At 35.5% G+C, this 72,089-nt stretch overlaps 2 protein-coding genes and 1 pseudogene across 2 annotated transcripts; 2 read left to right on the forward strand and 1 right to left on the reverse strand.

Moving 5' to 3' along the window:
• The first annotated feature begins 31,926 nt into the window (after positions 1-31,926).
• LOC148205192 (uncharacterized) lies at positions 31,927-33,816 on the forward strand (annotated as a pseudogene).
• Positions 33,817-36,946: 3,130 nt separating this feature from the next.
• On the forward strand, positions 36,947-37,333 carry LOC148205193 (uncharacterized). The gene has a single exon (XM_088103618.1). It carries the CDS (start codon positions 36,947-36,949, stop codon positions 37,331-37,333), a length of 387 nt encoding a protein of 128 aa, XP_087959744.1.
• An 11,017-nt stretch (positions 37,334-48,350) lies between these two features.
• LOC148205194 (uncharacterized) lies at positions 48,351-49,637 on the reverse strand. Its single transcript, XM_088110192.1, has one exon. It carries the CDS (start codon positions 49,635-49,637, stop codon positions 48,351-48,353), a length of 1,287 nt encoding a protein of 428 aa, XP_087966318.1.
• Between the last annotated feature and the right edge of the window lie 22,452 nt (positions 49,638-72,089).

Consider the following 72,089-nt stretch of genomic DNA (forward strand, 5'->3'; position numbering starts at 1 on the left):
ATTATTTCTTAATAAAATCCAACACCTTGTACATATCTTTATACCGTTTTTATACACCTTTTTCTTTTCTTTCTTTCTTTTTCTCATGCATTTTTATGGTCTTGTCACTGGTTCTAGTCAGGAAATTATAAATTTGTGACTAAGCCTTTGAGATAAAATGGAAATTAACATGAGATCTGAAGTCAAGGGGAGTTTAAGTTCAGACATTTTAAAGGAAAGGATAGCCATTGAGGCAAAGGAGGGTAATATGGATGGCTTGAGAGAACTGCTGAAGAAAATGAAGACAACCAAAAAGGATGCATTCAGGAAGGAGTAGGGGAATTTGTTGAGCATGTTAGAGGTTGAAGTTCAAACATCGGCCATTGTTGTTTTAGCCCAGTACTATGATCCATCACTAAGATGTTTCACTTTTCGGGATTTCCAATTGGTGCCTATGATGGGAGAACTTGAGCGAATCTTAGAATTACTTCTCAAGGGCAAAGCTCCATACAAATACCTTGGACAATATACCTCTATCTTGCAACTAGCAAGAATCATAAAAGTACAACCTTGAAGTTGGAGAGTGAATTCATATTTACAACAAGGGGCCTTACTCAAGGATGCCTAGAGTGGTTCTTGCATTGATTGACCAAGGAGGAAAAGTGGGAAACATTCATGAATGTACTAGCTTTTATCCACTATGGTGTCTTTCTCTTTCCTAATACCATGGAGTTGATCGACTGTACTGCCACGAATGCATTTGCGGGATACAAAGTTCGCTCTGTGACGCCGATTCTATCGTCCTAGCCAAATCTTATGGAACCCTTGAGTCAATGTTGTGAGCCAAGGAGAAGGAAGATGTTACATTGTCTACCAATGTTGTATCTGTGATTCATCTCTCGCATGAGTAAGGGAGCCTTGAATGCTACAGGTCTTGTGGAGGAGTTACTACAATGTAAACCAGAAATTGAAGGGGCAAATGAATGGGTGCAGCTCTGCGCAAGCTTATAAAGAAAAATTAAATGGCGTGTTTTCTTAGCAACAAAGATCGTGTATCATACACCATTGCGGGAATTATCCTGATGTCCCCCTCATGGGTATCCGATGTTGTATTAATTATAATCCTATGTGTCAGCACAAAAACAATTCTGGGTATCCTGTGAGAGGATCGCCCACGCCTGCATCTCTTGCCACACGGCAGATCATATGAGAAATGGATATTTGTTGAAATGCTCCATTAAGTTAAGGACGCTTGGGGGGAAATGTTGTTCGCTTCGAGGAAAGGCCCAAGATCATGGAGTTTTGATGAAGGTTCCCTTAGCCAATAGATCACAGAGAGGGTTAAGACAATCAAGTTGTCATTCAATGTAATTTCTCCAGACCCAAATTGTGAAAAGTAATTTCACACTGCTGAGCAGCGTGTGAAAGCAGCAGTGGGAAAACTAGAGAAGAAATGTCACCGAGCTAAGAAAAAAAGGCATCAAGAATTTGTAATTCATATGAAGAAGCATATTGTTGAACAAGGGGGAATTGAAAGAGAAGTCTCTCATAACTAGCTTCCCTCACCAGTGAAGCCATTGAAGGTGTTCTAAAGTTATTAACTGATGTTGAGTCTGCAATGCCGATCTTTAACCCGCCTAAGGGGATTGAAACATTCCTCAATTGCTGCAAGAAACTGATTTGAGAAATGAAGAATGTTATGGCTAAAGCCTGAGATGGTTGACCAATACTTCCTATGTCTCACGTCTTGGGAACTTCTGAATGATGAACTACCCTATTGACTTTGTTTCATGTTAATTTCCAAATTATCAGAGCGATGTTTTCACAGCTTCATAATTTCTGACTAGTGTATTTGAACTACATTGTCTCTTCTTTTTCTTTTCCTTTTCATTTTCATTTTCTTAAATTGTTTCATCTAAAAAAAAATAAATATAACTTAACGTCCAAGATACCTTAAAGGACTCGAACCAGTTAATAAATCTTGGAGGACCAAGGAGAATTTCAAGAAGGGATGAAAGTCGATATCCAACAACTGAAGGGATAAATGAGCCAAATCCTAGAGGCTCTGAATGCCTTACAAAGCCCTGGAGATTTGTGTGCACCACGACTACAATACAAAGTTCGAGAGGCCTAAATTTTCTCCTCATATGGTCTTCCCCTACATTACACTTCACCCTTGGGAGTGGAATTGATGCATGTTCACACTCAAAAGGCATAAAATAACGCAGTTGAAGGAAGAAACAAGCTTGGGGCAACCACTTTCATGGTCCCCTACAGAAATGATTCAGCCTAGTGTAGTGAGCAAGACAATGACGAAGCAACCCGAGTTGAAATCTTTCCCTCATGTCATTGCACCAGTGGATGTTGATGCTGACAAGCTTAAATTTGAAATACTGGAAAAAAGGATAAGAGTCATGGAAGGGGGAGGAAGCTCTAAGTTTGCAAATGTTGCAGGGTTATGCTTAGTCTCAGATGATATGCGGATACCTCCCAAATTTTAAATTACCCGGAGGCCCCACTTGTCCAAGAGCCATCTCATGATGTACAGAAAGAAAATGGTTGTGCGTTCCTATGATGAAAAGTGGTCAATTCGTTTCTTCTAAGGTAGATTAGGTGGCATGACACCAAACTGGGGCACTCATCTTGAATCTTCGTGCATCCGGTCTTGGGGAGATTTGGTGCTTGATGTACAAATACCACATGGACGTGGCATCTCATTGATTACAACTACGAAGCATGGTGAAGAAGGAGTATGAATTATACAAAGGATACGCCCAAAGGTGGAAAAAGATTGTTGCTCAAGGAAAGTCTCTTATGAGTGATAACGAGATGGTTGACACATTCCTAAATACTCTGCAATCATCCTTCTGTGAGACCATGATGAGCAGTGTTTCCCTAAACTCCTCAAACTTGGTGATAATCCAAGAAAGATTTTAAATTGGTGTGAAGACTGAAAAGATCGCACAAAGTTCTACTATGACAACAAATGTGAACAAGTCTGGTCTAAGCCTGGAATAAGAAGAGAAGAAAGAGCTCAATCACATCCCACTGCTCAAATATCGTTGGCCTACCCTTTGAAACTGCTTTGAGGAAAAATTGGAGACTCGACCCAAACTCAACTTCCTACCAAGCCGCAAAAAAAAAAAAAAAATGTTGATCAAGACGAAAGGCATATGAGTTTCACTCCTAACCTTCTGACTTATGCAACGTTTTCTTCCAAGTCTCCTGCATAAAAGGCTTGGTCTCTACTTGTTACATGAAGCCTTTAAAGCCTCAATACCTCAAGACTCGTGATGCATCATACACAAAAGGTGATTATCATGAATGGGTTATTGGTCATCTCACCAAAAAGTGTTGGGTGTTCAAGCACAGGCAAAATCTGATTAATTCGGGATGGTTAAATTTTGAAGAAAGTCAACCCAACATTAAGGCACGACTTGAGAATGTCTCTACAGATGCCATGAAGAAATGAAGTGGACTTTAAGACCACATAAGAGAGCATAAGACATCGTACAAGTGAATTCGATGTTGTGAAGTGTCTTCCTATGGAGAAGTATGCTCATTGGTATCACATCTTCATCCATGACTTGCAATGCGAACATTCACTACAGGGTTTCTCCAAGTATTGCTGGAAATCGAGTCCTGAAAGGGTATTACGAAAAAAAAAGGAAAAACAAAATTAAAACAAAAAAATGAAATGAAGTCAATCTTGAGTCACTTATCTTTCTTGCAAATCGTCAAACTTTTGTTTTTCGAAAATAGAAAAGAGCAAAAGAAAAAATGATGAATAATCAAAAGGAAAATTGGGATGTCAAGTTTTTCTAAGGTCAAGTGTTTAATCAAAAAATAACAATTTGACGTTTTCTCCCGAGACGTTTGTACGCATTTTGCTTGAAAACCTTCACCCTTCACTTTTCCAAAATAAAGGATGTTCCCCAACAAACACTGTCAATGCCCTTAGTAATGATGTAAGCCTTTACACTGGGGCAGATTGGCCTGGCCAAAATTTTCCTTGCTTGCGCTAGTTGGGTGATCCCCGAATCCATTGAGACAAATAGAGGAACTTTCAAAAAGAGAATAAGTCCACTAGATTGAAAACCCGAAAGGGCAGTCTAGAAAGGAAAGGAAAGGGAAAAATCACTCATGTTGAGGTCATCTAGTCGTAGAATTAATCTTTTGAAAAGAAAGCAATCAGAATTTGAAATGATGTGTGGCCATCTTTTCTTTACCAAAAAACAAAATATATCCATTGTCACCCTGTTTTGAGCCAAAAATAAATCCTTTTTCAAAATTATTCCCAAGCAAGGGTTGTCATCAGTATGAGTCAACTTAGGAAGCAGTTGAAGAGCACTCAATGATCAAAAGGAGGAATACTTCAAAATGGTAAACAAAAAACAAAAAAAAAGAACAAAAAATCACAAAGTGATGATGAAAAAATAAAAAATGGAGTTCAAGAAAAGCAAAGTGCTCAAAAGGTCAAATAGTTGACACAATGCCAAATGACAACCCTTGCTTCAAAAAATGTATCCGACAAACATTCATTTGGGCCTTTATACCCCTTCCTTTCAATACCTTCTAGCCCTGGCCACATTACAAGCCTAATAAAGTCCACGCAGATTGAATAATGTTTGCTCAAATTTTCATAAAGCTTAATTTTGCGATAAGACAAAATGACTTGCAATGTGTCCAAAAAAAAAAAACAAAAAAAAAAACAAAAACTTTGAAAATGAAAAAAAAAAAAAGAGAAAAAGTAATGTCTCAGGAAGAAGGGATCTCTTTGCCAACTAAGCAAAAGCATGCAAAAGAAAATCAGACCAATTGGGGTCATCCTTTTAGCTTATCCTTTTCATGCCCACTACCTCTTCCAGGTAAGAACCCATACCCGAAAAACTGGGGCAGATTTGTGAATCTCACACGAATTCTTCGCCTTGCAACTCATTGACACATAATCCCAGACTGGAACAGCTTTGCGGGTCTCCCCTGAACTATCATGAATCCAAACCCAATGCTCATTTTCCCAAACACCAAACTGGGGCAGCTTTTGGGTGTCTCGTTTCCTTTAAGCAATGTATAAGGAATGACGTGCTTATGTGGTTGTCCCAGACTTCTCCAAACCATTCTAAATAGCTCTAATTCTTCACTTGCCAGTAAATTCAAGCATGTGTGCGTCGATGTCTCGAAAGAAAAAGTCAAAATGTAATCATATCAAACATTAGACCTCGAATGTATGACATTCCTCAATTTCACAAAACATTGAAAATAAAGATCAGTTTGATGATGATTGCGAGTAAGATGAATGACTCAAGGAAAAAAGAGGAAACACAAAACAAAGCAAATGTTTTTCATATGTGCATCCATCCATCAAAAGAAAATCTTTCAGATCTAAACCCTCTTCATTCATATGAATGGTTGTCGAATCCTTCTTCAAAAATACAAAAAAGAATAACATTATGGTCTTCTCTGCAAGTCATGTTGTTTCTTGTTGATCATTTTTTTTCTCTCATTTGGAGTTTTGACACCCACATCTATACACTCTGTTCACCGCTTTTAAGTTTGGGTTTCAACATTCTACCATGGTCTTTACACCTTGTTTCTCTTATCCTCATATCAGGACCCTCTCTCGGGGAATAATCGCTGATGCTTTTCAAAAATCAAATTTCTGTCAAAAATTACAAAAAAAAAATAATAAAAAATAAAATAAAAAAACAAAACATTTGACAAAATTACAAGTTACCAGAATTTCAGAATTTGAAAGCCCAGTTTTACCTGGCCCCCAAGCCCAGTTTCCACATTAGCCCCAGAGCCCAATTTGCACATTGGCCCTCTGCATGGCAATGGTCGGTTTTAAATTTTTGTTCTGTGAGTTTGGCCCTCTGCGAGGCAATGGTCAAATCCAGGTTTTAGTTTTCTGTTATCGGCCCTCTGCATGGCAATGGTCGGTTTTAAATTTCTGTTCTGTGAGTTTGGCCCTCTGCGAGGCAATGGTCAAATCCAGGTTTTAGTTTTCTGTTATCGGCCCTCTGCATGGCAATGGTCGAATTTAAATTTCTGTTCTGTGAGTTTGGCCCTCTGCGAGGCAATGGTCAAATCCAGGTTTTAATTTTCTGTTATCGACCCTCTGCATGGCAATGGTCGGTTTTAAATTTCTGTTCTGTGAGTTTGGCCCTCTGCGAGGCAATGGTCAAATCCAGGTTTTAATTTTCTGTTATCGACCCTCTGCATGGCAATGGTCGGATTTAAATTTCTGTTCTGTGAGTTTGGCCCTCTGCGAGGCAATGGTCAAATCCAGGTTTTAGTTTTCTGTTATCGACCCTCTGCGGGGCAATGGTCGGATTTAAATTTTTGTTCTGTGAGTTTGGCCCTCTGCGAGGCAATGGTCAAATCCAGGTTTTAGTTTTCTGTTATCGGCCCTCTGCATGACAATGGTCGGATTTAAATTCCTGTTCTGTGAGTTTGGCCCTCTGCGAGGCAATGGTCAAATCCAGGTTTTAGTTTTCTGTTATCGGCCCTCTGCATGGCAATGGTCGGATTTAAATTTCTGTTCTGTGAGTTTGGCCCTCTGCGAGGCAATGGTCAAATCCAGGTTTTAGTTTTTTGTTATCGGCCCTCTGCATGGCAATGGTCGGATTTAAATTTCTGTTCTGTGAGTTTGGCCCTCTGCGAGACAATGGTCAAATCCAGGTTCCTTTTGGTAAATCGACCCTCTGCTACGCAATGGTCGAACCCTCTGTGTTGCATCAAGACACTTTTCTTTGAATTCAATTATCGTATCTGCTGGGATAAGTTTTTTATTCTTCCATCTTTCTCTTTTGGAAATCCAGACGAAATTAGTGTTTCTTTCTTTACTTAGCTTTTACTCTGATAATACAAAAATATCAACTTTTCATATTATCCAGTAATAGCTAAGTAAAGAGGGGCAGCTGTCAACACCCAATTTCGTCCGGATTGACTAAATAATGAGTCTCTTTTTATTTTACCTTATTTCTATTTTCTTTATTTATTTATTTATTTATTTTTATATTATTTTATTTCTTTAGTTTACTTTATTATATTTTATTATTTTATCCTTTTTGTCTTTCTTGGTTATTCTATTTTATCTTGCTATTATTAAGTTATTTTACTTCATTTTATCTTTTTATTTTAATTTTATTTTACTATATATATCATTTCGTTTTATATTATTAGTTTATTTTGATAGTATTTTTATTTAGTCTTTTCAAAAAAAAAAAAAAGAAAGAAAAAAAGAGAAAAAGAAAAAAAAAAGGGAAATCGTTCCTCCTTCACATGCACTGCCCTTTTGCTCTCCACCATCCCTCTGCTCCATACACACTCGTAACCACCCCAACCACTTTTCCTTTTTCACTCCCAACTTCATTTTCATCTCCAACACCCATCCTTTTCATCCTTTTGATCCGAGGCCTCCATAACCTTGGAGCGACACCTCCGTTCTTGGCACACAAGACTTCATTATCACCCTTCATAATTCCTCACCAAACCAGGATTCACCACACATACTCCTATCCCATTCATTCCACAGATTCATCTCCGCGTCACACAACACTCAATTCTCCTCCATTCTCTATCAATGCTAGCAACTCATATACACCCATCACCATAGCCATATTCACACTCACGGCCAGGACCTATCATCTTCATCCCTTTCTTCTTCATTTTCATCTCCAATACCCGAGATCATTCATACCTCCTTGCCATCACTTCACAGGCATCTTTGTTTATCCACTCAAACCTGCAAGAAGAAAATCACAAAACCAGAAATGACTAAACCACTGTGAACCCTTCAATCCTTTTTTCAATTTGGCCGGACCATCCTCATCCTCCTCTTCGAACCATCCTTGCCTCCATAGTAACCGTGAGTTTGAACAAACACCTTCATCATCATCAACTCATCTTTCATTTGTTCAGCACCTGAAAAAACAGAGAACAAGTAACTCACTCGGTTCCTAATCTCAGCCATGTTTCCCATCACATAAATTCATCCCAGCACCCAAAACAGAAAATAGATATCAGAGGGGTATAGAAACAATTTCAGGCAGCAAGTTCTAATTTCAAACGAAGGAGGGCGACTGTAGGAGTTGGATTGATGTCCGTGTCGTGCAAAAGAGGTCAAGGGTGACTCCACTGTTTTCGCCCTTAGTCACCACTGTCAGTGGGAAAAATTCTGGTGGCTGGTTTCGGTGGAAGCGGTGGCCGACGATGAATGGGAGCGCTTTTCTCTCACGCGCGAAGAGAAGAGAAGGAGAGGGGAAAGCTTGGCGCGACTCGCGGCTTCCGGTTGGGTGGAGGTTGGGTCGTGGTCGTGAGCGGCGGCCGGTTCGTCGGAGACGGCGGTGAGTCAAAGCTGCAGAGGAGAGGCCGAGATCTGGTGGCATCAGTCGCGGCTCGCGATGGTCGGGTTCCCTCCGGTGGCTTGCGGCGGCTCGCAGCTGCCAGTCGAATGGAGGTTTGGGGGCGCGCGGTGGTGGCTGGAAGCAGTGGTGGTGGCTGGATCGGAAGAGCAGTGACGCGGTGGCCATTTTCGTCGCGGCGGCCGGTCTGGCGGAGGCGGCAGTGTGCGTGCGGAGGTGACGCCCTAAGCCTCCCTTGGTCCTATGCGGGAGAGGAAGACCCTAAGCGTGCAAGGTCTCTGAATGGGAAAATGAGATGAAGTTGGGAGAACCCCTAATGGGTTTCTGATTAGGGTTAAGAGGCCTTGGGCCTGGTGCGGTTTGCTTCCCTTCTCTTCCCGTCACACGCGCAACTCCATTCGCACCCCCTGCCATATGGGCTGAAACCCATTTTGTTTCTGCAAATAAAAGAAGAATTGGGCCTGTGCACACTATTTCGGGATGCACCTCCAGTTTCATCCTTGCACCCCGGACAGATACAAAGTTGGAGAAAAAAAAAAGGTTTTGGCCCAAACTAAAGAGCCTCAACTTTACTCCGCACCTCTGGTTTTTAATCTCTACACCCCTATTCTTGTTGGGCCGTTTCTCTTGCTTCATTTTTATGCTTTTGTTTCTTTATTTTTATTAGTATTTGTTTGGTTATTAGTTTTTACTGTATGTAACCCCTTGTATGATAACCCCACTCCTAGATCTGGTCTTTTATTTTTATTTTGGTTTATTTGCTGCACTTTAAACACGAAAAAGACGATAATAAAAAATAATAATAAATAATAATAATAACAAAAAAATACGTTTTGAAGGTTAAGCACACGTGTGACCGCTCGCGTCGTCCTTGTGCTAAAACCTTTTCTTCTTCCTTAAATAAATTTACAAAAAAAATACGTTTTGAAGGTTAAGTACACGTGTGACCGCTCGCGTCGTCCTTGTGCTAAAAACCTCTTCTTCTTTCTTATAAAAATTATTACAAAAATAGTTAAAGGTTTAAGCGCACGTGTGACCGCTCGCGTCGTCCTTGTGCTAAAAACCTTTTTCTTCTTCCTTAAATAAATTCATAAAGAATATTTTTAAAGGTTTAAGCACACGTGTGACCGCTCGCGTCGTCCTTGTGCTAAAAACTTCTTCTTCTTTTTTATAAAAATTATTACAAAAATATTTAAAGGTTAAGCGCACGTGTGACCGCTCGCGTCGTCCTTGTGCTAAAAACCTTTTTCTTCTTTTCTTAAATAAAATTTCAAAAATACGTTTAAAGGTTGAACACTCGTGTGATCGTTCGCATCGTCCTAGTGTTCAATACTTTTCTCTCTTATTTACGTAATATTAAAAGAGGGTATGAGTGCTCGTGCGATCGTCCGCATCAGCCTAGCACTCAATACTCTCAAGTCTTCCTAAATAAGTAAATAACGGTATGAGTGCTCGTGTGATCGCCCGCATCGTCCTAGTGCTTTATATCGTTATTTCTCTTTTTAAAAAATAATTAAACATATTTAAATATCGTTTTAAAGATATGAGTACTCGTGCGACCGTTCGCGTTGGCCTAGTACTCATTACCTTCTTTTTTCCTCGAAAATATTAAAAACATAAAATCTCCAAAAATTAAAAACATCTGCTTTTCCAAACAACAAACAATCTCTTATAAAGAACTACGTAACCCTGATTTCTCATTTTGAATGAGAATACGTAGGAGCAAGGTCAATCCTTGTCGGGCCCAAAAAACTAAAAAATATATTTTGTTTCTTTAGAGTTTTATTTTAGGGGATAGTTAAACATTTTGAAAACCACATCATATTCGTGCATTTAGTTAAAGGTACTGCCTTAGGGCAGGCGTTGTGGGGTGCTAACACCTTCCCCACGCGTAACTGACTCCCGAACCCCATCTTTGGTTTTCGTGGACCGTGCTTTATCGTTTTGAGGTTTTTCCATAGTTTTCCATAATAAACTATGGTGGCGACTCCAAATCTCTTTTTAAAACCCGTTTCTTATTTGGATCGTCGTCCCGTCGCGATTCCGGTTGCGACAATGAGTTTTTGCTATCAATTGAGAATGTACTTTGATTGGTGGTAATAATTTCAATTATAATTAATTGAGAATTTACTTTGATTAATTAGCTTTTAATTTGGTTAGGAGATTTAAGAATAGACATGATTAAACACAATAGAATTTGATTGTGAATGTACTTTGGTTGAATATTGTGAATAATCTAGAAAGGTCTTGCATTTGATTGAGAATCTACTTTGGTTAACTGCATGATAGCCCTCAAATTAATTAAAAATGTACTTTAATTAATTTGAAACTTGAACAATAATCAATTGAACAATGATTTGTGGATAACCGATGGTGAATCTATCTTGGAAAAGTAGTGGAATTAGCCTATTTCATCATAATTGTTTCTAAGTTTACTCTTTGTTCTTCAAACATTCTTCAAACATTAATTCTATTAGCATAGTTTCTCACTTTTATTCTTGAGCATTGCATTGCATTCATAAGATTCAAATATTAAAAGCAATTCCGTATTTGGTGGGAGACGACTCAGGGTTACTTTACGCTATCTAGTTTCTTGAATACTACTTGGCAATACTGAAGTTGCCTTAAAAAGTAGTATTAATTTGATAGCTTCAACGACAACATATCAAATTTGGCGCCGTGGCCGAGGAATATGGTTAGTATTTTGAATATTTTGGATCTTATTTTTATTTTATTTTTATCTTTATTTGTTTTTTTATTTAACGCAAATACATTTAATTTAGTTTGAGTTATTGTGTAGCCTTTATTTATTCTTATTTTTAGCAAAATATGTGTTCTTGTTTCAATTGAGAATTTCTCTTGAGAAATACTTGAGGCAAGTTTGAATATACTCTGGCTAGGAAAGACTTAAGTTGTCCATTGTGACACACCTCTCTTTCCTGGGAGTGGGCACAAACAAAGTCTCTCTTATATCTTATTTGAAATCTTTCTCTAAAGCAAGAGCAAAAGAAAAAAAAAAGTCAAAGAACAGAGAAACAACTTCAAGCATACTGTGTAATGCATGACCAGAGCTAACTCAAGAGAATTTTATCAAATTAATCCGGAAGTTGAAAGGAATTTGCGTAAGCTGGGGAGAAGTTTGAAATTTCGATGTTTTACTGAGGGAACACTTCCTACATCTGAAGTCATACCACCTTCATTATCTTCAGTCATAAATATACCATCTAATCCTTTACCTGATCCTAATCCAAATAGAATGGCACAAAGAACTATCAGACAGCTAGCCACCTCCCATAATACAGTTACCCGAAGTAACATTGAATACACTAATGAGGAGTGGGAGTTGAGACTTGACCTGTTAAATGCCTTACCAAAGTTCAATGGGTTATCAAGAGAGAATCCACATAAGCACTTGAGACAATTTCACATGTTGTGTGAAAATTTTAGATCTCCCAGGATCACAATAGAGAGCCTTAAAATGAGAGCTTTTCCTTTTACTCTCCAAGGAGCAGCTCAAGATTGGTGGTATTATCTTTCTGCACGGATTACAAATTGGGAAACTATTGAAAGACTCTTTCTTGAGAAGTATTTTCCTGCATCCAGATTATCTGCCATCCGTAGAGAAATCCAAGATATAAGATAGAGAGATAGAGACAATCTTAGTGAATATTGGGAAAGATTCAAGAAACTATGTGCTTCATGCCCTCAACTCCAAATGGAAGATTTCATTCTAAGCTTTTATGAAGGCTTAAGTCCAACTGATATGTCATAGGAAGATGCTGCAAGCGGAGGATCTTTCTTAGACAGGTCACCAGAAGATGGTATAGATCTAATAGAACGGAAGGCAGTAGAAAATCAAAAGTATGAAACAAGAGAAAATTCAATGACTCTGTTGAAAGGAGTGCATGAAATTGAAAATGGTGCAGTTGATGGGAAGAAGATAGATGAAAGATTGAATAAGCTAGAGAGAAAACTCGACGAGATTGCAAGTTTATTTAAAACCTCAACTCCACAAATTTCTAGGAAATATGAAATTTTCATTTCAACTGACCATTATATTGATGAATGTCCTAGCTTGGTGGAAACCACTATGGAAAGCCCATCTCAAGCTTTTGCTGTAAACATGTTTGGAAGAAATAGACCATACCAGAATTATCATGATTCATCCTCCAATAGGTATCAGCAGAACATGCAACCTTATGTTCCACCTCAACAAAGGCAGCAATCTCAACCTGAAATGTCACTGCAAGATTTCATGAAGACAATATGTTAAAATAGAATGGGTCAATTTCTCACACCAAGAGAGGGGGTGAGTTGGTGAAATATAAAAACAAAATCTTTTAAAATCTTTTTCACAAAAATGATGCCTTGATACTTTTCTTGAATCGCAAGGTAAAAGATTTTCAATGCAGCGAAAACTTAATCGAATGAATGAAGAACACAATCGGTTTAATAAAGAGAGTAGGGATGAGAAAATTCAAACACTGTGTTTTTATACTCGTTCAACCAAGCCTACATTCAGTGTCTTTCCAACCATAGGAAGCCAATGCACTATAATGATCAAGGTTTTACAACAAGGCTTTTATAGGGACCACACGTCAAAAATATAAAACACCTCTCTAACCCTCTAATCAAAATATAGGTAATACACAAACTAGACCAGCAACAAGAATCCCCTATCTTGCCGTCTAAACCCTTTGAGACACTCTCAAAATTAAGAACACCACTGTTCTTCTTCCTATAATCACAACAGGGAACCTCAAACTAATCTTCAAAAGATTGCAGAATCTGATCGCTCAATGACACCCAAATGTGTAAGTTGATAAGCCTTTGAAAAACACAACAGTCTTGCTCTTCAAGAAATCACAAGTAGTTGATCACTGATAACAGTTGAAAAACTGTTATTTTCATGCTTAAAATTGATACTAAAAGCAACCTTTAACACTTAGAAACTAGCTTGAAATCATGCTTTTGGTTATATTTTTAGAAATACGAGAGCTGGACAGGTTTATGCTTGATTTCAGTGTTTTTATGCAGGTTTTAAGGTGAATTTGGTGAAAGAAGTGAAGAAGGATAGAGATGGAATCAGAAAAGACATCAAAAAGTGCAAAAGGAGAAGCCGCAACTGCCGCTCAGCGACAGTTTACCGTTGAGCGGCACTCAGGCAGTCACGTTGGCTCCGCTGAGGGGAAGAAAACAACTCACGCACTTACCGCTGAGCGGCACTATTTTTGGGCTTGGGCCTAATTTTCTGCAATTTTAGAATAATATATAAGCTTTAGCACGTCCTAGGGTTTGTATCTTTGGCAGAGACGAAGCAAACACTCTCTTTTCCACCCCTTGAAGGAAGATCTTGGATGCTCAGGCTACCTCCTCCTCTTTCTAGGGTTCTATCTTTCATTCTTTCATTATCGTTCATCTAGCTTCACCATGAATATGGTGAACTAAACCTTGTATTGTTGTTGGGGAATCAATGTAGTCTTGTGGAACTCTCATATATGGAATTTATTTTAACGTCTTATATTAAGATATATGCTTTCTTTCATCTTTAGCTAGGGTTTTTCCTCTTTGCTTATTGCTTGCTTTGTTTAACTCATTCATTGCCATGATTATTGATTTTGTCGATACGAGAACGTACGGGAAAATCTAGATCTGGGGAATTTCTCCCAATAGCATATTGGTTGCCTTTAAGCTCCTGCACTTTAAGAACTAATTACTAGGAATGCTAGGAATTGTATGAACTCGTAATTAAGGATAGGCCTTCTTGCAAGGTGATTTAGAGAGTGGCATTAGCATTGATGATAAGAATGATGAATTCCTAAAAGTATATGAGAGTGGATAAGATGAAATTGATAACCCCAACAACATACTCATCCATCTAATTCATTGAAGTGTTTGTATTCTGTTTTTCTCCATTGATCAAATTCATGCATACATATTTAATTATTGTCTCTTGCATTGAAACCTACAATCAATTTGTTCTTAAGTCTTAAATAATCAACAAATCACATAGCTAAACTAGGTCGTGAGTCCTTTGCGAAAACGATACTTGGTCTTACCTTGTTTTATTACTTGATACGATTCGGTCACACTTGCCGATTTTTAAACAAGTTTGTGGCGCCGTTTTTCGGTGTTCATAAATTTGTCATCAAGTTTTTGGTGCCGTTGCCGCGGACTTGTGGTTTAACTAGTTCATTTGTGTGATTATTGATTATCTTTGACTTGAATTTTGAATTTTGAATTTTGAATATTGAATTTCTATTTTTATTTTTTCTGTTTTTATTTTATTTTATTTTCTATTTTTATTTTTATTTTTCTGTTTTCTGTTTTTATCTTCTTATCTCTTATTTTATATCTTCTTTTATATCTTTTTGTGCTAACCAATTTTTCTAGGGTTTGTTTTCTTGTGTATGCAGGAGGCAATCCGAACTAGGAGCAAGAAAACTGCAAAACCTCTTCTTGAAGGTTTAGACGAGAGTAGACGGAGGAGAAGAATCCGTACATCTAGAGAACTTTTTCCTCCTCCGAAAACTCTGTTACAACCATCACCACAAGGTTCTAACCATAGCACTGAAAATATGGAGAATAATAATGCCAGAAGAACTCTTGCAGATTACACAAATATAGCTGGACCTCAACACTTTAACAGCATAGCAAGACCAAGGGTCAATGCAGTCAACATGGAGGTTAAGCCAGCATTAATTCAACTGGTGAAGAGTAATCAATTCAATGGGTTGTCTCACGAAAGCCCATAAGAGCACCTCACAACTTTTAATGAGATTTGCAACACGGTGAAAATAAATGGGGTGCCTGATGAAGCAATCAAACTTAGCTTGTTTCCATTCTCATTAGGAGGCAACGCTAAGCTTTGGTTAAATTCTTTTCCAGAAGAAAGCTTTACAGAGTGGGAAGCAGTGGTGACCAAGTTCCTAAACAAATACTTTCCACAATCAAAAGTAAATAAAGGGAAGCAAGAGATTTCAACATTCAGGCAAGGCATGGAGGAATCACTGGGGCATGCATGGGATAGGTATAAAAGCTTATTAAGAAAGACACCCACGCATGGCTTTGATGATGTGCAAGTAGTCCTAACTTCCTTGGAGGTCTTGGTTCACAAACCAAGATGATGCTTGACGCCTCAGCAGGAGGAAATATCAAATGGAAAACTCCAGAGGAAGCTACAGAAATCATTGACAATATGGCTACTAGTGACAATGAGCTCAACAGTGAAAGAGGAGCTCCTATACAACAAAAAGGAGTTCTACAGTTACAAACCCACGATGCCTTGCTAGCACAAAATAAGATACTAACTCAACAATTGGAGACTCTTACGAAAACACTTGCACAACTACCAAAAGAGTTAAAGACTGTTGCACAGGCTCAATCACAGTTGTGTGAATTATGTGGAGGTGACCATATCAATGGTCAATGCGCTTTTCCAGTAGAAGCATTAGAGGATGTAAACTTCATGGCCAATCAATACCGTCAGGGGAATTTTAATCAAGGGTGGAAACCACACCCAAGCATTGGTCACAGACAAACTAGGCAAGCTGGACAAACTGGGCAATTCAATAAGCAACAGTAACAACCAACCTTATGGCAACAGATTTCTATACTTAATGAAAGGTCAATAAGGATGGAAGAAACTCTTAATCAGTTTATACGGAAAACTGAGTCTACCCAAAAGAGCACTGAAGCTACTATTAAGAATTGGGAGACTCAAATGGGTCAGATTACCAAGCAGTTGGAAGAGAGGCCAAACAAAAATTTTGGGGCTAATAGTGAGGTTAACCCCAGGGAAGAATGCAAAGTGGTGGAGAGTACAAATGATGAGAGAGTTGAGTTAAAAGAAAAGAGAGAAAAGAAAGAAAAAGAAGAGAGAGAAAAGAGAGAAAAAGAAAAAGAGAGAAAAGAGAAAGGAGAGAGAAGAGAGATAGAGAGTAATGATATTTTTCCTTTTCCAATAAATCAAGAGAAGCAATTTGATTTTACAGAATTATTCAAGATGGTGGACAATGATGTACCTTGGAATCAGATACTACAACAAATTGCAGTTTATACTAAACCTGAAGAAGAAGTCTCTACAAGGAAAAGACGTAGAGATGATAATACAAAAAAGTATAAAGTTGTTAAAAAGGAGCCATTCCCTCTAAAGGTAAAAGATCCAGGAGGTTTCTCCATTCCATGCACAATAGGGAAGAAGAGGATAAACAAAGCCTTACTCAATTTAGGATCAAGGTTTAACTTGATACCTTATTCTTTACTAGAGCAGATCGGTGATGTTGATGTGAAGCCTGTAAATGTTAACTTAGTAATGGCAGATGGATCTTCAAAGGAACCCTGTGGAATAGCAGAAGATATTATAGTTTGTGTGGGCAAACTCCAGTTCTTGGTAGACTTTGTGGTGATGAAGATGGAGACTGAAAAGATACCCATTATTCTTGGAAGACTGTTTATGAAAACGGCCAAAGCTATCATTGATGTGAACGAAGGTATAGTGGTGCTCCAAGACAGAGAAGAGAGAGTTGTTGTAGATGTCTTCAAAGATGAGAGGCAGATGCAGGAGGAAGAAGCTAGTCGTAAAGCTGCATTTCAAGATGTACTCATGACTAGCCCTCAAGAAGAAAAGCCCAAGGTAAAAGGTAAACATTGTTTATTGTTTCAGGTACCGGAAAAAGAAAAGATTGGAAGAGGAAGGAAAGTTCCTGATGACTGGATGAAAGAACAACTCCAACTGGGTAAACCTGTGAGAGTCAAAAACAAATTGTGGGTTGTGAAAGGCTATAAAGAAAAGGAGATGATAGAGATAGAGTCTCCATATTCTAGAAGAGTCAAAACAGTACACCGGAAGCAGTTGAGGAGTTGGTGGAATATGGACATCAACCAGGAAAAAGGAACTTGAACTTTATTGGGTCAAGCTAATGACGTTAAAAGAGCGCTTGCTGGGAGGCAACCCAGTGAATTAAGAACTTTTAATTTTTGGTTTGGTGATGTAATTTTGAACTTGTGAACATTATTTCTATAAATATTTTGTTGGGATATAGCATCTACTGAAGAATGCTAGGTGGTTAAGTATCCACTGAAGGATACTAGGTTTGTTGCACCTACTGATGGGTGTTGGTGGATTTTGGGTCAGGCTCGTGACGTTAAATAAGCGCTACCTGGGAGGCAACCCAGTTGATTGATTATATTTTTGTTTGTTCTGCTGTAGTTGCATAATAGGATTTTGCATGAGTAATCTGAACATGTTATTGCAGGGAGTAAGTGAGAGGCATGGGTAGGGGGCACCTAGGTCAAGCTAGGAAGAAGAAGAGCACTTCTCGAAAGTGCCGCTGAGCGGTAGTGTCGCAGATTGGGCTTAGGCTTCCCCTAAGCGGAACCCGAGCCCATTAGGGTATTTTTATACCCTAAGCTGCGCCTTAGTTTATCTTTTCAGATTGTTCTTTGCACACACCCTCCTACACACTTTTTCAAAGGTTCTCTACAACTTTTCCCTCATCTTTCTTGAGAAAATCTCTCTTTCACTCATTTTATCACTAGCTTTCCATCTAAGTTTGGGGTAGGAAGAGAGAGCATCATAATTTGAAAGCATTCTCAGTTCATCTAGCATCTCCACCCAAGTAAGTCAAGCATTTTTCATTTTTGGGTTCTTGAATTTGAATTTGATTGTTAAAGCATGAATCTTTAGGGGTTTTGATTTCTATGCATGATTTGATGATTTAATTGAAGTTTGAACCGATTAAACTGAATGGTTTTGATCTGAAAAACTGAAAATTGCATGTGGGTGGAGTTAGGATAGGTTAAAATGAAGTTTTCAAAAATCTGCAGAGTCACCGCTCAGGGGTAAATTGCCACTGAGCGGCACTCTGACAGACATTAGATTTTTGCTGAATTGTGTTCTGGATTGTTGCATTGGTGGCGCTGAGGGGTGATTTTTGACCCTCAGCGGTGGTTTAGCTTCAAAATATGGTGTTGTTTGTGTGTTACTAATGAATTACAACAATTTTTGGTGGTTTTGTATTTGTGTTTGATGTAGGAATGGCATCCTCTTCAAGCAAAAGAATAAAGACCATGGCATCCAAAAGAAAAGAAAAGGAACCAGAACAACCCCATTCTAGTAGGTTCCTATCTCACAAACATGAGAAGCACTTCAAGGTGGTCCAAGATAGGAGGCTACTGATGGAGAGAAAGGTTGGAATGCTACCTAACTTCGCTCCTCAATTTGGAGAGCAATTGTTAGGGAATGATTGGGGGAAGCTAGCCACATACCCTACACCTGCCAATATAGCTGTGGTAAAAGAATTCTACACTAATGCAAGAAAGATTGGTGATTATCCAGCTGAGAATTACCTAGGCTATGTCAGAGGCCATGCTATTAGGTATGATCCTGATTCCATCAACAACTTCTTAGATACTGTGTGGGCTGGTGAACAGTGCCAGTTCGCTCTTTGTATGGAAGAAGGCGCTGATTTTGATGATGTGGAGAGAGTTTTATGTGTACCTGGAGGACATTTTCAGAGGAATAGAACTGGCGCTGTGGTGAACATTAGGAGAATTGACTTGACTCCTCTTGCAAAGTATTGGATGGCATTTTCTCATGCCAACATTCAGCCATGTTCTCATGTGTCAGACATTACTCTTAGCAGGGCACTCCTCCTTTACTGTGCAATCAGGAACTTGAATGTTAATATTGGACAGGTAATAGCTGATGAGATAAGGGTGTGTGCTAACACAACAAACAACAAAGCACCCTTAGGACATCCTTCTTTAATCACATACCTCTGCAAGATAGCTGGGGTGGATACTTCTGCTCCACCACTTGAAAGGCCAAGGAAAGCCATTGATGAGGCTTATTATAGACAATACTGTGGAGGTGAGGAAGCAGCTGAGCCAGTTCCACCACGCGGTACTCGCAGAGAAAGAGGGCAAGCACAGAATCAGGCATCTGCTGAGACACATGAAGTAGAACCGTTCCAAATGAGGGACATGTACATGTCTCTTATAGGTGCACAGTTACAGTCTATCCACAGAGGGCAGGTGGCTACTGCAAAGATGATTGTTGGAATGTATGATACACCTCCAGCACACAGGTGGACTATGGAGGAGTTTCATAATGTGGTAGCTTGGCCAGAAGAACATGTACAGGGCAGTAGAGCTGGAGCAGCTGAAGCTTCAGCTATGGAGATGGATGAAGAAGATGCTGCTGATGATGATGATGCATTTGAGGATGCGGAAGATGAGGAAGAAGAGGAGGATACAAATGACAGCTCAGATTGATGAGGAGCTGAGATAGCATTTTATTTTATTTTATTTTATTTTATTTTCTGTTTTTATTTTATTTTATTTTATTTTATTTTATTTTATTTTATTTTATTTTATTTTCTGTTTTTTTTTATTTTGTTTTGTTTTGTTTTTATTTCCTATCTTCCTATCTTTTCAATTATATCTTTTGATTCTTTATCTATCTTCTCCATCTCTTTGTGCTAACAAATATTTTCTAGAGTTTTGTCCCTAATGCCTACAGGATGCAATTCGGTCAAGAATTTAACTATATGGGCACTCAATTCTTCCAAGGTCAACAAAGGAAAGCAAGAGATCTCATCTTTCAGGCAAGGCATGGAGGAATCACTAGGTCATGCATGGGACAGATATAAAAGCCTATTAAGAAAGACTCCCACGCATGGATTTGACGAAGTGGAAGTAGTCCTAATCTTCCTTGGAGGTCTTGGTTCACAAACCAAGATGATGCTTGACGCCTTAGTTGGAGGAAATATCAAATGAAAAACTCCAGAGGAAGCTACATAAATCATTGAAAATATGGCTACAAGTGATAATGAGCTGAACAGTGAAAGAGGAGCTCCTATTCAACAAAAAGGAGTTCTACAGTTGCAATCCAATGATGCCTTGCTAGCTCAGAACAAGATACTAACTCAACAATTGGAGACTCTCACAAAAACGCTTGCACAACTGCCAAAAGAGTTAAAGACTGTTGCACAGGTTCAACCACAGTTGTGTGAATTATGTGGGGGTGACCATATCAATGGTCAATGCGTTTTTCCAGCAGATGCTTTAGAAGATGTTAACTTCATGGCCAATCAATTTTCATACCGTCAGGGGAATTTCAATCAAGGGTGGAAAGCACACCCAAGCATTGGTCACGGACAAAGTGGGCAAGCTGGACAAGAAGGGCAATTTAACAAGCAACAACAACAACCAACCTTATGGCAACAAATTTCTATACTTAATGAAAGATCAATAAGGATGGAAGAAACTCTTCAGCAATTCATACAGAAAACTGAATCTTCTCAAAAGAGCACTGAAGCTGTTATTAAAAACTTGGAGATTCAAATGGGTCAGATTACTAAGCAGTTGGAAGAAAGGCCTGACAAGAATTGTGGGGCTAATACTCAGGTTAACCCCGGGAAGAGTGTAAAGTGCTAGTGAATGTAAATATTGAAAAAGTTGAGTTGGAAAAAGAAGATGGAAAAGAGAGAGAAGAAGAGAAAATATGTGTGAAGATTGAGAAAGTGAGTAAAAAAAGAAAAGAAAAAAAGAAAGTGAGAGAAAAGAAAAAGAGGACGAGAGAAATAAAGAAAGAATCATATGAAAAACCTCTTCCTCATCCAAAGAAGTATCATAGGAAGGAAAAGAAATTTAAGTGCTTTATGGAAATCTTCAAGAAATTGGAGATTAAAGTTCCTATGATTGAGACATTGCAACAAGTTCCTGGTTTGATCAAATTTCTGAAGAAGTTCAGTAGAAAGAAGAAGAAAAAGAAGAAGGAACTTGAGCTTTATTGGGTCAAGCTAGTGACGTTAAAAGAGCGCTTGCTGGGAGGCAACCCAATGATTTAAGAACTTTTAATTTTTGGTTTGGTGATGTAATTTTGAACTTTTGGGTATTTTTGTTTTTGTTATAAGTTTGTTACAGGGTTTACATCTACTGATGGATGTTAGGCAAAAGAGTATCTACTTAAGGATACTATGTTTGTATACACCTACTGATGGGTGTTGGTAAGAAAGATTTGCATCTACTGAAGGGTGCTGGAGGATTTTGGGTCAGGCTCGTAACGTTAAACAAGCACTACTTGGGAGGCAACCCAGTTGATTGATTTTATCTGTATTATTTGTTTTGATTCTGCTTTAGTTGCATGATAGGGATTGAATGTTTGAGTGATCTGAGAAATTAATTGCAGAGAGCAAGTGAGGGGCATGAGTAGAAGGCACCTAGGGTAAGCTAGGAAGAAGAAAAACACAACACGAAAGTGCCGCTGAGCGGTGGTATCGTAAAAGGGGCTTAGGTTGCCCCTTAGCGGAACCCGAGCCCATTAGGGTATTTTTATACCCTAAGTCACGCTTTGGCCTCTATTTCCAGATTCTTCTCTGCACACACACTCCTAAACACTTTTACAAAGGTTCTCTACATTTTTCCTTTCATTCCTCTTTAGGAAATCTCCCTTCCATTCACTTTCTCACTAGTTTTCCATCTAAGTTTGGGGTTGGGAGAGAGCATCATTGATGGGGCTGAGTTTTTCAAAGCACTAGAGTAGGATTTGTTTTATCAATCACTTATGTTTGTAGAATAGGGTTTGATGTACTCAATTGGAAATTTTGTCTGTTATGATGGTTTGCTTATGATTGTTGTTTGATAAGTAATGCCTGATGATGCTTTGATATTGATTGATGTTGAGAATGTGCACATTATATGCTTATACAGGTGGTTCACAAGCATTGTGAACAAATACAAAATGTTGTGATTGTGATTATGATTCTAAGCAGGATGTTATATGTGGAATGTGAATGAGCTGATATGTGAGGTTTTGAGCTCCAGAGTTTTTGTAATTGAATGCTATTCCTTTGGAAGCATGAATGACTTTGCCCAGGTTTTCTATTATTGAATTACTTGCTTGTTTGCATCATATGATCAAGGCCATTTGTTGATAACCCTTTTATTAGCCAAATTCATAAATTTAGCCCACTAAAAGAGAACACTATGTGTTCTATCCTTTGAACCTCTAGCCTTGAACATGATTTGAAAACCCTTGTTGAAAAGCTTTACCTTGAGTTAAGTAGAAAATATTTTGTGGTATTGACAAATGTTCAAGTTTGGGGTTGCTGGGAAGTTATGAAAGGGAAATTGAAAGCATTGAGCTAAGAGCTAAGAATTAAGTATGTGAAAAGAAAAAGAAAAAGAGAAAGAAAAGAGAAGAAAAAGCAAAGCTCAATGCAAAGGAAAGTTGGGAATAAGTAAGAATGGTTGTGTTTATATGATTCTCTTAACTCAAGGGTTTTGTGATATAGAAAAACCAATTTTCTTGTTAGCCCAGCCACATTATAAGCCATAGAAAAGTCCTCGTGATGATGCTTGCTTGTAAGTGTTTTTGATTGTGGTTAAATGAAAGGCAAAGTTGATTCATGTGACATTGTGATAGTAGAGTGAATGAGTGATTACCTCTGATACACTTGCGTGTTTGAGTGAAACACTTTTTCTAGCGAGGAAAGATTCCATGAACATATAAGAACATTTTTGCTTAGTTGATTGATCATTCATGAAAAGTAGCATTTGTTGGATAGTATGTGATTGTGTGAACACTAAAGCATGTGCATGTCTTGATTGAAATCTTTGCAATGAGCTGAATTGAGCACTTACTTGTCTTGAAAAGGGAGTTTTGAATGTGGTGAACCATTATATGGATTGATGGAAGACTGAGTTACATCTTGTTTGCTTGAGGACAAGCAAAGTTTTAAGTTTGGGGTTGTGATAACGGTTGAAAAACCGTTATTTTTATGCTTAAAATTGATACCAAAAGCAACCTTTAAGACTTAGAAATTAGCTTGAACTCATATTTTTACGTTAGTTTTGTGAATAAGAGAGTTGAAAGTGAATTTAATGGTTTTGTGCAGATTCCCTTGATTTTGTAGGCTAATTGAATGATTTAAAAGAAGAATTGAAGGACCGAATGATTGGAATGCTGAAAAGTCAACCAGAAAAGTCAACCAGTCAACCAGAAAAGTCAACCAGTCAACCAGAATGCTGAAAAGTCAACCAGAATACGGAAAAAGTCAACCAGACGAGTTTTGGGCCAGTTTTCTGTGATTTTATGATCTGTTTGGGCCTGGACCCGTTTTCTATTATTTTTATGTCCTATTTAAAGACCTAGATGTCTTAGGGTTTGTATCTTTGGAGAGACGAAGCAAACACTCTCTTTTCCACCCCTTGAAGGAAGATCTTGGATGCTCAGGCTACCTCCTCCTCTTTCTAGGGTTCTATCTTTCATTCTTTCATTATTGCTCATCTAGTTTCACCATGAATATGGTGAACTAAACCTTGTATTGTTGTTGGGGAATCAATGTAGTCTTGTGAAACTCTCATATATGGAATTTGTTTTAATGTCTTATATTAAGATATATGCTTTCTTTCATCTTTAGCTAGGGTTTTTCCTCTTTGCTTATTGCTTGCTTTGTTTAACTCATTCATTGCCATGATTATTGATTTTGTCGATACGGGAACGTACGGGGAAGTCTAGATCCGGGGAATTTCTCCCAATAGCATATTGGTTGCCTTTAAGCTCCTGCACTTTAAGAACTAATTACTAGGAATGCTAGGAATTGTATGAACTCGTAATTAAGGATAGGCCTTCTTGCAAGGTGATTTAGAGAGTGGCATTAGCATTGATGATAAGAATGATGAATTCCTAAAAGTATATGAGAGTGGATAAGATGAAATTGATAACCCCAACAACATACTCATCCATCTAATTCATTGAAGTGTTTGTATTCTGTTTTTCTCCATTGATCAAATTCATGCATACATATTTAATTATTGTCTCTTGCATTGAAACCTACAATCAATTTGTTCTTAAGTCTTAAATAATCAACAAATCACATAGCTAAACTAGGCCGTGAGTCCTTTAGGAAAACGATACTTGGTCTTACCTTGTTTTATTACTTGATACGATTCGGTCACACTTGCCGATTGTTAAACAAGTTTGTGGCGCCGTTTTTCGGTGTTCATAAATTTGTCATCAAAAACCAACCATAAATCTGATTTCATTGATATTTAAACATGAATTAAAATAAGATAGAACAAAACAAAAGTGGCGTATAAAGCCAATTACCATAGAAGAAACTATAAAATACTACAATCAAAGCAAAATAGAGAAACACAAAGCTCTAAACTATAACTACAGATATAGATCATGTAGTCCTATAACCCTATTCTAATTCAGATATTTCCATAGAATCATCTTTACTGGACTCATCATCCTCATCAGTCGATTCCTCTATTGATGTAGTGGTTTCCACATAATTCTTAATAATTTCATCCATCTTCTTTTCCATGCGCATAACAATTTTCTTCATTTTGCTGGCTTTCTTTGAAGTTTTCTCAAATCTCTTTACTACAAATTTCTCAAACTCAAATTTTGGAGAGAACGAAACTTGTTCTTCATCTGAATCAAACACTTCATCATTGTTCTTGACTTTGATTTGTTCATCACTGAATATCCATCCCATGGCAGTTTTCTTTAAACCAATACATGTCAAGATTTCTTTTCTAATTTTATTTGTTTTGTTGCATATGACCTTAGTTTCTCTAGTGAGTACAACATTGCTAAGTGTTAGAACTTTGTTTAACTCATTCATAACGTGATGTATGAATTACATGAGTACTGGGAGGTTCCGTACAATTCAGGTTCTTGTAGAATTATTCCCAAGAGCAGTATTTCTCAAGGATGGGGGTATGAGTCTTGGTCGTCTTAAGTTCCTGATCTTAAGAATTAATTATTAGGGATGCTAGGAATCGTATGAACTAGTAATTAAGGATAGGCTTTCTTCACCGAGGGATCAAGTTTTAAGTAATTTAGTCACTGACGTTGACTTTAATGAAAGAAGAAGAATTCTTATATACATGAGAGTAAACTTGGTGAAATCTAACCCCAACAACATATTCATCTCATAACATAAACATCATCCGTTCATCGCTGTATTACTCTTCAATTGATAAAAACTGCATTCATATTTAATTTTCTGTATTTGCATTCTAAACCAATGATTTTGTTCCTTTTAAGTCTTAATTAATTGAGTTATCACACGACTATCTAGTGCCGAGAGTCTCTTGGGACATGATACTTGGTCTTACCATTTTATATTACTTGTATGATCCGGTACACTTGTCGATGACTCAACAACGTGCTGGTTAAGTAATCAATTTTCTTAAGGTGTAATGGACAGTTATCACATTCTTTTCAACAATTTGTATTTCGATCTTAACTGTCTTTGTAGATTTTAAAGCATTTTCAAGTTCTTTTTCAAGCTTTTCATTATCCTCTACTAGATTATCAATTCTATATTCATAGTCTCTTCTCTCAGAGGATAATCGATTTACCTTATACTGGAGTCGCATAGCTTCTGCATGTATCTCCAAAAATGCATCCAACAGCATGTGGTACTTGACCTCTATTGGTTCATTCTCAAATTCACTATGATTGTCATTATCAGAGTGTGCAGAGCCTGCCATGAAACATAAGTTTGACTCCTCTTCAATGCTACAATCATCATCACTTGAAGAGTCTCCATCACTGTTTTCCCAGGCAATGTATGCTTTCCTTTGCTTTCTGCTTTTGTCTTGAGGATACTTGGTGATTTATTTCCGCTTGTTCTTCAAGTCTGGACAGGTAGGCTTGATATGATCATTCTTTCCACATTCATAACATTGTACATCATTGCTTCTTGAGCTCTTCTTTCCTCCGTTTGAAAAAGCCTGCATTGTTAGTTGCAAAATTTTTATTCTTCATGAATCTGTTAAATTTTCTCACCATCATATTCATGATTTCTTTTTCTTGCAGTTCTACATCTGATTCAGCTTCAGATTCGGCCTTCTTGGAGGATTTCTTGTTTGTGGCTTTTAGAGCAATCAATTTCTTTTCTTCAATTTCTTCTTCCTCCTTTAGCCTTCCAAGTTCCAGTTCATGCTCCCTAAGCGTGACAAACAAAGTTGTCGTATTCATGTTAGTCAAATCTCTTGATTCAGATACGGCTGTTACCTTTGGCTGCCAGCTCCTGTTGAGACTTTTTAGAATCTTTATGGCGATCTCCTCTTTATCAAACACTTTGCCAAGAGCCATGAGATGATTTACTATATGTGTATATCTTTTCTACACTTCATAAATCGTCTCACTAGCTTTCATTCTAAATAATTCATACTCTTGTACAAGGGAGTTTTTCCTGGCTCGTTTCACTTCGTCTGTTCCTTCATGCGTCACTTCAAGAACCTCCCACATTTCCTTAGCAATCTTACATTAGGAAGTCCTGAACAATTCATCCATTGTTAGTGCAGAAGCAATTACATTCCTAGCCTTAACATCATATTGTGCTCTACAGTTCTCATCTTGAGTCCACTCAGAAAAGTTTGTCAAAATAGTTTTTCCATTCACAAAGTTTAGAGTTGCATCCCAAACTCCTTATCCACGAATTCAAGAAAAAAATGCATCCTTATTTTCCAAAAGGCATAGTTTTCTCCAACAAATAGTGGTGGTCTATTTATGGATGCACCTTCACTAAAGCTTTAAAAATTGAACGCCATTTTCCAGGATCAATCGATTAAATGCAAAATAGTAATCAATTAGTTTTTCAAATATTTTATGAAAACCATCTCTAGTGCCAATTGTTAAAATAGAATGGCTCAATTTCTCACACCAAGGGGGGGGGGGGGTGAATTGGTGAAGTGTAAAAAACAAAAGCTTTTAAAATCTTTTTCACAAAAATTGATGCCTTTATACTTTTCTTGAATTGCAAGCTAAAAGATTTTCAATGCAGCAGAAACCTAATCGAATAAGTACAGAAAGTAATCGATTGAATAAAAGAGAGTAGGGATAAGGAAATTCAAACACTGAGTTTTTATATTCGTTCAGTCAAGCCTACATCCAGTGTCCATCCAACCACGGGAAGCCAATGCACTATAAAGATCACGGCTTTTATAGAGACCTCACGTTAAAAATATAAAACACCTCTCTATCCCTCTAATCTAATATAGGCAATCAACAACAAGACCAACAGCAAGAATCCCCTCTTCTGTCGTCTAACCCCTTTGAGGCACCCTCAAAGTCAAGAACACAGATGTTCTTCTTCCTATAGTCACAACAGGGAACTGAAACTAATCTTGACGAGATTGCAGAATCTGATCACGCAATAACACCCAAGTGTGCAGATTTGATCAGTCTTTAAAACACAACAGTCTTGTTCTTCAAGAAATCACAATTTGTTGATTACCACGGTCAATCTTGTTTCTTGGAGTTTTTCCTCTCTTTCTGTAAAATCACTATTTTCTGTAAATAATATGAAATTGTTAGAATCACCAAAAGTTCTTACAGAATTCAAATCTATGTCAATTCATAGTATAACACATATCAGACGCATTTTAATCGATTGAGCTACTAACGTAATCGAATATAACAATCAGTTATAACAAAATTAGTAGCAGTCAAACAAATAATTGAATGTACAATTAAGGCAATCGACTATCATTTAATGCTTGGTCATTCAATTATTTGTACAAACTCCAACCAAAGACAAAGATGAAGTATCTGAGTTTGACAGTGGTTGGAAGGACACTGGATGTAGGCAGGTTGGCCGAACCATTATAAAAAGCAGTGTTTGAATTTTCTGATCCCTACTCTTTTACTTTTAATAGACTTTACTATGTACTTATTCGATTAAGTTTCCGCTGCATTAGAAATTCTTTTACCTTGCGTTTCAAGAAAGCTTTAAAGACATCACCTTTTGCGAAATTTTTTTTAAAAGACTTTGTTTTTACGTTTCACCCCCTCGTCTTGGTGTGAGAGATTGAGCCATTCTATTTTAACAAGTTGAGTAAAGAGATATAAGAAGAATAAACGTTCAAGATTTAGAGATATCAGATATTCCAAGTTTGGAATCTTTAAACCATTGTTGACACTCAATCGATTTTAATCCAGTCAGAATCAATTTCTTGCTGTAGCATATTGTTGACTTTCCAGTTTCATCTAGCCAGCAAGTAATGTTCCTGAAAAACCTTTCATGTTCTTTCTAGATCAAACATTTTAGAATTAGTATAATACAGGAACTATCACAGATAATGTGTGAGTATGCAAAGATATGAATGTAATAGTAAAATGTAACACATTTGCATACAAGCATAGCGTAATCGATTTCAGTGCTATCAGTTTTACTGAATCATAGATATAATTTTTCATACACAAATTGAGTTAAACACAAACTCTGATTTCATTGAAATTTTAATCATGGATTACAATCAGATTGAAACAAAACAAAGATGGCATATAGAGCGAGCAATACAAAAGAAACACAGAAAACAAAACACATCAACCCCCTAATCTATAATCATAGGACTCTAAAACATGTAGTCCTATAACCCTATTCTGATACAGATATTTCCACAGAATCCTCTTAACTAGACTCATCATTCTCATCAGTTGATTTCTCTGTTGATGTTGACCTTTCCACATAATTCTTAATAATTTCATCCATTTTCTCATTCATTCGCATAAGAGATTTCTTCAACTTCACAGCTCTCTTGGAGGTTTTCTCAAACTTATTCACCACAAATCTTTCAAACTCAGACTTAGGAGATACAGAGATTTGTTCACTGTCAGACTCAGATACTTCATCTTTGTCTTTGGTTGGAGTTTGTACAAATAATTGAATGACCAAGCATTAAATGATAGTCAATTGCATTAATTGTACATTCAATTTTTTGTTTGACCGCTGCTAATTCTGTTATAACTGATGGTTATATTCGATTACGTTAATAACTCAATTGATTAAAATGCGTCTAATATTTGTTATATTATAAATTGACGCAGATTTGAATTTTGTAAGAACTTTTGGTGATTCTAACAATTTCATATCATTTACAGAAAGCGGTGATCTTACAGAAAGAGAGGAAAAGCTCCAAGAAACAAGATTGACCGTGGTGATTAACAACTTGTGATTTCTTGAAGAGCAAGACTATTGTGTTTTAAAGACTGATAAAATCTTCACACTTGGGTGTTACTGCATGATCAGATTCTGCAATCTTATGAAGATTGGTTTGAGTTCCCTGTTGTGACTACATGAAGAAGAACATGTGTGTTCTTGACTTTGAGGGTGCCTCAAAGGGGTTAGACGACAGAAGAGAGGATTCTTGCTACTAATCTTGTTGTTGACTACCTATATTAGATTAGAGGGTTAGAGAAGTGTTTTATATTTTTGACGTGAGGTCTCTATAAAAACCTTGATATTTAGAGTGCATTAGCTTCCCGTGGTTGGAATGACACTATATGTAGGCTTGGCCGAACCAGTATAAAAATTCAGTGTTTGAATTTCCCGATCCCTACTCTCTTTTATTCAATCGATTAGTTTCTATACTTATTGGATTAAGTTTCCGCTGCATTTAAAATCTTTTACCTTGCAATTCAAGAAAAGTATAAAGTCATCCCTTTTTGTGAAAAATTTTTTAAAAGATTTTGTTTTTCACACTTCACCAATTCACCCCCCTCTTGGTGTGAGAAATTGAGTCATTCTATTTTAACACTTTGTGTGTCAGAGGAAGTGTTATGAAGAAGCGATCATTCTTTATATGTCAAAGGAAGTGGTCAGAGCTAGCGATCATCTTTTGTGTGTCAGAGGAAGTGTTCATCCCTTGTGGTGTCAAGGAAGTGAGTTTCATCTCTTGTGCCTCAAGAGTGGTGTTTTCTAAACCTTTAAACTTGTGCATGTGTGATTGCAAAATTTATTTTATTTTGTGATAGTGAATAATTGATCTCTCAATTTGAGATTAGCACATGAACGTAGAATTGGTAAGATTTGAACTAGTATAAAATCATATCTCAAAAGATTCATAGGCCAAAATATCCATAAAAGTTCTATGGGTCAAGGCCAGTCCATGGACCTTGTTTTAACATGTTAACTATTTCATTCCTAATAATATTCAAAAGTTCTCTTACTAAGTTCTAGTCATGCATTCTTGAATCAAATTATGTAACTGTATAAACATCTAGTATTTTTTTTTTTTAATTTTATAAAATTGTGTGTATTTTTATTCAATCTTGATATACGAAAACATTTATGTTATATTAACACTGTTTTATAAAAATAATAACTTGTTTAATTTTTTTTATGGATGATTCTTCTGAGAAAAATCATTTCCTTTTAATTTGAAACGCCCTTATTATATTTTAGATGTGAAAACTAAATTTAAGTTAACAACTTATTTATATATAGTCTTTTTTAAATAATTTATCAAAAGTTCATAAAAACTTTCAAAATATGAAAGAATTAATAGAAATTGTGTTTTACTATTATATCCAAATATAAGTAATTTTTGAACTTACAAAGGTAACTTATTTTGAACTTTTTATTTCTTTCAAAATCACCTTATCTTTAATCTTAAACAAACTCAACATATATTATATTTTTAACTTTTCAAAAAGTAATGATATTATGTATCTAAAATATTATTATAATTAAAAAATTATTTAAAATAACTTTTTATAAAACTAATATTTATATATTCTTTGAGAATAATAAGTTTTCATTATTAGAAGAAAATATAAATTACCTTCCATTTTTTCTAAATTTGTACAAAATTATTACATTAATTTCTATTAAAACTAACTATTTTTTATTAGATAATAAAAAGTTACTTTTGTACAATAAAGTTCTTAAACTATAATTTTTATTAGGTATTTAACATTGTAAAAAGGTATTTAGAGTCAAGAAGAAAAGATATTAGTAAAATATCATGCGAAAGTTGAAAATTACAAGCGAGAGTGTTGGGAATCCAAGTGTGAGTCTAAGTCATACATTGGATAGAAATGAGAAAATATAACACTATATAAAGATGAAATACCCATTAACCCATTGTCTTAAGGTTTTGGGTAGAGAGGGGTGTCAATCTCTTATATGGTTGGACTCATATCTCATTGGTATTGTGCCTCTCCGGTGAACCTCCTCCTCGTTATACCCAACAGTGGTATCAGAACCGATTATTTGTCTTGGTAACCGACTCAAACGAGTGGTCCTTATACCGAAAGTCTTCCTGACAAAATGTTTTCACGTAAACAAGTCTCGTTAAGATGAACGACGGTACAAAGGAAACAAAGATATTGTAAAGGAAATGAAAGAAATAACTAAAAATGCATTAAAAGTAAACTAATTTAGTTTTGGGGACCAACTCCTCTCAACCCACTTTACGTGGGACTTTGGAGTTGGGACTTTTAAAAAACTCTTTCGATTGAGTTAGAAAAATAAGACTTGGATTTAGAAAAAAAGTCGAGACCAACCCATGAATTAGGGACTCAAATGACAATTCTAAATGATGTAAGCTTGAGTTTTATGATTCACCCAGTGAATAGAAATGAGATCATTAAGAATTGTCCAAAGAATGTCAATATGGATCGATGGGTTGTTTTTGTTAATTAACGCCTCAAGCCTTACCCACTGGTACAACTTTTTTAATTAGTATATTTAAATAAGCTTCACTTTAAATTGGAAAAGAACTTATTTCATTTTGTGTAACAGAAATAGAAATATTAGGAAAAGAAATGAACTATTCCTCACCAGTGCTGTTTTTTTTGTCAACAAGGGCTCATTTGGTAACTTTTTACTCATTCAATTCTTAATACTGATATTTAGTTGTGCTCTAATTTTAACTTATAAAATTTGTCTTGGAATATATAGAAAATAGAGACGGGTAGAACTATTGGTAGAGCTAAAATGTGGAAGATAAGTCATAAGAGAAAAAATGGCACCTAAGTAAATGACCAGGCTATGAATAGGGTAACTTTATTCATTGAATTCAGTTATGCAATTTTGTGTATAACTTTATTGTGTCTTGTATGTAACATGTTCTGCCTGGTCTGGTATGGATTTACTGTCCACTGTACTATATGTGGTACGTTCTGCCTGCTGGAATTTTGTTTACTGCACTATATATGGTCTGTTCTGCCTGCTTGAACTTTGTTCATTGCCGTGTTTGTTCATTAACTTGCTCAACTTGCTGGGATTTTGTGTCATAACTGTTGACTATATTTGCATGTAAAGAAAGGATATAAACTCTCTACATATAATAAGCACGGTTTTAACTCTCTGTATATAGGAAGCACGATTTTAATTTAGTTTGAATTTATTAGGCAGCCATTAACTGTCAGTATATAGGCAACAATTCACTCTCTGTACCCTTATTTTGAATGATAAATAAACTGAATTTTTCCTAAAGGGTAATTAAGGTCAACCAGAGTAATTATGGTGGACCACAGTTAGATGCTTGAGTTTGAAACAACCTACATCATTCTTGTAAGATGACCGAGAGACCTGCAGATATACTATAGCCGAGAATTAGGATAGCATATCAATAACCAAAGAAAAGAGATTATTTAATTAACATGTTACATAACTAGAAGGTGGTACTATATACAAGGTAAAAAATATTACAAAAAAAATTATTTAATTAACAATATTGTTATTGATTTTTATACCATCATTTAGTTACAGGAGTTTATTAGAAATATTACAAACTACTGCAGTAACCAAATTATTTAATAACCTCAGACAAAATAAACTTTCAGAGATTGTTTTGTCCTTGCAAGAAAAACGATGGTGGGAATACTAGATTAATTATATTTTCCATATTATTATTGCAATAACATCCTGTAGTTTAGGTATAGAAACTATAACCAGAGGCATGAGAAACGATATTCCTCAAGCCACCCATTGTTGATGCCAACATATGCACACTCCTGTGTATATTCTCAAATGAAGGAAGACACATAAATTGCAGGTCAACGCATGCAAGAATCTGAGATACTCTCAATTTTGTATTCTATATTTGAAGGTTTCCTTTAGAATTCTTAATCATTTCCTAATTGATCCAGTTGAAGCTAAATCCTCTTGGGTTCTGATTTATCAACCACATTATACTAGAAAGCTGAAACAATTAACTTGCCAGATAATTCTTTTTCTACTTTTAACACAATTATTGAAGATTTGACAATTTAACATGAGCATGGCATGAGGAAATTACTACACGAAAGATTATATGTCTGGTAGTATAAATTTGTTATTAACTAGGACATGATGATGTTTGACATTTTTATGAATGAAAATATTGATGATTTGATGTTCAAAAATCTAGAAACTGCATCAGATATATCTCCAAATATTCCGTTGGTGTCATATTTTGAAAACAATATTCAGGTTAAAGGACTTTCATTTGGAGCTTGTCCTATACTTGTTTTTCAGCAATGTCCCTTGCAAAATTAAGTGGAATCAACTTTGCTTTATCTAGTCGAACTTCATCATCAAATACAGGGGACAAGTTCGTGAAGATGGAAAGTGAGCTTGTCAATAACCAAATGAATCAAATGCCGACAGTTCTTCCCTACATGGCCTCTAGAGAAGATCTTCCTCAACCTCTGCAATGGTTGTTGCTTTGATACATCCATATTGTAATGTGGTATAATCTACTTAAGAAAATTACTTGTATTGTTATTTAAGATTATTCAATTACTTATATTCTCCATTCATTGAATGTGAAGGATGCCGTCACTAGTTGAAAAACATGATTTTATAACGACTTATTATGACAGGTGACAAAGTTGTCATAATATGTCAACACGGTGACAAAGTTGAAATTTTGTATAAAATATATTATGGCAGGTCTAGGAAGATCTATCATACTAGACATTTTTTATGGTTGTTAACTTAACAAATGTCATAATAAACATGACACAGTGGCAAAATTGATTCAAAATATGTTATGAATGGTGGTAAAGCACTTGTCATGAATCTCTTAATTCCTAATTCCTAACTCCCTCCCCTTTCACGCGTTTATTATATCTTCTCAATCCCTAATTTCTTTCAAATTCACGTGTTCCCTGCATTGTCTCTTTTCTCAATTCATCATTTTGTTCACCATTGCATCGAACGTCATGCAAGAACACCGATGTTGTTGTTGTCGTGGTAGACAAAGAAGAGAGATCAATCGTAGAGATCACGTTGTGAGTTTGCCGGAAGCATTTGCAAAGGATCGAGTGACGAATTCCCCTTTTGTTCTAAGGTGTTTGGGTCCGATCAAGCACTGAGTTTCCACCACCAATGATTTCAAATGCTTCAAAGAGAGCTTCATAGATTCGAACTTCTCTCCTCCACACGAAGAAGACGATCTCAGCGAATATTACCTAGGTAAAGTCTTCTATTTTCGTATATTATTTTCATATTTTTGGTAGTACATGAGAATTAATATTTCATTGGGTTGATTGTTTGATTAAATGCTTTTGATGGTACAATGATAGCTTATAATTTATGTTCCACCAATTGTCTTTGTGTCACAAGCACATATATAATAGAATTAAACTGCAACACACAAAAATGTTGTTATTGATCTCCCTTGGATGCTATGATTCTCTTCCCTTTGTATAGACACCCCAAACTTGAAAGTATGACTCCGAGAACTATAATGCCAAAACACCTATCATATAAGGTCCACTTTTACTTGTCATAATATGTCACTTCTACACTAGTGCGTCTCTAAATGATGTAACACGATCAAGTAGTGGAACAAAACATATTAGGATTAAATTTAAATGTAGAATTGTATTGGGATTTCACAATTACTATTAATATTGTTTGTTTTATGTTTGGATGTTTTAACTTTTAACCTTTCAGTACTTTGAAATTCTTGAACAATCAAGAAAACCTCTTTTTGTTTAGTTTTAGTTGTATACTGACATTTTTTTTTATAGTTTTATAATTTGTGTATATATTTTAAGTTGTTATTATTAAGGAAAAGATATATAGAATTATGAAATTATAAATATAGATGAATAATAAATAATAAAATATCATTGAATTATAAAATTATAAATATAATGAATAATGATAAATAATAAAATATTTTATTAAGGAATTATTTACAATAGTGAGATTTATAAATATCTTGTGATATGCTTAAGTATTGTTTTCATTGGATTTATTTTCCCGTAAGTAAATAAAGTAATTTTTAACTACATTAATAACCTCTTCAAAATTTCACTTTATACAATTTATAAAGTAATGTTTGTTGCGGCATTTGGCTACAAAATGTCATATTATACTTTACGGTGGTAAGAATTACTACGTTTTCGAAAAACGTCACACGCGTAATAATGATGTTTGAAAATGTCATAATATACAAAAATAAATAGCACAACTTACACGATTTTTTTTATTGTGCTCTATCTACCTTCCAAATATGTATGCTAGCCATTTTCTCATAGTTGGTGGAGAAAAGCATAGAAAGATTCATGGGTGACTTTTGAGTCTTTAGTTCCTCATTTGACTCATTTTTGGAGAACCATAACATAGTTTTAAGAAGATGTGTGGATACAAATTTGGTTCTAATTGGGAAAAGTGTCATTTCATGGTGAAAGAAAGAATTGGCCTTAGACACGAATTTTTAAAAAGACATAGAAGTGGATCCAACCAAAGTGGATATATTAGCTAAGGTCCTTGCTCTAACCATTCTAAAATGATTACGAAGCTTCTTAGTGTTAGTAAAATGATGGAGATGAAGTTTTGATGATGCCCAAATCAAGTGAAGACCAATCAAAAATCAAGATGATTTGAAGACTTGTATTGTGATGGAAAGCTTTTGTAATACTCTTAGAAATATGTATAGGACTTAGATTAGAAAAAGAAAAGTGTTTTGTAAAATTACTGTAGCAAATCACTGTAGTAAAACACTGTAGCTAAAACACTATTCACGTGAATAGTAATCGATTAACCAGGGAGGTTAATCGATTAACCACTTAAGTATATCGATTAGCACTGTCAGAAAGGTTGAAAACGAAAAATGGAAGAGCCTTTGGTTGAGTCTATAAATAGACTCTCATTTTCTCTTAACAAGAACTCTTCCCTTGTGCTCAAGTACTTAGAAATCTTTGAGAATTGTGTGCTCTTGCTCAATTAAGGAAACTCTTGTTTGTGGAGCTGGTGAAGTGCTGCTACGGTGACGGAGGAATAGTTGGTTCATCCTTGGTGTGTCTAAGAAAGTGTTCGAAGAAGAAGTCATCCTTCATGAAGTATTCGGAGGAAGTGTTTCATCCTTTGTGAAGATTCAAAGGAGGTGTAGGTTCATCTATTGTGGCATCAAGAGAGGTGTTTTCTAAACTTTTACAAATTGTATCTTTGTGATTGTAGTTTGTAATTGTTTTGTGATTAATGAATTGTTTATCTTGTTTTGAGATAAGCGATTAGACGTAGGATTGGTAAGATCCGAACCAGGATAAAATCATCTGTGCAAATTTCTCTCAACCTTACTCTATTTTACTTGTCATTATTAATTGCTTAGTAAGTTTAATTAAGTAGAAATTTTAAAGGTACATGTTTTTATTAAGATCCAATTCACCCCCCTTGTTTTGTTGTTCCACGTTAACCATTCCGCTACAGCCGCTCTGACAATTGGTATCAGAGCTTGTTTTGATAGTCATTCAAATGGTGGGATCGTATCAAACTTTCGTAGAGGGTTCTTCTATCAATAGACCACCACTATTCACAGGTGAAAATTACGCATTTTGGAAGGTTAGAATGCAAATTTTTATGGAATCTATTGATGTAGATATTTGGGATGCTGTTGCATTTGGTCCTTTTGTTCCAACTAACAATACGCAAGAACCAAAGCCCCGTAACCAATGGACTGCTGAAGACAAGAAAAAATTTGGTAATGATGTAAAAGCTCGTAATATTATTTCATCTACTTTAACTGTTGACGAGTTTTACATGATTTCTGTCTATAAGGCTGCACAAGAAATGTGGGAAGTGCTGAGAGTAACTCACGAAGCTACAGATGATGTAAAGAGAGCTAGAAAGAATACCTTAATCCAGGAATACGAAATGTTCAGGATGAAACAAGGAGAATCAATAATAGATGTTCAGAAATGCTTCACCAACATCATCAACCATCTTATTGACTAGGTAAGTCTTTCGATACTGATGAGCATAACATAAAAATTTTGAAATCTTTAGACAAGTCTTGGCAACCAAAAGTGATTGCAATTTCTAAGTCACAAAATCTAAACACAATGACCATGGCGACATTATTTGGAAAGTTGAGAGAGCATGAACTTGACCTCGGAAGACTAGATGAAGAAGAAGCAAAAACTAAGAAAAAGACTCTAGCCTTCAAATCTGAGGTAGAAAAGAGCAAAAGCAAAATGGAAGATGAAGACTCAGAAGAAGAAGAAAATTTGAGTCTACTAATCAAGAGGCTCAACAGGTTCATGAAATCAAAGGGCAAAGGGAGATTCAAATACTAAAAGAAAGAAAATCAAGGATCTTCCTCAAATTATAGATGCTACGATTGCAAAGAAAAAGGAGACTTAAAAGTTGATTGCCCAAATCAAAAGAAGGGTGAAGAAAAGAAAGAAAAGAAATTCTTCAAGAAAAAGCAAGCCTACATCGCATGGGACGATGACAACGAAACAATTTCTGACTTAAGCGATTCTGATGAAGAAGCAAACATCTATCTAATGGCAGATAATGACATTGCTGGAAGCCAAGAAGTACATTTAATGATTCAGATAATTCTAGTCAATATGATAGTGAAGATGAATTGCATGATACTTATGCTGCTTTATTAGTAGAATCTCAAAAATTATAACTCATAAGAAATTGAAAATGGATTTCAAAGAATTAAAATTAAATTTTGAAAATACTCTTGAAGAAAATAAGAACTTAAAAACAAATTTTGAAACTATTATTGATGAAAATAAGAATTTGAAAAATAAAATTTTATTTTATGAAAAAGGTAAATATACTAGTAGTGATGAATGTGCATCTTGTGCTAATTATAAGAAACTACTAGATGAAACAACCTTAGGAGAATGTAGTAAAAATAATGAAAATAAGATTGTTAAAAATAAGTATGTTCCTAAAATTAAAAATAAACAAAACAATAAAACTCGTAGAACTTGGGTAGAAAAAGGAACAACTTATAGGAACACAAATGTTGAATCATGCTTTTATTGTATGGAAAAAGGTCATACTTCAAATAAATGTAGAATTAAGCATTATGGTGTTCCTAGTGGTAGACATATTTGGGTTGTAAAATGATTTCAAATTTATTCAATCTAACCCAAAGGACCCATACAAAGTAGTTGGGTACCGAATGCTTCATATTTAAGAATATGTTTTTAAAAATATTTTTGTTTTAAATATTTGAAAAGAATAATTAGGAAAATTTTATTCTAAGGCCAATAAAACTATTTTTCTTGGATATTCTCTAACAAGCAAAGATTATAAAGTTTTTAATCGGAACACATTTGAAATAGAAGAATCTGTGCATGTTGTCTTTGATTAAATTGTAGACCTTGAGGCAAAACCTCTTGAGTCAGATGATTCAGATGTAGGTGAAAATGAAGACTTGCAGAAGACAAAAAATGAAGAGAAGAATGATAATAATCCTCAAGATGAAGATCTAAACAAAATATGGCAACAACCTAGAGGATTATCATTGGACAACATCATTGGCGACATACCAAAAGGGGTAAACACTAGAAGAAATTTAGTAAATTTTTGTATGAATGTAGATTTTGTGTCGTAGATAGAACCTAAGAAAATTAAGGAAGCTCTTCAAGATGAAAACTGGTGTATAGCAATGGAAGAAGAACTCAACTAGTTTGCAAGAAATCAAGTTTGAGATTGATTTCTAGGGAAGACACTCATTAAGTGATTGAAACAAAATGGGTGTTCTGAAACAAACTGGATAAAGATGGAAATATCACCAAACATAAAGCTAGGCTTGTAGCTTAAGGATATAGTCAAGAAGAAGGTATAGATTATGATGAGACATATGCTCCAGTTGCCAGGTTAGAGGAAATACGTATGCTTCTAGCTTGTTATGCATCTATAATGAAATTTAAGTTATTTCAAATGGATGTTAAAAGTGCATTTCTAAATGGTTTTATAAAAGAAGATGTGTATATTGAACAACCACCCGATTTTGAATATTTGAAATTTCCAAATCACATCTATAAGTTAAAGAAAGCACTTTATGGTTTAAAACAAGCACCTAGATCTTGGTATGAAAGACTTAGCAATTTTCTTTTAGAAAATAATTTTAATAGAGGAAAAGTTGATTCAACTTTGTTCATTAAAAGAGTCGAAAAACATATTTTGATCATTCAAGCATATGTTGATGATATTATATTTGGATCAACTAATAAATCTCTTTGTGAGGAATTTGCTAAGATTATGCAGGGTGGATTTGAAATGTCTATGATGGGAGAATTAACATTCTTCCTCGGTCTTCAAATTAAGCAAATGAAAGAAGGTACGTTCATTTCTTAAACTAAGTATTGTAGAGAAATTCTTAAGAAGTTTGAAATGGACAAAGCAAAGGAAGCATCTACCTCCATGGGAACCTCTTGCTATCTTGACAAAGATGAGTAAGGTAAAGAGGTAAATCAAACTAAATATAGATGCATGATAGGTTCTTTGTTATACCTTACTGCTAGTAGACCGCACATTATGCAGAGTGTTTGTGTGTGTGCTAGGTATCAATCTAGTCCTAGAGAATCTCACCTTACAGTAGTTAAACATATATTGAAATATCTTAAGGGAACTACATCCTTTGGTTTATGGTATCCATCAGGAACGGAACCTAGTTTTGTAGGTTTTATTGATGCAGATTATGGAGGTTGTAAGATAGATAGAAAAAGAACTAGTGGAACATGTCATCTTCTAGGTAGTTCCTTAGTTTCTTGGCACTCTAAGAAACAAGCCTGTGTAGCCTTATCAACCACTAAGGCCAAATATATTGCTGCTGGAAATTGTTGTGCACAAATTTTATGGATGAAACAACAATTAGAGGATTATGACATTTATTTAGATCATATACCACTTAAGTGTGATAATACAAGTGCAATAAATCTTACAAAGAATCCCATAATACACTCTAGAACCAAGCACACAGAGATTAGGCATCATTTCCTTAGAGATCATGTGCAAATAGGAGATTGGGAGATATAATATATTGATACACAACATCAATTAGCTGACATTTTCACTAAAGCACTGCCTAAGGATATATTTTATGAGCTTAGAAGAGATTTAGGAATATTATAAATCTCTTAGAATTGAAAATAGGGCAAAATTAGAAATTTTCGAAAATCAACGTCAGTTAATCGATTAACCATAGCAGCTAATCCATTAGCGTTAATCGATCAACCCATGGAGTTAATCAATTAACCAGCGTTACATGTTGCATATTTTTGAAAACCGATCATATTTCACATTTTTGGACATTGGCAACCTATTTCCGGGGTTCTTTAACACCTCTCATCCCTCCTTATACCCATGTATACTATCCATTCTTGTATGGTTGAATGTTTATTTGAATTCAATAAAATGTATGTTGTCTTTTTCCTTAATATTCCTATGCATACATGCTTTTATTAAGGTGGAGTATATCTTCTAATTAATTTAGGGGGAGCAATTTAACACAACTTTGTGGACACTACTTCCAACTGGATTCACGCAAGGAAGAGCTCTAGACCAGAGTAGAATAGCCATGGAAATAGGTGCAACGGTAAATGGAAGATAATGAAGTCTTTGAAGTGTTTAAGGTGAAGAGAAGTGTGTGGGTAAGGCCTCACAGCTCAAAGGGCCTTCCTACAGAGGAAGGAAGCTAGAGGAAGGGTAGAGAAGTCAAAAATCAAGAGTGACTCAAGAGCAATAGGCTGGGAAATGAATTCAGCAACATTTCACTAAGCTCAAAAGATCCAATTACAAAGGGGAGGCCCTCTTATTTATAGGCAAAGATGGGCCTCAATTCTGATCTAATTTCCCTCCAAAATTCAAAATAAGAAACGAGCTTGGAGGCCAAGCTAGCTAGGTCACGGGAAGCATGCTGGGTCACATAGACAATGCTGCCAAAACGTGCCTCATGCAGCTCCACTGGCGCTGGAGCGCCCCTCTCCTGAAGGCACTTGGGCGCACGTGAGCTGGGAAGTCCATTTGGTGCATCTGCGATGGACACCCCCCCTGTTTGAGGGCACTTGGTACTAATTCCTTGAAGAGTGCTTTTCCCAAATCTGATTGGTTGGCCATGGTTCTTGCCTTTATTGTATTCTACCAAAAAAATTATTTATAAATATTAGTTTTTAGAAGGATTTTCATAAGTAACCTTCCATAGAAATAAATTGTTAGGTGATCCTTCTTCTTCTTGAATCTTTCTTGCCATGGCTCCAGTAAGAGGTCCAATGTGATTTGTTGATGGTCTTCCATCACAACTTTTTAATTATAATAAAAAGGGGGAGAAATATTTAAAGTCTTAAACTTATTTCTAAGTTCACTAAAAAAAATTTCTTCCTTAAGTTGTGTTTTGAATACAGTATATTACCAAAAGCTTTAAATCAAGAAGTTTTTGATCATCATCAAAAAGGAGAAGAATGTTAGCAAAACGATGGAGATTAAGTTTTGATGATGCCCAAATCAAGTGAAGACCAATCAAGAATCAAGATGATTTGAAGACTTGTATTGTGATGGAAAGCTTTTGTAATACTCTTAGAAATATGTATAGAAAAACACTGTAGCAAATTATTGTAGCAAAACACTGTAGCTAATTACTGTAGCAAAACACCGTAGCAAAACACTTGTATTGTGATGGAAAGCTTTTGTAAAATCACTGTAGCAAATTACTGTAGCAAAACACTATAGCTAAAACACTATTCACATGAATAGTAATCGATTAGAGTTAATCGATTAACCAGAGTAGTTAATCGATTAACCATAAGACCATTTGAAAAACTAGCCATTTTCGAGCCGTTTGATTATCCGTTGGTTTGTCCTTTAGTGGTTAATCGATTAACCACTTAAGTAAATCGATTAACACTGTCAGAAAGGCTGAAAACGAAAAATGGAAGAGCCTTTGGTTGAGTCTATAAATAGACTCTCATTTTCTCTCAACAAGAACTCTTCCCATGTGCAAAAGTACTCAGAAATCTTTGAGAATTGTGTGCTCTTGCTCTACTAAGGAAACTCTTGTCTGTGGATCTGGTGAAGTGTTGCTACGGTGACGGAGGAATAGTTAGTTCATCCTTGGTGTGTCTAAGGAAGTGTTCGGAAGAGGAAGTCATCCTTCGTGAAGTATTCAGAGGAAGTGTTTCATCCTTTGTGAAGATTCAAAGGAGGTGTAGGTTCATCTCTTGTGGCATCAAGAGAGGTGTTTTCTAAACTTTTACAAATTGTATCTTTGTGATTGTAGTTTGTAATTGTTTTGTGATTAGTGACTTGTTTATCTTGTTTTGAGATAAGGAACTAGACGTAGAATTGGTAAGATCTGAACCAGGATAAAATCATTTGTGCAAATTTCTCTCAACCTTACTCTATTTTACTTGTCATTATTAATTGCTTAGTAAGTTTAATTGAGTAGAAATTTTAAAGGCACACGTTTTTATTAGGAACCAATTCACCCCTCCCCCCCTTGGTTTGTTGTTCCACGCTAACCATTCCACTGCAGTCGCTTTGACACTTAGGACATGTAAGAAAAGTTGTAAGAAAAGAAAGACATTATATCTCAAGCCAAGAGGAGGTGAATTAGAATAACCCTTTTTAATGATCTTTTGGAAATATTTATGAGTTATTGGCTTCCTGAAATCAATAAGGAAATAGTAATGAATAAACCAGTAGAGAAAGAGTAGAGAAAGATCAAGCACACAAGCAATCTATACCGGTTCGGCTATCACAAGCCGACATCTAGTCCTCCTTCAAAATCCTTAGTTGAATGGATTCCACTATAATGATTGAGTATATAAGAATATAGAGACAATCCTCCCAATGCACTCCTCTCACCCTTCAAAATCAAAATAGCAATCCAAGAGATGAACAACCTCAATCTCTTACAACAAAAAAAGAGCAATCACAACTCTTAACACCTGGCAAACCTGCACATTACACAATAAAAATTGTTTGAATAAACTTGATCTTTAATACACACTCTTCAAGTACATATTGAGTCAGAACCACTTTATCACAAAGTCTTGAATGAATCTTGATGCGTAATCAACCAATAAAGCGTAGATCCTCCAAGAATGTTTCTTGAGACCACTTGTAATCAAAGCTCAACAAGAATGTTAGTATTTAAAAATTGTAACTTTATGGAAACTAGTTTCAAGTCACATATATATAAGATTTTCAAATGTTATCGCAATATAATCGATTATGGTAATTGCATAATCAGTTATGCTTTTTCACTGTTTTAACATATTATCCCATGTGTGTAATCGATTATTTAAACACTTAAACCTTTTATTGATTTGTTTAACAATCTTAACAAATTAGGATATTTATGTAATGGATTAGGCTATTTCTCTTATTTAATCGATTATCAAACTTATGTAATTGATTATTTCAATACTTAATCATATTAGCTATCCATTTGTCATCCTTAATAAATACTCTCACTTATATAACAAATTATGCTTTTTCTCTATTTTAATCGGTTATGTACTCTGTATAATCAATTATAATAGAGCGGTTTGCCCCTGTTAGCTTTCTAAGTGATCTAAGAAAATCTAACAAATTATATAACATATTTAATCGATTATTTATACAGGAAAAGAGATTATTAATCTGTTTTAAGCTTTATTCATTCAACATTAATGGAATTACACATCTATCACAAACATGATAAAGATAAAACATTTGTTATGCCATTTGTTGTCCAACAAACCATTAATAATCTCTTAATTGTTCATCATAAAAAACTAAGATATAAAGAGGTTAAGCTCCCCCTATTAACAAAAGTGTTTGGAGAGAATAAAGCAATAAACATGCAAATGTTTCTATACTAGTTTGCTCCACCGAGCTACGTCCAGTCTCCTCTAACACCTTAGACGATTCCATTATAATCTTCAACAAGATTACAACTTAGTATTCTCACCGCTCTTGGTATCCCTAGTCACTTCAAGTAACCACCGTTACTCTGACTAGTACTAAGTTTCACCGATTCCTGGTTGTGTAGTATTCTTCACCACTCCTGGTATCCCTAAACACTCCTGGTATCTTCCCGATACACTGTTTAGTTAAGTTTCATCGCCTCCTGGTTTCCAGTAGACAATCCCGTCTAGCTATCGTTTGACTTCACCAAGTTAAACATCAGAGTTTCCCCACTCCTAGTTTCGACTAGACACACATGTCTAGCTATCCGTGAATGTCTTCTTTACTCCTAACGTCCAGTTCTAATTTGCATAGAATGAAGCAGGTGGATGTGTGTAATAGAAAATTTGCATAAAGTAGAGTAGATATGCATGCAATAAATATGTCTATCTCTTATCACTTTTTTTGTTTTAAACGTTGAGCATCTAATGGCATTTAATGCTTATTCAGAACCAAAAAGTGTTTTTTACATTTTCTACCATTTTGATCATTTAAGCTTTACATCGTGATACCAAACAGTTGATGAAGACTTCACCGTTGGATGAAGTAGATCGTTTGGCACATGGTATCATCTAGCCTACATAAGTGCTTCTTTAAGTTTTTCTCTGTTCTATTGAACAAGTGCGTGTAGCAAGGTATTTTTCAACATAAGTTTTTGTAATATCATTTGAGACTTTTAGCGTGTTTTCCAAAAATGTCATTTGAAACTTTTATCTAACAAGACACATTGAGAGTTTTTTTGATCATCACCTAGTGATGTATAACATTTGTTGCATTCAACAAGACTCTCATTTACGCATTAATTAGGGAAATTTTTTAGAGGTGCAGATTTTCGTACTTAGGTGTTTTACTAAGGCTTTGCCTAAGATATTTAAGTTTCTTAGAGAATTTTCACAAGTTACTTATATTTTACCTAAGTTGCTATTTTATTGATCACATTGTCTTATGCTGATTTCGTTTAATGTTTGTTAAACTTCAAAACCCAGTAGATCGTTTAGACAGTTCAATATTATAGTCAATCTTGTCTTAACATACAACACTTATTATAGGAGTGATTTATTTCATCCTTTCTTCTTTGTGCTTGCTAGTTTGTAGAGCACATCGATCCTCATATTATCTCCTCTTGATATGTGTTCGAGTTTGGCCTAAGCAAAAGTTGTCATTCATGTTTTTGACCAAATGGTAATACTATAGGAGTAAGGTATCTTTTACTTGGTAGTCCTTCATCAGATGACCCACTGTGAGTCAAGAAATAGTTTGGCAAATTATTATATTCTTCAAACTCTTTGGCCAGAGTAAGGCCGACAATGACTACCATGTACTCAGTCTTTGTTATTGGATGTCTTAAAATTGAAGTGCAACAATTTTTCTATTAAGACGTTATTTGGCCCTTCAAATACTATACCAGTTACTGCTCCCTTGGGGTTAGAAGAACAATCTACGTATAAAATCCATCCTTCATCCTCCGAAACTTGATAACCTTGTAACTCACTAGCGAAATTGGCCAAGCATTGCACTTTGATTGGCCCCCTTGGCTCGAATCAGATATTAAACTTTGACAACTCCACAGACCAAGACAACATCCTACATGCAACACCTTGTTTTTGTAAAATTTTATGTATAAGGTAAGAGGTCTTTACCTATTGTATGGCTTTGGAAGTAGGGTTTAAGCTCGATTGTTGTCGTGATGGGGGATAGGGCCACCTTTTCAACCATTTGATACATGGTTTCAGAATCTTGGAAGGTTCTGCTGATGAAGTAGATAGGATGCTGCTTGTTGTCCACTTCTTGGATAGGGGTTGCACTGACAACATCTACGATAACTGTTATATAAACTACCATGGGTAGATTTGTATCTGGCTTGCGTAAGATGAGTGGGGACATTAAGATACATTTGATCTGCTCAAACCTTTCCTGACATTGGTCATCCCAAGTGAATTTGGCCGACTTCTTGAGCAACTTAATCATTGGCTATGTTTTGTCTGCTAGCCTTGGGAGAAAATGTGAGATTGTCATTAAACTTTCTTTTCTAGTCAGTCACAACTTCTAATCCAACCAATTTTAGTACCCAATATTTTGTAAAATTTAAATTGCTTTGTTGAGGACAACAAACGTTTAAAAATGGGGATTATGATAAGTGCTTATTTTACTTGTATTTCACATGCATTTTAGCACTTACCTTGTTCATTTTATTATATAATATAGATTTTATTCTCTAATATATAAAACATTCAGCAAAAACATTTGGATAGGAACATGTGTAGCAAACTCATTTTTTGATGAATTTCTATAAATTTAAGAGAAATATAGCACAATAGCTTAAGCCCCAGAATCACAACTTGAGCATATAAAGGCGGTTTCTAGAAGATTCAAATTTTGCTTCCACAACTCAAATAAAGAAAATAGTGTCTAAACTACGTGAGGAAAACTTAACCATGAAGCAACCTCAAGCACCAAGTTTTGGAACTCAACCATGGGGAAACCCATCATTACAAACATGCGTCTAAGATTACATTAGTGTACTTCCAGGAACAATGAATGAACCTTGTTAATTCAATGAAACAATAACCGTGAATAAGAACAAAATAGTGAAGTTTAATTCCCTACACACTTTATATCATTGAGTTTCATTTTTAACTTTGAGTTCTAGATCATTGATCGAGGTCGCACCCGATACAAATTTAATGTTCAATGAAAAGTGCAGTATAATACTAGGAAGTGACTCCTAGGTCGTCTCTCAAGGACCAAATGTGGTTCAGGAATTAGGTCGAACACTTTGTGGGGGGGGGGGGGGTTGGTTAAGATTTTTGTGATAAGAAATTAACAAAATTAAAACTGAAATGCAACACAAAATTAAGAACTACTCTAACCTCTAATCCGACATAAGTTAACCAACTAAGTGAAGATTAACCATGTTTTCATAATCACAAACTAAGCGAATGCAACACAACTATTCCATCCAATGTATTATGTAAAGATTGATCAACTAAACGGAGATACAATCACCAATTGGGCAACTAAGTGTATACCCATTGCAAGAATACAAACAGATTTAATAAAATGCCAAGCCTGGGCAACAGAAATATAAATCACAGTCCATAAATCTCATGGAAACGATTTAATCTCACTAATGACCAACCAAGCACGCTTAAGATAACATTAAAACGAAATTAATACAACTAATCAGAGTTAAAAACATGAAAATAAATGAAGAAAACATTAAAGCCGAACGATATTGAAGGTGACCGAATGAACGTAAAGCAAGGCTGATAGGCGACGGCTTGAGCTGAATCCGGAAATGACGAGAAACCGGGATTTGCTCGAGATGAAGACCGGGAAGCAGCGGAAGAAACAGACGTAATCAAGAACCCTAGCATTTGGATTCGAAGATGAACAGCGAGGAACAAACCAGAGATTCGAGGTTTGTTCGGTTGAAAACCTAAGGTTTGATGCGGAAGCGGTTTGAGCGATGGAGAAGTGTTTTAGGCGGTGAGAAAGGATCTAATCGGTGGAGAATGGTCGTGAAGCAGAGATGAAGATGTGGTTCGGAGGGATCTATCAGACGTGAGAAGTTTGAGATTCGGAGGTGACGAATCTCATGAGGAAAAGGATTCGGAGGCTTCGCTGATGAAATCTCGTGAGGGAATAAGGCACGCGTGGCATTAGATATGATGCAAGCCCCGAGGAAGCTTTCAATTGATGAGAGTGGCGTGAGATGGATGCTACGGAGGAGAGAGAATCTGATAATGGAAAATGAGAAAATGGATGGTGTGAATGGAAGGTGGCTAGAGGAGATCCTTTGGGATTCTCTAGCTTTGACTTTCAAGGTAGAATTGATCTGGAGTGTTCTCAACAGAATAACAATTCATTATGCTCAAAAGTCCCTTACAAGAGGTGGTGGCATTTCTATATATAGGACTAAAAGTCCCTCCTATCTAGCACATGCCTAACACCTTTTACACATGTTTTTAATAAAAGTAAAAGAAATACTATACTAAACTAATTAGCCTTGGTCCCCGCGTATCATCCCCTCCCCCTTGGAAAGGATTTGTCCTCAAATCTGATGGTGCTTTTGAAGACTTATTTTTGTTAGCTTCATAAGGGTTCCTCCTGGGTCAAATATCCATCTGCAATAAGCATCAAACATATCTCTAATTAGTTTTCTTTGACCCAATAAGATATATAAAAGAATATGTGTAGAAGAAGGTTTCCAAATTTTGAAATTTTTAATTTTAATATAACAAAGAAACCTTTCTTCATTTGAAATTTTATTTGTATCTTGAGTTATTGGTAACCATAAAGGTAACCATAACCCAAGTTGGAAATTTGCATGTGTTGAAAGTGATAACATTTTTAAAGATGGAGTGGCCAATTCTTTGAAAGAAAAGTGAAATTTGAAAAATTCAAATATAAATGGATAAGAGTGAGAGGATAGAAAACCTCCCCTTAAGAGTTTGACTTCTAATGTAGGAGGAGATGTTGCCCTTAGTTGCTTTGATTTCTTTTCTTCCATTTCTATCCTTTCAACTTCTTCCTTTTCTCTTCTAAGTGTTTCTTTTCTCTCTTTCTCTCTTCTTTTCTCTTCTTCTCTTTCTTCCTCATCTCTTCTCTTGTTTTCTTCCTCTTCTCTTCTCTTTCTCTCTTCCTCTTTTCTTTTATTTCGTTCTTCCTCTTCTCTTCTATCTTTTTCTCTTCTCTCTATTTCTCTTTTTTCTCTTACTTCTTGCTTTTGTTTTTCTCTTTTTAACCTCTCAATTCTATGTTTGCTTGTCTCTTCCCATAGCCTCTTGAGTTTTTCTAGAAACTCACTTTCCCTACGGGAGAACCCATTTAAATTTTGAATGAATGACTTACCTTCTCTAATAAGCTCTCTCATAAGTTCTAAGTTTCTTTCAATTTCTCGAGGCACAAACTTTCTTCTCATACAAGCTTTCAATTCATTCCAATCATAAATGGGATATTTTCTACCTATCTTAACATGATATTGCCTATCATCCCACCACTCTCTTGCATGCTTTTTAAAACTAGAAGTGTAAAGATTAAGAATATAAGATTCATCATCTCTAGAATAGAAGGATTCATATTTACTTTTTCTCACCATGAATGAATGCATGTCATTAATTTCCTTTTCCCAAGCTAGGTATGTTAATGCACCAATATCATCACCAAAGAATGGAATATTTTCACTAGCTTTTTTATACAAATCATCTTCAATCCTATCAAATTCATAAGATGAACAAGACTTCCTTCTAGCTTTATCATGTTCTCTTTTGATTCCTTTGTAACTAAGTTGCTTATCAAAATTAAAATTCCTAGCAGACCTATATGGATAACAAGACATCTTTGTTTTTTTTAAAAGTTTTTCTAGTGTAAAAGATTTACAAGATTCACACTTAGACAAGTCCCAGGTAAGAGAGGTGAGTCATGAAGACTGCTTAAGTACCAAGTCTTGCCTTGCCAGAAATGTCTTAGGTTACTACTAGTTATCTTTTAAACAAAATCACTTTTAAAATCAAAGAACACAACTCACAAACAATCACAACAATTAAACAGTAAAAGACGAGACTTTGCGGACTCTAATGTGACAAGGCTTAGAGTTTAATCCCTTTTAGCCTAAGTCACCCTAAATGTAAGACACTAAAAAAAATTAAACACCAACAAGAAAAGTTTTGCCAAGAGTTGAAAGAGCACCAAGGACTCTTCCAAGACACTTGGACTTTGAATGGCCTTTTACAATGGAATTAAGAAAACTAACAATATAGCCTATTACAAAACCAGATGAAGAAACAATTAAAAAAAAAAAACAAATAACAGCTATGCTTCAATCCTGGTCCTGATTCAAATCCGCATGAAGAATCTAGTGCTCCACTTTTTGGTTGCTTCTGGACAACGTTGGAATCTCCTAGCTCTTGGTTCAACTCTACAATCACAAATGTACAAAGCTGGATCAGAGAGCTGTTAACAAACATATTGGAAGAAGGAAGTTACACTTAAATGAGCCTTCCCGTTCTCGGTCTTGTGCAATTGAGACATTGCATAATTCCTATTTGCTCTCAAACTGTTCCAAATATTCTGCACAGTTAATTTTCAACCAAAATCAGCAGGATACTCATTCAATATTATCACTTACATCACTTACAAGCTAAAACAGAATAGCAATTCACAACAAAGGGTAAGTTAGACAACTTCCCTGTTTTGAATGGTTGTTTCTATCCTGTTCCAAGATACACACTGAGGTTTTTTTTTTTTTTTCTGCTACTGTTTCTTCAGTAATATTCTGCTCAACTAATGATTCATTCACATCAGCTTTGCACACCTAAATCTCAACAGAATCCAGCAACAGAATCCAGCACAGTGAATTAAATTCAGATTGGATGTAATTCAATGCAGAAAATAACCACCTAATTAATTCAACCACCAAGGCAGAACTGGAATTTAGGTGCTTTAATCACTTGTGAAAACTGGTTGATACATTGGTAATTAAAACAGATTGATGCACAACTGATTATGACTAGAGCAGCCTTTTCAACAATTCAATGAATTACACTGGACAGAAACAATGGACCAAACCAGTCAAGAATAATGTCCTAAACTAATTCAGAAATCAGTGGACCATGCTAATCAAATCAATGGACAGAGTATTGTGAGGCAAATCAGAAATTGGCAGTTTTAAAACAGTGTTCTTGCAATTCCAGAAATGATCATAAAACAATCAGCACATTATTTGCAATTCCTATGCATCTACCAAGTCCCATAGGTCTTTATTAAATCAGAAGCAACATTCAACATGCCCAATTAAACCATAAAATCAACAATTCACTTTCAAAACAGTGAGTATATCAATGAATTCAGCAAGCAATGTTTGAAACTAAAATGAGTGCAATGACAGTTTAACATTCACAAGCACAAATAGCATCACCAGGCAATAATAAATGAGAACAACAGTTATTTCATTTGCAGTTGCAACAAATCACAGCTGCTTCATTCTAATTATTCCAACTTCTTTTCCTGCACAATGAACACAGTCAACAAATGGTTAATTGAAACTGAACTCTCTTGCAAATGCCAAGGAATTTTAGGCTAAATTAGCCTTACTAAGCTCACAGCACTGAGGTTTCTCTTTAAAAATTTAAACACTCAAATGAAAATGTAAAAGAGAAATTTTCAGTCTAGGCCAAAGAATCTTGTGGATCACCACCACCTAATATGCTACCATTCACACTTACCTTCTTTCAAATCCCAAAAGCAAAACCCAGAATGGAAACAGATTTTTTCAATCAGGAAAATGGCTAGGCTAAAACGAAGTGATGGACAAACAGTACAACCACTCAAACAGCAGAGCAGACTCTAACTCAGAAGGAAACTCTAGACCAGATGAAATAAGCAATTAAAAGCTTCAATTAAAGATTGGCAGAATAGATTTCACATGCATTGCAGACAAACTAGATAACCAATAAAGACAAGCAAGAAACAAAGCTATCAAGAAGGAAAGCACTCAAACTGAACCTATGATTGGCACTAGAACAGATTTTAAAAGCAAGAAGAACAAACAAGCAAGTTAGAGCAGAAACAATTAAGTGACTCCAGTACTGAATTTTACAAATGCGTTTGATACAATGCCCCAACAAAATTAGTTCATAATTGATAATGTTTTCAGTTTCTGATTTTGGAGCTTCACTTATTTGGATTGTACAAGGTCTGAATGCTTTTTAAACTTGTATAGATATTCTTTTTCACCTGTTTCGATTTCATTCAACAGACCCTAGCTCTTACTACAATCCAACTGAATCATAAACACACAAATCAAAATTTCAGTACTGCACTATACTTGCTTTATAAAAATTTTGACTTAAAATGGTGGTTTCAAAGGTGAAAAACGCACAAAGGCTGATATAACTCGAATTAACTATCTCAACATGTTTAAAACTTCAAAACCAACTTGTTTTGCATTAAAATTGGATGCAGAACATAGTAATTCGAAAATTGAACTTGCAATAGCCAATTATGCAATCAAACAGGTCAACCACACCACCAGTTTTAAGTTTCATTGAGTCAATGGACAAATTATTGATGACTTTAAAACAACAATGGGAAACTTGAACACGACACGAGGAAGTTAATGTAAGATTTCCAGCAAGATCTATATGCCAGAACAGATTTTAAAACAAAAATTAGACTCAAACAAGACAATGCAGATCGGCCAACTGCAATTTGATACTGCTGGAGTTTTCACAAGGTGCCATCAAGCTATTTGCTTCAGCAATTCATGGCTTAAGTGATGTGCACCTGATACGAACTCATTCAAGCATTTTATCACCAAAATAATATGTATTGGCCATGACAATAAACGCAAATCAAAATACACCTCAACAGTACGTTAAATCTGAGATTACGGTCACTTTTGCATGCACCCGAGCTCACAATGAATGTATCATAGCTCATATGGTGTATAGCCACTGATCATATATTCCAGAATCTCAGGAAAAAACTCAACACAGCTTTGAACACAAAATTTATGACATTTTAAGCAATTAAACATGACTGTAAACATGACAGAATATGATTCAGCAATGAAAATGACTCAACAAAAATTTGGACCGATTAAGATGATGAAAGACACAACCAAAACAAGGTTAGCATACAAGAAATGACTCAAGCAGAAACCTAATGAACAGATCAAGACCAAAAACACATGAATCAACACAAGACAGAGAAGGAATCATAATGAACAACACGAATATTGAAGAGATTCAACACGAATGAATAAGATCAAGACAGAATCGAAACAACTCGTGAATTTCATAACAACGCAAGAAACTTAAACTCAGATCAGAGACGCGAATCAATGGAGAGATACTTAGCTTTCGAAGCGCGGAGAACCTGAGCTCTGATTACCACTTGATAGGCGACGGCTTGAGCTGAATCCGGAAACGACGAGAAACCGGGATTTGCTCGAGATGAAGACCGGGAAGCAGCGGAAGAAACAGACGTAATCAAGAACCCTAGCATTTGGATTCGAAGATGAACAGCGAGGAACAAACTAGAGATTCGAGGTTTGTTCGGTTGAAAACCTAAGGTTTGATGCGGAAGCGGTTTGAGCGATGGAGAAGTGTTTTAGGCGGTGAGAAAGGATCTAATCGGTGGAGAATGGTCGTGAAGCAGAGATGAAGATGTGGTTCGGAGGGATCTATCAGACGTGAGAAGTTTGAGATTCGGAGGTGACGAATCTCATGAGGAAAAGGATTCGGAGGCTTCGCTGATGAAATCTCGTGAGGGAATAAGGCACGCGTGGCATTAGATATGATGCAAGCCCCGAGGAAGCTTTCAATTGATGAGAGTGGCGTGAGATGGATGCTACGGAGGAGAGAGAATCTGATAATGGAAAATGAGAAAATGGATGGTGTGAATGGAAGGTGGCTAGAGGAGATCCTTTGGGATTCTCTAGCTTTGACTTTCAAGGTAGAATTGATCTGGAGTGTTCTCAACAGAATAACAATTCATTATGCTCAAAAGTCCCTTACAAGAGGTGGTGGCATTTCTATATATAGGACTAAAAGTCCCTCCTATCTAGCACATGCCTAACACCTTTTACACATGTTTTTAATAAAAGTAAAAGAAATACTATACTAAACTAATTAGCCTTGGTCCCCGCGTATCAAAGGCCGAACGATCATAGCACAAAGAAATAAGAGTAAGCTAACGATAACATACAATCATTAAACTTATTTACAATATATATAATTCAATCATGTATTAACACAATTATCCCGATGTCATTAATTGATTTGTCCTTAAGTTCTTCAAAATCATCCTTCTCATTTTCATAAACCTTACAAGTATACTATGCTTACTCATGAAGCCTTATGGTCAGACTGTTCTCTGCCTGCTTCCTTAAGCCTTACCCGTATTCTATGTTTTACTTTTCGAAGCCTTATGGTCAGACCGCTCTCTGCCTGCTTCTATAAGACTTATGAGTAATATGTTTATGTCAAAGCCTTATGGTCAGACCACTCTCTGCCTGCTTTCATAAATCTCATGTGTTACTCTACTCATATCAGGGTCTCATGGTATAAAACAAATATATTACTCCCAGTAGTAAACATCATTTCATAATTAACGATTTCTTATATTCACCCCAACATTTTCTAACATCAACAAATCATATCTTCTCAGCCACCTAACTCAATCATGTTCGTTCTCTAATCATAAATTGATAATAACCCATTTCGTGTCAATATCCAAAATAAAATAAACATATTGCCAGATATCATACTCTTCTTATAATCTCATCTTTTCTATAACTAGTACAAACTCAACACAATTTACCCAATCAAAGGTTATAGATCGGTCAATTTTTTTTTTATGATGTTACATAAAAATTTGTTCTTCATACAAGTTTCACATTTACGACCTAAACTGATAAGTTGAATCATAATTTACTAGAATCTTGGATAAAAATTTTAGTTCGATCTAACCATTAATGAAGTGGAAATTTGAAATTTTGCATCCGTAATTCAAGAACATAAAATTGAGATCCTTAATAAACATCACTTAGTTTTATAAAAAATGGAACAGTAAAAATACATCAACATGTCTTAGCAACTACATATCTAAATTTTAGGTTAATCTAACGGCTAACTAGGTAGAAATTGAGATTTATACAATTCGAAAACATTATTCAATTGGGTTGTCGACTCTATCAAAATTGCGGAATTAATTCCTACAAGTACAGACATCAACTTACAAATCCGAGTGGTCAACATATAGTAATATATTTCTGGAATCATTTATCAAAATTTCAAACTTAATCTATTGGCAAAAGAAGGGGAAATTTTGATTTTTTTGATCTAAGTTAGAGATAAAAATAAATTGATGATCATTCTACCCAAAATTATAATATTATCTCCTTTAAGTACAATTCTCCAATTAAAGATCCTGACGGTCAAAGTTAATTTCTACGTCTTATAAACTATATATTGAATTTCCATATTGATCTAATGGTAGACTAAGTAGCAATTAGAGTTTTACTAAGATAGCTTCGAAAAATGGAAAAAAAACTTGATCAAAATTTTAAATTTCATAATTTGATTGAATATTTACTCCAACAATTTTATAGTTTACTTATTCAACATAATAAAGTGTATTCATCACATATTCCATGCAAAAAGAATATATCACAAAATAAATTAACAATAATAAAATATCACAATATAATCGTTCTGGGGAACTAAGAAGTTGAATCTGGCATAGCCGGTTAAACAACTTCTTATCCTTCCAGAAAAATGCAAGAGAAAAAGAAACACAGTAAAAGTCTTGGGGAAACAAGAAGTTGAATCTGGCATAGCCGGTTAGAAAACTTCTTATGCTTCCAGAAAAATGCAAGAGAAAAAGAAACATAATAAAAGTTATGGGGAAACAAGAAGTTGAATCTGACATAGCCGGTTAGACAAATTCTTATCCTTCCAAAAAAAATGCAAGAGAAAAAGAAACACAATAAAAGTCCTACGGAAACAAGAAGTTGAATTTGGCATAGCCGGTTAGACAACTTCTTATTCTTCCTGAAAAATGCAACAGAAGTAGAATATCATTCTAAATCCATAAAGAGACTCAAAATTTTAAACATATTCAAGATTTCAGATCATATAAAAAAAAACAAAAGACTCAAAGTTAGCTCCTCTTACCTGATTCTCGCTCCTTCCTGGATGAAGAACACCTCTTTAGAAGCTCTTGCTACCTTTTCTTCAACTCAGATTCTAGTCCTAATATCTCCTTATTTTCGACAAAAGTCTTGCTCAATTTCACTCTCCTTCCCCTAAAACTTCATTTCTCACCCCTATTTATAGTTGAAGTTAGGGTTACTGAAGCATTTTACTGTAGCACTATACATAAAATTATTTTTTTTATTTCAAAAAAATCTAGTATCTTAATTACAACTATTTTCAAGAGTCTTATAGTTTTGCACTCATGGGCAAAATCGAGACGCACAACAAGGAACAATTCAAAAGACATGATAAGAGTGAGTCAACCTTTAGGAAACAAAAACACAAAAGAAAAAGACACACAAGTAAAGAAACAAATTTACACAATCCACAATGAATCCTAGAAAGAGAAAAGTAGTAGATAACATCCAACACACAGATAATCGGAGAAAGCAGATACTCATGGAAATCATCCACGCAATTCAAGTAATGGCAAAATAATTATTCAGCTCAAGGGGTGAATCAAAAGAAACAGAATCTCACAGATGCACTATTATTGTTTCTCCCAAGTGTGTAGGATAAAGAATTTCAACTCAATGCACTCAAGAAAGCAAGCAACAAACAGACTTGGCAAGCCTATAATAACAACACTCAAAAGTTATGCATGTTCAAATCAAAAGGTCTTTTCATGGTTGTAATGGGGCCAAGGACAAGGGAGGATAACATTTGGATGTGAAGCTACAAACCAAAAGAAATAGACGAGAAATGGGGAACAAGTGATAACACAATCAAATCACACCCAAAACCTCTAATTCAATCCTCTTCTTGACTCCACTACTATTGAAAAAATTTATTTTTCTACGAAAAAATTTATTTTTCTTTCTTTTCTTGTCTTTTCTCTTTTTTATTTAGGACACCATTGTGAGAGACAAGATACACATCATACTTACAAAAACAACACAAGAAGAGGAACCAACTAGCCAATTAATCAGAATCCCTAGGAAGACCACACTTGTTCCCAAAACAATTCCAAAGCTCCAAAATTTGCTAAGGTTAAGGTAATCATGGTTTTTCACTTAAGGGATAATTAATTAGCTTGAAAACAAAGAACATGGGAAATCATAGGCTCAACAGGAGTTATCAAAGGATTAGAACAAGGTAGGCTAATTTGGCTAGAGAGGCTCAAGAACAAAATTGCCTTTATAACTTCCAAACATGCATATCAATCAAGAATCATCAAAAAGGGTCAAGCCAAGGCATATAAGAAAGCAGTCAAGAGAGATATATCATACAAGAAAGAACAAAAAGTGGCTCAAATTCTCACACATGGTGTTTATGTCATAATCAATTTAGCCTCTCAAACATCATAATCATCTAGCAGTCAGAGAAAAGCAAGGATTTCAAACCAATTTGAGTATCAATGAAGTGAAGGACAAGCCTACAACCTAAACAGGGTCCAGAAATCAAGAGAAACATGCAAAAATGTACACAACAAGCTTAAAACAAAACACAAACAACCTAGAATTAGAAAATCTAAACAAAGAAAAGCGTAACAAAGAAAAATCTCCCCTAATAAACCACAATTAAACTAAATAGTGTCCTCAATGTGTCACAAACATAATATCAGATTTATCAATACAATCAAAAGATCATAGACAAATGCAAAAAAAGTGGGCAAGGGAGGAGAAGGGAAAAGAAAACTCCCCTAAGTCAGGGTGGAAGATTCCAAACTTGATTCAATAGAGACACGTCTTCCACAATTGGGTCCAAGAAGGAACTTTTGAGGAACTGATTCATTCGCCAAATCTGATCGAGCAGGGAAATGTCTTCCACAATTGGATCTAAGAAGAAAGGATTGTTGATGAGCGGGTTCAGCTGGTGCCTATTGATCTTCAAACTTTTGTGTATGTGAGCACTTTCATCAACTGTGGGTGTTTGTTGGTCAGAGCTATACATACCTTCTGCAATAGGGTAGTGCATGGTGGCTCCAAAGAATTGACATGCAGAGGTATAACGCCCAATCCCCATTGATGCAATCCTGCCTCACGTACCTTCCTTGTGTTCTCTTTTTTGTACATTTACATTTCATTGTATACGTATCTTAACGTTCAAGGAGCATGGATTACTACAAATACCCAACTTCTCTCTTGTAATTTTCACTTTTTATATTAATGAGAATTGATTTTTCTAAAATAAGAAATTATTCTCTCTTGACAGTCGGGCTAGAGAGTCAAGGAGACCTCCTCTAGCCACCTTCCAAGCACACTCTCTCACTTTCATTTTCCATTCCATGGTGCTTCTCTCTCATCACAGCATCACCATTGCACCAATCCGCTTTAGACAGTTGGGGTCAGCGCACCTTAGCCACGCGTCCTCCTTTCTCTAGCGCTAGCGTCGCCACAACTTCATTTCAATAGCACCAGAGAACATTTCATTTCTTACTATTTCACTCTCGCAAAACCATATCTCATTCTCCCTCTCGAGCTCCTCATTTCTGACCCACAGGTACATCTCATTCTCTCTTTCGAGAGAATCTTCATTTTGTTCTCTACATCGTCACTTTTCCTTTAGTCAAAACCTTAGCCACTCTTCGATCTCTCATATTCTCACCTATCTTCATCCTTTTCGTCTTTACTTTCGATTTCACCAATTTTTTTCCATTTTCTACTGATTGAACCACTTTCCACCGATCAAACTAACTTTTCTACCGATTAAATATCATTCCACACCTTTTAATCGGCCCGATTCGAGTTTTCCACCTTTTCTAGGGTTCCTTCGATGTAGGTTATGGTTCTCTGAGTTCCTTCTCAAATTTGCTTCGATCTCTTTCGTTTTGCCTAGGGTTTATGCGACGCTTATCGTACTTCTGTTTTCATAGTTCCTTTCTCGATCTTAAGTTTCCAATCAATTTCGCTGCATCGTCTCTCTAGAGGAAGCTTCGAGGATTCGCGTTGCGCCTACAATTCTCTTCTCGGAGCCGCTCTTCCATCAAGTGGTATTCAGAGCAAGGTCGAACACGCTTCAAAGATAAGTACTCGCTTCTCTGTTGTTTCAATTTTGTTTTCACTGTTTCGCGTGTGTGTTGAGTTTTTTTCACTTCTGTGTTGTTCTTTACATTTATCTATTGTCTTGTTTTTTTTGTCTTGCGTCTCTGATTTTAAGTCATGTTGATGTTTAGCTTACGCGTTGTTCATCATTTTCCTTCATTGTCTTGTGTTGTATCTTGTTCCAATTGTGATTTTGTGCATTATCTTGAGTGATCTGCAATTGCAATTGAGTTCTATATCGTGTGTTGAGTCGTTCTGTGCCTTGAGTTAGTGTTTTGATCATTTGAATTCAGTTCAAGTTTTTGTCTGAGTCTTTTAATTTCTAAATCTATTTCTGTTTTGTCTATGTTATGTTGTTTGTTTTAATTGTCAATCAAATATGACCTTAACTAGTTGTGCTCGTATTTTGTAATTCATTTGAGTTTCCTACACTAAGTAGGTTCTGTTCACCATATATAAGCTATGACATTTGGATAAATGAGCTTGGTGGCAGATGTCAGTGGTAGTGACAATGAATCTCCTGTTTCGTGAATCTGTTTTGATCTTTGCAACACTACAATTAGTTTTAATTTGGTTTGATTGAAGTCTGGTTATGAATTTGAGCTGTTGTCCAATAGCAAGTGCATCACTAGTGCAAAAATAACGTATAACTTCACGCGTTCAACGTCCAACCACTGAATAGCCAACATTAAAAATGACCGGTGGCATTTTTGTAAACAAATACAATTGTAGAACGCCGAAGCCCCATTCAATTCGACTTTCTATGATGGTAATTATTTAAACTAGCGCGTCCTTCTTTCTTTTAAACCACCAATAGTACGTCGAATCCTGTAGGGGTTCGACATAATATTTGTCAGTCAGAAGCCAAAGAGTCACCCTTTTTAATTCTTTTTTCTTTTTTCTTTTAAACAACAAATAATACGTCGAATTTTGTAAGGGCTTCGACGTATTATTTGTCAACCAAAATCCAAAAAGTAACCCCTTTTTAATTTTTTTTTCTTTTTTCTTTTAAACCACATATAATACGTCAAATTTTATAGGAGCTTCGACATATTATTTGTCAGCCAAAAGTTTCCCCTTTTTAATTTGAGTGGGAGATTGAAAATTCATTAACTTTATCTTAGCGCGCGAGACCCTTCTCTTCTCAAACTTTTCTCGAACGAAGTTTGACGACCATCACATATAATCTTTCTTTCATTTGATACAAATGCATGTTAATTAACTACTTTATGTATAATTTTCGTTTGTTTTGACCGATTATTTTCGTGTTCTTGTCCTTCATAGGCGCATTCTGCATTCTCTCTCACTGGTGGAAACACTTTATTCCGACGAACCCACCTTTTGAAGGTTAGTTTCCGTTTTCATTTTCGTTTTGAAGAACTTATTTGTTGAACTTGTTTGTTGTTTTTTTGTTGAAGTTGTTTGTTTTTGTTATTTGGTTGAACTTGTTTATTGTTGTTGTTGTTTATGTTTGATTGAACTTGTTTGTTGTTTGTTATTGTTTTTTGTTGTTGATATTATACTATACGTTCATAGTTCATGCTTTATAAAATACCAAAAACTTAAATTTGTTTTTTTTTTCTATGTTTCAGGTCTTGTAGAGTTGTAAAAAAGGATTACAATTAATTAAAAAAACAAAAAAAATTGCTTAACGTCGAATATTAACAAAATTTGATGTCAATTTGAATAACGTCGAATTTTTTAAATTCGACGTCAATTTAACGTCTCCCGATATGACGTCGACCTCGAATTAGACGTGAAAGGCCAAAAAACAATGACGTTATATGATATTTTTGTACTAGTTCATATTGCAAAGATCAATGAAAGGCATAGCCTAGATCAGTTGCACATTGCAAAAAATAGTTTAGCACATTCTGCAGTTGGTCGATCTGCATCTTCCTAGTTTGAGTCTAACTTTTTTTGTGTGTTTTGAATCTTGTCTGGCATATAGATCCTTGCTGGACATCTTGCATTAACTCCGTAGTGTGTTGTCCAAACTTTATTGATGTTTCTAAGTTTAGTTAGCTAATCAAAAGCTATTTGATTTCATTGAGTCAAAATTTGAGTGGTTGGTTGCTTATATTGAGTAATTTGGGGGCTGACTAAGTCAAATTTTGAGATAATGTGTTTCTGCATCTATTTTCTTTACAAACAAGATTGTTTTAGTTATTTGAAATTGATGATGCAAAGAAACCACGAGTTATAGTTGCCCTAAGCATTTTCACTCTTTAAACCACCATATTTTTGGCATTTTTCATTCACAAGTTGCTAATTGGTTGCCTTTTCTGAAATCTGTGAGTAGTGCATTTAAAATTGAGTTGTCATTGCATCAAAAGCTTGGTCATTCTATTTTTATATAAAAACAATTGACAAAAGAAACATTTACATAGTTATAAAAAGCCGAAAGACCATTGCAATTAACTTTTATGAAATCTGATGCACCAGAAAATTGTTGTACTCTATTAGACATTTTATCAAACAATTTCACTCAATTGCTTTGAGCTTAAAATTTTGATGATATTGCAACTTTTTTCATTGATGTGCTTTAAATTTCTAAAGAGAAGCCTAAGTGATGCGAGTCTTGTGAGGCTGATTTTAGCCTAATTTCCTTGGCACATTTGTATGAGAGAATTCAGATTTGATTAAACTGATTTGCCGACTGTTCATTGTGCAGATTGTTTAAGCTAGGATGTAATCCATTGGACAAAGATATAAAGATTTATTGAATTACATCTCGTTATTGCATTCTGTTGCATTCATATGATAAACTGTTTGCTGAATCATAGTCATTGTGTTTAGGAAGTCGTAAACAGTTATATTCTGGGCTGTTAGAGAATTAAGTCTGAGCTAATTGCATTATCTTTAATGTTTCTTGATTAATTTGGTTTGTTGTATAGTTGTGCATGAACTCATATATTTGGAGAAACTAAGCTTGTGCATTTATTTATTTGATTGCAACTAATTTGGTAGTAAAAAGGTTTTTTGAACTAAAAACTGATTTCATGTTTCCAAAATTAGTGGCTGCATAATTAGTTCCACGTGTTTAAAATTCTCCAGCAATTGTAGCATTGAGTTTTTGTCAAATTAAGAACCATAGTTGAATTGAAAGTTGTCCAACCAGTTTATCTTTATTTGTTCCATTTTGTTTCTGGTTTGGCAGATTGGAGTATTATTTCTGTTTTTGCAGAAGTGATGTGGTTAAATTTAGTGAGCTAGTGGAAAGAAAAGGAACTTGCAACAAGGTTCAAGAAACACAACAGTTAGAAATAACATTTGAATAGATTTGAGCTAATTGGAATTACACAGCTAAAAGCAGTCTTTTAAATGGGGAAGTGCTTAGTTACCTAATTCTAGTTTGCTTATCTATTTCTGAATTTAATTTGACATTGCTTAGCATTGGGTGTTCTGTCGAACTAGTTGTGAATTTTTTGTGTAGTTTGAGAACTAAATATTGGATATGAGAAAGCTTGGAAAGCTTGTACAGGCGAGAGAAAGGGAAGTTCTTACTACCCTATATCTTTTTGTGCAAACTCTTTGGCTAAGGGTGGAAGTGACAGAAGCCTTGTACATGTGTTTGTAGGATTGGACTGATCAGGAAAACCCAAAGAGAATTTATTCTAGAACCAAGAAAGGACTAGAGGCAAGAAGCCAAATTGGGCACATGATTTTCCTACAGGATGAACAAGACCGTAGCATAGGATTAAGTTCTTTTGTACTTGTTTTGATTCAATGTATTGTGCAATAGGCTTGTGTTAGTCTACCGTTAGTTTAGTTTTATTTTATAAAAGGCCTTTAAAAAGTCCAAGTTCTTTGGAAGAGTCCTTGGTGCTCTTTCAACTCTTGGCAACTTTCTTGATTGCTTGAAATTTTGAATTGTGTTCACGTTTAGGGGTGATGTAACATCTGTTAACAATCTGGCAAGTGTACCAAATCGTATCAAGTAATAATAAATGGTAAGACCAAGTATCATTTCCCAAGAAACTCACAACACTAAACAGTTATGTAATCGCTTAACCAATTAAGACTTAAGAACAATTTTTGGGGTTTTTGAATGCAAATGCAATTAAAATAAACATGAATGCAAATTTTATCAATTGAGGCTAAACACAAGGGTGAATGGATGATATTGAAAATATGAGATGAATATGTTGTTGGGGTTTAGATTTCACCTAATCACTCTCATGCATATACGAATTCGTATTCTTCTTTAATGTTAATGTCACTTTCTAATTTACCTTAAACCCGATGTCTCGGTGAAGAAAGCCTACTCTTAATTACTAGATCACAATGTCTTGTATCCCCAACAATTCATTATGCATTACATTCGCAGAGAAGCTTAAAGGCAACCAACCCTCCTATCCATATGTCTAGGTAATATTGCTTTCGGAAGAATTTCCCCAATTCTAGATTTTCCCATATGTGTCCATATCGACAAAATCAGTAATCATGCAATTGAATGAATTAAACAAAGCATGCATAGAGCATAAAGGAAAAAACCTAACAATTAATGAAGTAAAGCATTTATAATATAAATCAATTCAATACATGAGAGTTTCAAAGGATTACATCGTTTCCCAACAACAAATAAGGTTTAGTTCCCCATTATCATGAAGAAACTATATGAATAATGGAATGAAAGAATGAAAGAGATAGAAAAATCCTAGAAAGAGAAGAGGAGAGCTGTCACATCCCCAAATCTACCCCCAAGGGGTGAAAACTGTGTTTCTGTGCTCAAGCCATCAAAAGATACAATCCCTAGGACGTGCAAGTCCTAAAATATAACATAAAAATAACAGAAAACGGGTCCTAGCCCATGAAACTGGCGCTCAGCGCCCCAAAAGGGCGCCTAACGGTAAGTGCAGCACTAAACTTACGCTCAGCGGTGGCACTCAGGCGTGAGATAGAAGAAATTGGCGCTCAACACCCTTTTTCTGCACTCTGGTTGACTTTTCATTCTGGTTGACTTTTCTGCATTCTGGTTGACTTTTCTGCATTCCAACTATTTTTGTACTTTAACTCTTCTTTCAAATCATTCGAATAGCCTACAAAATCAAGAGAATTTGGTGATAAAATCATCAAGTATAACCTTAACTCTCTTATTCACAAAACTAAAGCAAAAACATGAGTTAAAGCAAGTTTCTAAGTCAAAAACGGTGGATTTAGTATCAAAATTACATCACAGATAACGGTATTTTCTGTTGACTGGTACCAGACAGAGTGTAACGCAGCGAAATAAAACTAGAGTAGCAGAAAGCGTGTTCGGTCACCCTTTTTAAAATAAATTGGTCCGCTTTTAGAAAATCAATTTTCTTTCAGAAAATTTATCGAACAGTTGATATGCGTAAAAGATAAAGAGTGTAGGGAATAGAAAATCACACGAGTAATTTTTATACTGGTTCGATTCAACAGAATCTACATCCAGTCGTTAATCACTATAAAAAGTGATTAACAATTCCACTAAAAAGATGTTTCACAGATTACAACAAATAGTGAATAAAGAAGATAAATAAACCTTCCTTCGACGAACGAACTGGAAGAAGAACACTCTGCCAACTCGAAGAGAACCGCTCCGACTATCGACAAACGAAACGCGAGCTTCTCCTATTCATGAGACCAGGCAGAGCACCTTGCTAACTCGAAGAGAGCTTGCTCCGACTATCGACACACGACACGCGAGACTCTCTTGTTCACGAGACCAAGCAAGGGAACTTGAACTATAGCTTCTGAGAACTTCCTCTGACAAACAGTATTCTGCAAGAGCTTCTGTTCAACAACTTCTTAAGTGATCTTCACAGAAATCCAATATATAGCTAGCTGTTCTGAATATCTAAGGTTAAGTCTCAACTGCCACGAATAATCGATTATTCAAGTCCGTTACAGGTTTTCAAAAATGTGATAATTGATTATATGAGGTGATAATCGATTATTCCTGGATGACTTGTGATAATCAATTATTACCATTCCATAATCGATTATGGCAGTTAAAAATGCAAGTTTTACAAAGTTTACAAGACTTTCCTACTATATTTAATTTCTACAAATTGCTTTTAAATAATTCTAATATCTTCTTCAACTAAAACTCCTGGTAGCATCATGCATCATCAAAACAATTTTCTTCAAGATTTACCAATACTCCTTATTGGTAACATTTTCAACCGTTATCACAACCCCAAACTTGAAACTTTGTTTGTCCTTAAGCAAACCGTAACTTGGCTTAAACAAAATAATCATACTACAATGATCTAACACACCAAAAAGCATTTTCCTCTAGGACAAGTAAACCACTCATGTTTGCTCATCATAGAAAGATTAGTCAAGATATAATGATGCTTTAGCCAATCAAGCTTCAACTATGGTGCTCACATAATCAAGACATACACAACAGATGCACACCTCATAAATAATCAACAACCAAGCAAGAATGTTATCATAAAGGGCATGGAACTATTCCTCACCAAAGACAGTGTTCCACTCAAGCACTCAAAAGTGTTTCACTCAAAGGTGTATAATGAGATGACACTCTTACACTCTACCATCACAATGTCGCATGAATCAACTTTGCCTTTCATTTAACCACATACCAAACACACTCACAAGCAAGTTATCATCACAAGGGCTTTTCAAGGCTTGTATTGAGGCCGGGCTAAGAAGAAAAATTGGTTTTTCTAGACAACAAAGTTCCTTGAGTTAAGAGAGTGCATAATTCATTCATTCACATTGACAATTAATCTCTCTTTTACTTTTTTTAGGTGAGAAACCAATCTTCAACTCATTCCCAACTTTACTTGCATGAGCTTAACCTTTTCTTTTCTTTCTATTTTCTTCTCTTTTGCTTTTTCTTTTGCCCAATGCTCTTTAATGAATTTCACAAAGTTCTTTTCGGTTTCTCATCACCCCAAACTTGAACCATTCTCCATTACCACAAAAACATACTCTACTTAACTCAAGGTAAAGATTTCAAAAAGGGTTTTTCCAGTTTTTAAATTAAGCTCAAGGTTCAAAGGGTAAAGAGAAACATTGTTCTTTGATGGGTTTACCTATTGGCATTGGCTCTAAGGGAGAAGAAAACATGGCCTTGATCATGTGTAACAAGCAAGCAAGTGGTTCAATCATAGAAAATTAGGCAAAATCAATCATGCTTCCAAAGTAATAATCATTCAATCAATCAAAAACTCTGGAGTCCAATCTCTCACGGTTTAACTCTCAAGTTCAAATATTTGATAAACATCCTATCCAACATATTAATCACAATTGAAATCATGCATCTGTTTTTTAACAAAACTATGAGCAACCATCATCTATGCTTAAAAGCCTCACTAATCATTAACTCAACATGCATCATAAAACAATAGAGCAAACACAAGAATATTACAAACAACAGTTTATCACATCATACTAAACCATTGCAACACAATTCATTAAACCAAGTACATAAGCAATAAAACAAAATAAATAAAAACATAAAAATCCTGATGCAGCAACATCCATCAGTAGATGTCTAGTAGCATAACATCCATCAGTAGATGCTCTCAGTAGCATCTATCAGTAGATGCTCTCGTCTGAATCTTCCAACATCCATCAGTAGATGCGAATCCTTCTCATTAGCATCCATCAGTAGATGCTAATCTTTCTCATCTTCATCGGCATCCATCAGTAGATGCTTAATCACATAGCCTCAATCAGTGGACGCTATCATTCATCACCCTCATAGCAGCATCCATCAGTGGATGTTGTCATTTGAGTCCTCCCAACATCACTCAGTGGATGCTGTCTAGCATCCATCAGTAGATGTTGTCATTCCTGCAAAGCAAAATCAAATCCAAACCACACAAATAATCAATTTAAAAAGAAAAATTAGAAATTGTGTTGCCCCCCAATAAGCGCTTGTTTAACGTCATGAGCCTGACACAAGTAAGCACAATCTGCATCTATTATGTTGGTGTTCCTTTTCCTTTCATCACACCAACTTATCTACAGCATCTTCCTGTTCACCATCTTTACCCTCCTTAAATAAGGAGTCTCAATCTCAATAACTCCATTCTCTTTGATATCTTTAATCACTTCATTCACAGAGTCTTGGTGAACATGTTTCTAATTGCACTTGAAGTTTGGCGCTCAGCGCCCTTAATGGGGCGCCTAGGCGCACGCTGCGACCTTCTTCCTTCTTCTTCTCTTTATGATGATCTTGTGCTCCTAGTACAAATTTTCGAATTTAATCCTGCAGACACTCAAGAACACTGCACTAGAGCACCCAATTAGCACAAACAAATAAAAAAAATAAAAAGAGAAAAAGATAAAAAGATAAAACGATCAAAAGATAAAAAAAATAAAAAAAAATGAAAAGATAAAAAGATAATGTTAGAATCGCTGCAACGGAATTATTAGCGTGGAACAAACCAAGAGGGGGGGGGTGAATTGGTTATATACTTTTATTGTGCCTTTTATTATTTTTCTCTTAATTTTTCTTACTGGGCGAATGATTAAATATAAATGACAGAGTAAGGGAAAGCGAAAAATTACACAGGTGATTTTATCCTGGTTCAGATCACTAGGATCCTACGTCCAGTCGCTTATCTCAAACAAGATAAACCTTTTTCACTAACACAAAACACTTACAAATATTAGTCACAAAGAAAAACAATTTGTAAGAGTTTAGAAATACCACCTCTCTTGAAACCACAAGAGATGAACTTACACTTCCTTTGAATCTTCACAAAGGATGATCACCTCCTTCGAATGCTTCACGAAGGATGATTCTCTTCCAGGCACTTCCTCGGACACACCAAGGATGAACAAGCTATTCCTCTGTCACCGCAGTAGCACTTCAGGACTTTGTAGACAAGAGTTTCCTTAGCTTCAACAATCTCACAGAGTTCTCAAAGAGTTCAGAGATCTTTTGCACAAGGGAAGAGTTATTTTTGAGATAAAGAGTGAGCCATTTTATAGACTCAGCCTAATACCCTTCCATTCTTCGAAAACGGGCCATCTAACGCATTTAATCGATTAACATAAATATTAATCGATTAATAATGAGTACAACGGCTAGTTTTTCAAATCTAAAACCCCCAACGGCTAGTTTTTCAAATCTGAAACCCCCAACGGCTAGTGTTAATTGATTATTCTCAGGAATAATCGATTAACTAAATAAATCAAATATAAATTACAAGAATCAACCCTAATACATATTTGAGCACTATGACATCAAATTTGATTATTATAAAAGCTTTATAAAATACAGAGATCTTCAATTTGTCTTTATGGATCTTGACTTGTGCAAATCTGTTCATCATCAAAACTTCATCTTTGATTTTTGCTAACAGATAAAAAGATGAAAAGATAAAACAATAAAAAGATGAAAAAATGAAAAGATAAAAAAAATGAAAAGATAAAAAGATAAAAAGATAAAACGATCAAAAGATAAAAAAAAATAAAAAAAATGAAAAGATAAAAAGATAAAAAGATGAAAAGATAAAAAAATAAAAAGATGAAAAGATAAAAAAAATGAAAAGATAAAAATATAAAAAGATGAAAAGATAAAAAGATGAAAAGATAAAAAGATAAAAAGTCTAATCGGTTACGAATCACACAAATAGAATAGTTATACCATGAGTTCCCGACAACGGCGCCAAAAACTTGTTATCACTCCGACAAGTGTACCAAATCGTATCAAGTAATAATAAATGGTTGACTTTTCTGCATTCTGGTTGACTTTTCTGCATTCCAACTATTTTTGTACTTTAACTCTTCTTCAAATCATTCGAATAGCCTACAAAATCAAGGGAATTTAGTGATAAAATCATCAAGTACAACCTCAACTCTCTTATTCACAAAACTAAAGCAAAAACATGAGTTAAAGCAAGTTTCTAAGTCAAAAAGGGTGCCTTTAGTATCAAAATTACATCACAGATAACGGTATTTTCAACTGTTATCAACATCCCAAAAATATAGCTGAAAACTATATATAAGATTCATCACATAATAATAATGTAGAACAGTTTTTTGAAATAAAGTTAACTTATAGTTATCCTAAAATAACCATAAATTTAAAACTTTACAAAATTCTATCCTAATACAAAACTATATACATGATCGAATGGTCCCTACAAAATATTACACACGACCAAACGACTCTAGTCTAAGCAAATGGGTCCTCTCCATCCAGCGCCTGCTTCAAAGAACACTCGCCATCCTCTGCTCACACCAACAGGATGATCATTGCAAAGAAGAAATATCGAATGGACAACATAAACAAGACAGAAAAGAAGGGTAAACTAGCGTAATTTAATAGTCATGTGAGCATACGATTCAAACAAACAGATCAGATAATCATACATATGTATAAAGCATATGAACACAGATCGACAGACCACTTTAACTTGACCGTCCGGACTAGTATGAATATGTAGCTATGGTCGTTCGTGCACTCGTGGGTGTACTAACTGGAAACCCATCAGCTGCCACATGAGGTTAGCCCGTTATCACTCACCGTAGGTCCCCCCTAGACTAGGGCCTCCTGCTATTCTCACGACATGACTTACCCATCTCTACTTGAGAATTGATAATCATTAGTGTTGAAAATAGAATGGCTTAGTTTTAATACCAAAAGGGGGCTGAATTGGTGAAACACAAAAATAAAGTTTTCTTTAAATCTTTTTCGCAAAGTAGATGCCTTTAAAAGCTTTCTTGAAACGCAAGGAAAAAGACTTTGTAGTACAGCGAAATATAATCGAATGAACAAAATGCAAAGTTGACTGAATGTAACAGAATAGGAATAGAAAGATCAAACACTGAGTTTTTATACTGCTTCAGCCAAGCCTACATCCAGTGTCCTTCCACCACAGGAAGCAAATGCACTATAATGATCAAAGTTTTTACAACAAGGCTTTTATAGCGACATCCACGTCATAAATATAAAACACCTCTCTAACCCTCTAATCAAAATATAGGCATATACAAACAAAGAACAACAGCAAGATATCCCCTCTCCTGCAGTCTTTAACACTTTGAACAATCCTCAAAGTCCAGAACGCCGCACGTTCTCTTCCTGTAATCACAATAGGGAAAACTTCAATCTTCACAAGATTGATCGAACCTGATCACGAAATAGACACGTCAAGTGCAGATTGATCAGACAATAAGAGCACACAGATTCTTGCTCGTCAAGCAATCACCAAAGATGAACACCATAGTCTTCTTGATGAGTTCTTGGAGCTTTCACACTTTCTGCAAGAGATCAATAATCTGAAAGAAATCAATCATATCGTTAGAATGAAAAATGTTCTTACAGAAATCAAATTCGCGTCAATTTATAGCAATTTGCAAATCTAACGCATTTTAATCGACTTTGCTACTAATTCAATCGAATACAACAAAACAATTATAACAGTTAGCAACAATTAATGCAGTTAATTGGATGGACAATTAATGCAGTCGAATCACAATAAATACTTGGTTAACATATTTAAAAATATAGCCCTTGTAACATTTAACTCAAGCATTAACAAAATTTCAAAACTGTAACAGACTTAGTCGAATGCAGGTTGCATGTAATCGAGTATGTAACACAGTTAAACAAAGTTTTGAAAAACTTTCTCTTCAAAAATTCTCACAGCACACTTTGAAAAAGTTTGTGCAAAGCCACGAGTTTTAATCGACTTGCTTCATAATGAAATCAACTTAAAAATGTTGTTTTGCCACATATTATAAGTTCAACAAAAGTGCATGTGATTTTCCTTTCATAAATATATGTCATGCATTCACAGATAAACTCTCATGTAAAACACAATGAAATAAAAGAATGACATAATCAACACAAACATGTTCTCAAATAATCATAAACATGAAAGTTATGGACATGTAACACATAAACACATGTGTTATTAATAATGTGTTGTCATCATAAAAAACTAGAAGCTCTGAGATTGTAAGGTTTAGCTAAACCAGTGCTCTCCCTATCAACAATCTCAACAATCTCCCCCTTTTTTGATGATCCACAACCAGGATTAATAAACAACCATGTTGTATAAATCAAATCATATCATATCAAAATGTATCAGTCAACTGATTATCAAATGATCAAAATGTATCAGAGCAAACGTTTTGAGATATTCTCATTTGATTCAGCTCAAAAAAATATATCAATTCATATCAGAACATATCAGAGCGTATCAGAGCAAACAGAATATGTCAGAGCTCAAAATGAATATCGGAGTATTCTCCCAACATTATCAGAGTATTCTACCAACATTCTCCCCCTTTGTGCATTAGCAAAAAAGGTATGCCTTATGATAATGATATGCTGACAAATAGTTATTCAGAGATGCATCAGTACATCAAATTAATCAAACAATGATGCTCCCTGATGGAAGAGCCTGAGGAGTTCGGACCGACTGAGGCAGCAGGAGTGCGATCTGGATCCTCAAAGCTTCTTCAACGAGTGAAGACGCAGCGGAATGGAATAGAAGTTCGAGATCGAAGGGGAAACTGAGATCGAACACATGGAACCCTAGGATCTAGGGTTTAATCGGAGGAAACCCTAGAGGCACCAATGAAACCCTAGGAGTGGGGAGAGACTCGATTTGGACTGATTAAACGGTGATAAATGGAGATTGAACGGTGGAAAAGGTTCAAATGGTAAAGGATAAAGTTTCAATCGGTGGAAAATGGTGGAAGTGAGTGGAAACCTTAGAAGATGAGGTAGTGAGATGAATGAAGAGAGAATACCTTCGAAGACGCGTATGGAGTGCGGATCTGTGGTTGGCGACAATGAGCTCTCGTGAACGAGAATGAGACGCTCTGAGATGTGGAGGGATGCGCAAGGGAAGAATGAATGAGACACGATCTGAAGACGTGGCTGATGCGTTGGAGCGGTGATGTAAGGAGGAACTGACGCATGCACGAGATGTGGTAGTGGAGAGTTAGCGTAGAGGATGAGAGAGAAAGCACAATGGAATTTTGGAGAAATGAGAGAATGATGAATGTGCTTGGAAGGTGGCTAGAGGCGGTTCACTTTGGACTCTCTAGTTGACTTTCAAGAGAGAATTGTGT

The sequence above is a fragment of the Vigna umbellata genome, chromosome 1, assembly GCF_029865625.1.
Source record: "Vigna umbellata cultivar VRB3 chromosome 1, Vumbellata_1.0, whole genome shotgun sequence".
NCBI classification, from domain to species: domain Eukaryota; kingdom Viridiplantae; phylum Streptophyta; class Magnoliopsida; order Fabales; family Fabaceae; genus Vigna; species Vigna umbellata.

What these genes read in the sequence shown, in the direction of transcription:
- LOC148205193 (XM_088103618.1), top strand. Translation starts at nt 36,947, where the DNA reads ATGCAAATTTTTATGGAATCTATTGATGTAGATATTTGGGATGCTGTT.
- LOC148205194 (XM_088110192.1), bottom strand. Translation starts at nt 49,637, where the DNA reads ATGTCTTGTTATCCATATAGGTCTGCTAGGAATTTTAATTTTGATAAG.